This window comes from Bos mutus, chromosome 22, assembly GCF_027580195.1.
Source record: "Bos mutus isolate GX-2022 chromosome 22, NWIPB_WYAK_1.1, whole genome shotgun sequence".
Lineage (NCBI taxonomy): Eukaryota > Metazoa > Chordata > Mammalia > Artiodactyla > Bovidae > Bos > Bos mutus.
Window position 1 is genome coordinate 52,986,138 of NC_091638.1, and position 70,438 is coordinate 53,056,575.

The 70,438-nt window shown below is 44.2% G+C and overlaps 3 protein-coding genes and 1 long non-coding RNA gene across 6 annotated transcripts; 2 read left to right on the forward strand and 2 right to left on the reverse strand.

Moving 5' to 3' along the window:
• Positions 1-313: 313 nt before the first annotated feature.
• Positions 314-4,984, reverse strand: CRIPTO (cripto, EGF-CFC family member). The gene is made up of 6 exons (XM_005900898.3): positions 4,691-4,984; positions 3,917-3,969; positions 3,700-3,834; positions 3,122-3,236; positions 2,933-3,042; positions 314-1,286 (listed from the first exon to the last, which is right to left on the reverse strand). The coding sequence occupies exons 1-6, from the start codon at positions 4,708-4,710 to the stop codon at positions 1,174-1,176; spliced, it is 546 nt and encodes a 181-aa protein (XP_005900960.1). The 5' UTR covers positions 4,711-4,984; the 3' UTR covers positions 314-1,173.
• A 5,612-nt stretch (positions 4,985-10,596) lies between these two features.
• On the forward strand, positions 10,597-14,589 carry LOC138984709 (uncharacterized). Its single transcript, XR_011461988.1, has 3 exons — positions 10,597-10,732; positions 11,232-11,451; positions 13,600-14,589. It is a non-coding gene; the product is annotated as an uncharacterized lncRNA (long non-coding RNA).
• A 2,069-nt stretch (positions 14,590-16,658) lies between these two features.
• Positions 16,659-55,725, forward strand: LRRC2 (leucine rich repeat containing 2). 3 transcript variants are annotated; one of them, XM_005900897.2, is made up of 9 exons: positions 16,659-16,812; positions 26,888-27,031; positions 31,935-32,142; positions 38,817-38,973; positions 43,795-43,931; positions 45,549-45,694; positions 47,328-47,483; positions 50,204-50,340; positions 53,558-55,725. In XM_005900897.2, the coding sequence occupies exons 2-9, from the start codon at positions 26,907-26,909 to the stop codon at positions 53,605-53,607; spliced, it is 1,116 nt and encodes a 371-aa protein (XP_005900959.1). In that variant the 5' UTR covers positions 16,659-16,812; positions 26,888-26,906; the 3' UTR covers positions 53,608-55,725. The 3 variants fall into 3 exon arrangements, with proteins under 3 accessions (XP_005900959.1, XP_070215996.1, XP_070215995.1); XM_070359895.1 differs by having other exon boundaries at positions 16,717-16,793; XM_070359894.1 differs by lacking the exon at positions 16,659-16,812 and adding an exon at positions 20,826-20,848.
• Positions 55,726-60,829: 5,104 nt separating this feature from the next.
• Positions 60,830-63,441, reverse strand: RTP3 (receptor transporter protein 3). Its single transcript, XM_005900904.2, has 2 exons — positions 63,287-63,441; positions 60,830-61,565 (listed from the first exon to the last, which is right to left on the reverse strand). The coding sequence occupies exons 1-2, from the start codon at positions 63,439-63,441 to the stop codon at positions 60,830-60,832; spliced, it is 891 nt and encodes a 296-aa protein (XP_005900966.1).
• Between the last annotated feature and the right edge of the window lie 6,997 nt (positions 63,442-70,438).

The window sequence follows — 70,438 nt, forward strand, 5'->3', positions numbered from 1 at the left end:
ACTCTTCTGGAATTTTGCATCTGTAGGGCATTCATTTGGAAAACCACGAATTATGGACCCAGCAGTATGTAAATAATGGAAACAGATCTTGTCCCTCACAGCAGAGCACACACACCAAAGCCACAGACAAAACTGGGCACTTGCGCTCTGGGCCTTTCCAGTTCCCTCGGCTTTAAGCCTGTCGTAGTCATCACGGTCCATACGAAAACAAAATAATACACCCTCACTGTGGAAAACAGAGAAGTGAGAGGAAAAATGCTTCCACCTAGAAATAACCACAGTTCACACATTGGTCAACGCACTTCCCACTTTTACTGGACAGATCAGATACATATTTTTAAAATTGGCTTTACAATATATGGTTTTATCACGGGCTTACAACTAAACATACTGTGAACATTCTATCACCATTGAAAGAATTGCATAGTATAGAGAAATCATAATGTATTAATCAATCTTTATATATCAGGGGAATTTAGATAGTTTTTTTAAAGGAGACTTTATTCTTTTTACAAATCCTTCAGAAAACAGGTGCCCTTGTCTCATACAGCTTCCTATAGATGATAGAAACTTGCCCTTCAACTTAGCCTTTTAATTTGCTTCTCTGTAGCCACCAGATCAACCAAGACATTCATTTTATTTTCTCAAATCTCTCCCATTTGCTCCCACTTTTCTACCTAGTCACCCAGGATACACGCACATCTCCATTACTCTAGCACCCCGTCTCTCACCATGGATATCTGCCCCCTCCCTTTTCCTCTGCTCCCCTTACAGGTCCCTCCTTTCCAAGATACTATCTTAACTGATGTCAATCAACTCCACTCAAAGCTTTATGCTCAGTTCCACATTGAGAGTAACCTTTAATAGTCTAAATATAGAATTCAATTGTTTAAAGGAAGTTATCTGTAAGCCCTTGGCAGTTACCTGTATCAGAAACACAGGAGTTGGGCACAAGATATGGCTTACTCTTTTTTTTTTTTAATTAGTTTTTTTGGAGAGGGCAGGGCAGAGGAAAGTAATTGGTGCTTCAAGGAAATCTTTTTAGGGACCACAGGGAAATCTATTCACTATTTCAAGGCAACTAACAAATTATCATCTCTCAGTTGGGACATTAGAGAGACAGCCTTTACAGGTCATGAAATCTGCATGACAAATGTTGAAAACAAATGTGGGTTAATAATAACTTTGTATAGCAAGGCAGATGCCAGGTAGCACAAGAGCACACGCAGACAGTGTTAATTCTGGAGTCCTGGAAGCTGTGAGGTGCTCATCTATCACATGGCCGTCTGGAAGATAGAGACACTTGGTCATTAAAGAAGATTCCTCTGGCACTTTATCCTGTTGCCCACACGGGTGACTCATCTACATGAGCCCCAAAGCAGTTAGGGTCCAGGATTGAGTACAATGTGTTTATGGGATCAACAGTACCTACCAATTACGTGTAGTCAGACTCCCCTGAAAAAATATTTTGACAGAAGATGCCACAGGCCCACTGTTAACTTGGTCTTTCTCAGACCTGGTAATCCAAGCTTGCCAGTGAAGCCTATAATTGCTGGCGTGTGGCAGAACTTGGTTGGGATCTGATGATAAGGAGACAGCACGTTTTGGGCCCCAAGTTCTGGGGAGAAAATATGGTCCCTACCTATCCAACTATTCCACCACACCTTCCAATCACCTACCCTGGGTCTGATGTGTATGTGTATTTGTGTGTGTGTGTTTGTCAGTCAGTCATGTCCAGCTTTTTATAATCCCATGGACTGTTGCCTGCCAGGCTCCTCTGTCCATGGACTTCTCCAGGAAATCTTCCCAATCCAGGAATCAAACCCAGATCTCCAGCATTGCAGGCGGATTCTTTACCATGTGAGCCACCAGGAAAGCCCACCTGGGTCTGATACCCAATGCAAATAGAAAAGACAATCCCTGCCTGGATCGGTGTCCCATCTTGTGCTCAATGAAGCATTTGTTTTCATTTTCAATTTGTTGAATATTTTCAATTTCTAACGTCTGCAGGGTCAGGACTAGGAGAGGCCTCTGAACTAGGGTGGCCTCTGAAATCTGGCTCAGGTTGGGGTAGGGAGCAAACCCTCTCCTCTTGTTTTCCTTTATGTTCCTGCCCTTCCTGTCATTGTTTTCCTCAAATCAGTAAAAATCAATAAGGTGAACGGGTTCTGAGACCAATCACCAGGGAGTGCTGTACAGGGACCTTTTAGGATCCATGAAGAAGCTCCTATGAAAGGAGAAGGGGGCTCAGATCCTCCCGTGGAATTTAAGTATAATACTTGAAGTTGGGTTCTCCCATGCCCACTCTGGGCTTCCCTTGTGGCTCAGCTGGTAAAGAATCCGCCTGCAATGCAGGAGACCTGGGTTTGATCCCTGGGTTGGGAAGATCCCCTGGAGAAGGGAAAGGCTACCTACTCCAGTATTCTGGCCTGGAAAATTCCATGGACTGTATAGTCCATGGGGTTGCAAAGAGTCCAACACGACTGAGCGACTTTCACTTGCAAATTAATTAGCAGACGGCTGCCTTCACTTGCAATCCCACTCTGGGGTGAGCACAAACTGAGCTGCCCCTCTGGAGTCTGTCTGGGTCTCCCTGCCCAAAGAAAGGAACACCAGAGAGCATCTCTTGGTATTTAAGAGGCCAAGGCTTTTCTTGTTTATTTTCCTCTACAGAGTTTCACATCCTATAAAGTGTCAGGTAGACTCAAAGTAACTCTCCACCTGAAAGGTGGCACAACTAGCCTCATACTGAGGAAGTTAATATCAAGGGCGCCAGGATGAACATCCAATCTGGAGTCCTCGATGCTTTTACAAGCAGACCTTGACTGACAGTTTCCAGCAAGCCATGTGGTAAGGGGAAAGACCCTATTAACTAAGTGTCCACAGGCCACTAACTAAGCTGAGAAGGCAAAAGAGGGGACCCTCTGCTTACCACAACCAGGTAGGAATGACTGAGGAAAGCAGCGAAGCTGGCCATGCCAGCATTTACACATGGAACACTTCCTGGGCAGCCAGGTGTCATGGGGCACAGACCCACAGTTCCTGAGGATGAATGGACATGCAGATTTTAAATCCCCACTTCTCCTCCCCTCTCCACCCCCAGCCCCTTTCAAGGACTTACTCTTTGCGAGAGTCATGCTCACAGTTGCGTCCATAGAAAGAGGGAGGGCAGGCACAAAAGGATCCCAGCATGCAGGTTCCCCCATTCAAACAGCAGGTTCTGTTCAGCTCCTTACCTGAAATGTAAGAAGAGGTGGCTGAGAGGGGTGGAGGGACTGAAAAGTGAGTTCTCTTAAAAGGTTAATATGGCGGTCAGGACTTAATCTCCCCAAAGTGTTTGCAGATGTCTAAACATTGTAAATCTCACTGAACAAGACTCTACTTTTTAGTGTTCCTTTGACTACCTGTGCTTTTGAGCAGAGAAATCTTTTTTCATGCACCAGCCAGTGGTGGTACCTGGAATCCCCAGAGTGACGTGGGATCAGGTGAGGGAAACTTGTGTTCTGCGAGAGAAACTGTGTTCTGCGGTGGGGTGGAGGGCAGTGTGAAGTGCATGCCTGTATTGTCCCCAGAATCAAACCCAGCTCCAGAATCAGATGCTCACTCTTTTAGGCGAAAGTGTCAAAAAGATACTCAGAAAACACATAAAGGACCACGATAAAGATACCACACTGTACATCTAAGGCGGGTACGTCTTACTCTTTTGGATTCCCATGGATGCTACAAACTGGGAAGGCTGGTGACGAATTGCAGGCTCCTCTTGGGACCAAAGGCCATCATCTCTGAAGGCCAGCTCTCCCTGTGATGGACGGGCAAGTTCAAGGTCACCCAATCCTGAATGACAAAATTAACTCCTTGAGTCTATGTTCCAGGCCACTTGAAAATTGCCAGTGATCAAAAGAACAAAGTCTCTTACCAGCGACTAATCCCAGTTCAAGTGCTCTGGAAAAGGCCATGATCAAAATCACACTAGGAAGAGGAAATCAGACCTCCATTAGCAAAACAAAGCAAATAAAATCCCTTTGAGTTAACACCACAGGCCACTAGGGAGAGAAATCCTACAGCAGCACTTTCCTCCCCACCTCTTTTCTTTTTACATAATTAATTTATGTAACAACCCAAAGAAAGATGATGAGAATAAAGTCCAACTAATTTCCAACTCTTTCCAATACGTACCCTCATATGCATATGAGGATTCTGCTTTCTATGTCACATAGTTTTCTCCTGCACCTAGTTTTCATAGTAATTTTAAATGGCTGGATGACATTCAATGTTATTAACAAATCCCATTTCACAAACTATTTCATTTACACCATTTAAAAGATGTTCAAGGTTAAAAAACATTTCCCATTATTCTTAACGGTTTCCAAATATTGAAAACCTGTCTATAACTTCAACCTTCTCAGAAGTATATTTTAAATTTCGTTGTAATATTGACTTGTTCTTACAAAAGAGGAGGAAACCACTAGTCATGTCATAGGCAGAGCCAGTAACCTGACTGGAGATGTTAAAAGCCAATAACGCAGGTAGATGCAACTGTAAGTTCCAGGTCTTTTGGAAAAACAGCAGCACGGTTGGCAGCTCTTTAAGGTTTGAATGAGATGAATAGAACAACGCAGAGGTACAGAACACGTTTCCTAAGCTGGCAAACTCTAGTAATAAAAGGTTCACACTCAAGATCGGTTCATACCTGTAAGAGAAGCGCTCCATCTTCCTCTGGTCTGTGGCCCCTAACAATTTAGAAGAAAAAAAAAAAAATTAACCCGGCTTTAATTCACAGTCATTGCCAAAATACCCAAAGGAAAATGTTAATTTCTTGACGTGAAAAAGAGTATTTTAAAAGAAAAATATCCCAGATGAGAAATATGCTTTCCCCCAAAGTTCTTAGAAGCAGAAGTCGGGCGGTCCGGCGAAACTAGGGGACTCCTCACGGGTCTGTCCTAACAAACGCTTGGACTATAACCTTTAGGAGATTCACTTTCCTCAGTCGCAAGCCCGGGGGTTGTGGGGACAACCCTCCGGTGGGCGGGGAGGCGGCGGCCCGTTCGCATTACAATGCTTAAACACTCCGGGGTGGAGGTGAGAGGCTGCGAGGCGGCCAAACAAAGAGAGAGTGGAAAAGGCCATTCTTGTAAAACTGTTGCTAATTAGCCCTAATGTCTGTATCATTAGTTTCGGGTTAAAAATATCAGATTTGCTGTTTAAAAAGGGGGGGGGGAGGGGCAAACCAATTACTGTATCGAGGTGGTGGAAAAGTATTGCTTTAATCAGGAAAACCGAAACACCAAGTCTGGGTCTCCCAAGGAGTTGATGTTTTATAAGTTTTATTTCCCGAAATTTGCTTTCATTTTTGGTTTTCCCAGGAAAGGTGTGTTGAGCCCGTGCTCCGAGAAGGGTGTGTCTCCGCGGGTGGAAGGGAAAGGTGAGGACTCAGGGAAAGTTAGGGTTAGGACAGAAGTTCAGGGTCAGGAAGGGGTTCCTGCCCCCGCTGGAGTGAATGGGTGTAAATTCCAGGCGCACCTGAATTGCAAGCGAGGCTGGAAGGAAGCGCAGCCGGCGCCAGGCGGGTGGGTGGGCTAGGAGAGGCGAGCAGCGAGGCGGAGTGTCCGGCCGGCCAGGGCCTGCGCCTGCCTGCTGGACCACAGGCCGGGGCGCAGCCGCTAGCGGTCTGCGCACCGGGTGCCAGGCCTGCTCCAGGAAAAGGATGTAGAAACACGGCCGTCTAGCCTGGGAGGCCATTTCAGCTTTGCCACTGGGTTTCATTGCATTTTAACAGTCTCCCAGCGCTCAGTGTGCAGTCTCTTCCATCCCCTTGGTCTGCCCTGTCCCCCACTCCCCCGACAACACAGGAATTAACCCGATTTAGCTGTGTCCTGTATTACCCTAAAAGTATTTATTTGGTGATGTCAGTAAGCTCCAGACGCTGCTGCTGGAGAGGCCTGTCCCTGAGCCCCGAGGCCTCTTGAAACAGAACAGGACCCTTTGGGGCCCTCCCAGATATAAAAAGTCCCTCCGTGTCCCTTGTCTCCTGTAAGTCACACAGGAGCAGGCTCAAGCAGTTAATGATTGGGACAATAGAGTCACAGAATCTTTAGTTCCTCCCTGAAGGAGGCAGATAAGTGTCTGATGCACATTCCTGAGCTGTATTGCAGATACCTAAATTGCCACCAAAGGGAAAAGGCTAACTGCATGATGACTGGACTGTAGCCATGACGTAAGTTGCTCCATCTTGAGCCGCAATGATTCTCTGAAAGTGAAAGTGGCTCAGTCGTGTCCGACTCTTTGTGACCCCATAGTCTATACAGTCCATGGAATTCTCCAGGCCAGAATACTGGAGTGAATAGCAGTTCCCTTCTCCAGGAGATCTTCCCAATCCAGGGATTGAACCCAGGTCACCCACATTGCAGGTGGATTCTTTACCAGCTGAGCTACCAAGGAAGCCGTATGTCTGGCCAGCACAATTCCAAGAATTGGCCTCAAGAGAATGGGGAAAAAAACTGACCCTGGAGTTGAAGATTAACTGGGCTTGAAACAATCAAGATGACACTGACACAACCTGCTACTTGGCTCCAACAGACCTTAGCCCACAAAACTTCCCTATTTCAAGGTGGATGAGATTGGTTTACTAACCTACTTTCTTGAATTTCCTCTGGGAGTGGGTCAATGCTTGAAGGAATCCTTAAATTGGAATTTTATCTTCTAGTCAAGGGGATCATAATTGGCATGACGAGTCTTTGCAAAATGATTACTTAAAATGTTAATAATGAGATGCATCTTTTGGAGTCTCAGTGGGCATGTGAGGGAAGCAGAGAATATTTCTTATACCAGGTCAGATCCTTCCACTCTAACAGTTCTTCGTTGCCCATGTTCTGCTTGAAATTACAGAAGACTTCTTCACCGTTTTTCCCTAGACGTGGAAGGAAAATCTGACAGTGGGGGTTGTCACTGAGGAAGTAAGACTCTAACTAGGGACTGTCAGCAACTCAGCATTCCAAGTCTCTTTCTTTCCCTTTCTTTCTTTTCTTTGGCTGCACTGAGCAGCTTTGGGGCCTTAGTTCCTGATCAGGGATCAAAACTGTGCCCCAACAGTAGAAGTGTGACGTTCTAACCACTGAACCATCAGGGAACTCCTCCAAATCTAATTCTTCATTGTTTACTATGCCTGACTTCTACCATTAGCTTGGCTTAGCTTGCTACAGATAGAGAAAGCTGTTGATGCATATCAAGATTGAGGATTAGTTTTTCTATAGGTCTCACTTCTGTTCCCTACTCTCCAGGATTAGCTGACCAAAGATTTGTTCCAATCGCAAGCAAGACCTGATGGCTACTTGGAACCTTGTGATGGGGACAGTCATCTCTGGATATAAAAGACTGCCCCCTCCCCTACACAGAGCCCCTTCCTCTTTTCCCTGGGTAATCTCTGAGCAAACCTGGGGATTTGGTTCTTTGTGACCTGAGTCTCTGTCTCTCCAGGGTTGCTGGCTTCCTTAATAAGGTTATCTTTCCTTTTACCTAACACTTGTCTCTCGGTATTGGACTCTAGAGCAAAGAGCCGCTGAGAGTGGGTTTGGTAACACTTTCACCTAATACCTGAGTGCTCCAGATAATTTAATTTGTTATTAAATACATCCTAAGTCATGAGTGAAAGTTACAGTGTTACTCACCCATTTGTGTCTGACTTTTTGCAACCCCATAGACTGTAGCCTGCCAGGCTCCTCAGTCCATGGAATTTCCCAGGCAAGAATGCTGGAGTGGGTAACCATTCCCTTCTCCAGGAAATCTTCCTGACCTAGGGATTAAACCTGAGTCCCCTGCATTGCAGGCAGATTCTTTACTGTCTGAGCCACCAGGGAAGCCCCTAAAGTCATGAGTAGTTTTTAAAAATCATCTATGCCTAATTTCTAAGGTAAAAGCCCTCCATTTACCTAATATTGCCAGGCACACAAATGTGAAACTTTTATCTAGTGCTGAAATGGCCCAACTCATCTGAGGACTTAATGAAACTCAGGTTCTTTATGTCTTGGTGCAGAAGGAATTCAGTAACAGGCAAAGTGATAGGTAAGAAGTATAGATTTATTAATATACTTTGTAATGAAGTTGCAGGAAAATGGAGCCCGAAAGGATGGTCATGCCCCAGGTCTCAGGTGAGTTCCTGGGATGGGCCACCAAATGAAGGTGCTTGGCTTTGAGTAGGAAGGAATTCAAGAGTGAGCCACAGGAAAGTGAAAGCAGAAATACATATTCCACAGGCAGAATGTGGTCCATCTCAGAAGGCAAGAGCGACACCGAATTGTTGGGGTGGTTAGTGGGAGGATTATTTCATTTATTTTGAGGAATTAGACCACTGCCCCCTTTTTGGCCTTCCCTCTCAGAACAGTCATGGTGCCACAGGATGTGTCATTTCGAATATGCTAATATATTTCAATGAGCTCTTAATGAGGCTACTGGAAGTCAAATCTTCCACCATCTTGAGCCTAGTCAGCTCTAGCCAGTTTCTGTTGTCTGCAGTTTTTGTCAACGGCTGTGTCATTTTTTAAGGACTGTGCTCTGCCCCCTTCCCACGGCAGAACAAATCACAGCATCTGAGACCATTTCAGCATCCCTGTCTACCGTGTGAGTGTGACGAGTCCATAGGTATAAAGAAGAGTGGTTATTTGCTTCTACACCAGCAGTTTAATTCTTGGGGGAATTAAATTTTAAATGATCTTTATTGGAAGGTAGGTCCCCATCAGAGCAATGGTGGAGTGGGATGCAGCCTATTTACTTAAAGCTGGTAGTTACTCCACTGTGGCTGACTAATTCCTGCTGTGCTTCAGCTCCCTGTGTGGCTGTCCAACTTGTTAAAAAGCTTCATGTGTCACTCTGAGATTCAGAGGGAATGAGGAACTTGGCCTAAAGCTCTAGAAGCTGGATGTGGGGGCGGGCAGTGCAGAAGAGAAGGCTAATCATCTAACTCAGGAACTGCATGGAGGCCTAAAGAAAGAACAGTACATTCTTAGCACAGCTTGTGCTTCACAGTCTTCAACAATCCAATGTGCTAAGCAGATAATAGCATTGGCAACGTTAGTCTCACTTTTTGGATGAAACAATGGCTCCCATCTGTGGACTTACAGGTCTTTTCCACAGAGGCTGGGCAGGTCTGTGGCAGAACTGGCAGAGGGACACCACCCCTGCCCGACACTTCCTTGTTTAAAGGGGCTCTTGTGGAACTTTTGGAACTTGGAATAGAACCCCTGGAAATCACCTCCTCATTTTCAGGAGAGAATCAAGACCCTGAGTCTGGTGACGTTTGCATGACTGGTGTGAGTTCAGCCTGCAGCCCACACAGGATCTCTGCATACCCCAAAACAGGAGCTCACTGAAAAGATCTGTGTTCCCCACAGGGACAAAGGGCAGAGAAAGTCTAGTGTATGCAGTAGATAGAATCTGGGCTAAGTTTTAAGATAGGAAGAGGATAAGGGGAGGGGAGGGCTGAAGTGTTTGGCTAGATATTTGGTATTGGGCTGGGGACCCACAGGCTGTTCATTCAACAAGTATTTAATGAGGCTACTGTGTTGCTGGTCAAGGGGTGTGCTCTGGGGACACAGTGATGAGAGGTGACCCCACTGCTCAGTGGGGGAGAGAGGACAGTCATGATTGTAGTTGTGCTGCTGTCTCTGGGTGGGGAGTTGATTGACATCTCTGAGACAGTCACTGGACACCTCTGCTCAGTCACTGCTGAAATTGACAGAGGCCACCCAGCCTCTGGCCAGTAATTACTGTGTTAGAGACCCATGGAGGGTCTGGGGTTAGGAGACCCTGGAATAGGGGGGTTCCCAGTCACTGGCAGCCCACATTCTCCCTTATGGAGGGCGCTGACAGATGGTCTTGGTCTCAGGATGGTTCGCTACCACCCTCTTGTCGTCCAACCCAAGTCATTCTGCCATGCACAAGGAGGCCACACAAACCTAAACGAGTACTGGGTGCGTGAACTTGGGTTCGACAACACTCTGAGTTGTCTTGCATTAAAAACTGGGGCAAAAGAGAGTTGTGTGTGTTTAAAATATACAAGTAAGAATTTGACTTAAAATCAATCAACCAACCAAGAATAGTCAAAGCAAAAAAAAAAAAAAAATCCCAACAGAGATTTCCAGTGTCTGTCTCAATTTCAAGGAAGAAAATACCTTTGGAGATAGGATAAGTTTTTAACTTTAAAAAGTCAATTCAGCGTTTCAGTGGTTGCGACCGTTTAGAGTTAAACCTCAACTGAAGTGAAGTTGCTCAGTCGTGTCCGACTCTTTGCGACGCCATGGACTATAGCCTACCAGGCTCCTCCGTCCCTGGGATTCTCCAGGCAGAAATACTGGAGTGGGTTGCCATTTCCGAGATCTTCCCAACCCAGGGATAGAATCCGGGTCTCCTGTATTGCAGGCAGGAGCCACCATCTTTAAAGCCATCTCAGATGGCTTTACCATCTGAGCCACCAGGGAAGCTCAAATAGTTAATAAAAAGAATAGCCATTTCTGCAGCACGATGATGAGGTTTAAAGTCAAAGCCTACTTTTTTCATAGGACTCCTAGGGACAGTTGTGTGGCACCTCTATCATTGTCTCCTCAGGCCAGAAGAACAATGAGCCAGGCTGGGGAACTTCAGCTGAGGAATGTAGATGCTACCAAGCTCAGCACCCAATGGCTTCTGATAAAACCCAAGTGACACTCTGGCAGAAGTGGAGCCCTTACCCGTTCATCAACGAGTAAATGGCTTTCTCTTTTCACCAGTTAACTTAGCAAATAGCCACTGGAAACCTCTTCTGTATTTGCAGAGACCTCTATGTGGGGTTTAGAAGAATAGATTCTTGCTCTCAAAACTCTGCAGTCTCAGAAGGGAAGACTGTTCAAACGAGCCAATTTAATGCTATACTGTTATAGAAATTGGGTAAGAGGGACAGAGAAGGCCTTAGGAGGAGACTCCTTGTGTGTGTGTGTGTGTACGTGCGTGGGGTGGAGGGTATATCATATCAATTTCTATATAGACATAAACTATCTTATCAAGAAATACTTGGTGTGTTTCTACATTTACAGTGAGCTCCCTTGAATGTATATCCTGGTGACTTTGGGGAATATATCTAGCCAGTTAACTTCTAGCACTGGAATTGTTTGGTTAAAGGGAGAACATTTCCAAATTTATTTTCCAAGAAGTTTGCGCTGGTTTCCTCTCCCTCCCTTTTCCTCCCTTCCCCACACATCCCCCAGGTCCTTAACAGCTGGCTGCAACAAGCATCTTGTACGAGGATGCTGAGTCACTTCAGTTGTGTCCGACTCTTTGCGGCCCAATGGACCATAGCCCACCAGGCTCCTCTGTCCATGGGATTCTCCAGGCAGGACTACTGGAGTGGATTGCCATGCCCTCCTCCAGGGGATCTTCCTGACCCAGGGACTGAACCCAGGTCTCTTACGTGTCCTGCATTGACAGGTGAGTACTTTACTACTAGCGCCACCTGGCTGGCAGGATCTGCTTCCTGACTGAGGGTCAGACCCACACCCCCTGCCGCAGAAGCACAGTATCTAACCCACTGGACCACCAGGGAAATCCCACAACAAGTATCTTAATTTTTGCTGAATCTGTTTGTGAAAATAGTATCCCGTTGTTGTTTGGATTTGCATTATGTTTACTGGATGCTTGTATGTCTCTTCCTATGAACTGGCAGGTGGTTCTGAGAGGGCGTTTGAACTGGAGTTTCCCTTCATTTTGTCAACCCTATTGTTAACAACCAGTTTTCTTGTCTTTCACCAGCCCCTCTCCTTATGCCTTATCCTCCACACCAGGAGATCCGGAAACCTGGTCTTCTGGAAATCTCACCTCTGCAACCTCTAGAGCAGTGTCTGTCTGTCTGTGCTGGTTTCCTTTTGGCTGAATCTTGTTGTGTGCCGCCTCTGTGGCTGACACATCACCTTTTCGCCTTACTTTCTAAATGAGAAGGTGGGGTGGGCGTGGACTAGGTCTTTGAGAAGCTCCAAAGGAAAACAACTTGCGCCCCCTAGCCTGAGCTAGGAAATACAACAAAAAATACTCCCCGCCGACAACAGTGAAGGAAAAAATAAGTGACTCTTGAGTACTCTAAGCAGTGCTGAATTCTGGGCAGCTTATTCAAGAGAGGTCACAATGTCCAAGACGAAATAGTCTTGATGCGGTTACCAGAAACCATGTTAGGGTAGGGGACTTCTGATTTAGACTTCTAAACATGGCTATGGTTTAGAATTCTCACCAAAATTTTTCTCTTTTCAATCAAATTAGTCCAATAGTTACTCTGCTGAGCACACTAGAGGAGACAGGATCTCCTAGATTGGACTCCTGTTCCTTTCCCACTTCCCCCAGAAAAGACGAGCCCAGTAATGTATTCCAAATACCATTTTAGTGTTATCAAAAAAACTGCTGACGGCGAAGGAGCCATCATTTCCTGATGGCCCCGAGACCAGGTCAAGGTCAGTGGCCCCGGACAGACAGACAGATAGATGGGCAGACAGACTCTTTGAAGGGACTTGGGAAGGTGAGCTGGGGTCCCACTTGGTTTCACAAGACATGGAGGATCTCATTTTAAAGTGCTTCTTAAGTGGATTTTGTATCAGATTGCATTCAGGCATTCTTCACAGCTCTTAATGGTTTTGAAATGGATGAAATGCAAGTGGAGGGACGGAGGGAGGCCAAAGTGCAAAACCCAGGCTGTATCAGAGATGGGTTACTGTGCTCCAGGGAGAAGATTTCCTGTATGCAAATGACCCTGGGCACTTTGAGGTGCTCTCTACTCTGGAAACAGTTGATCCAGGATAGATATCTGAAGTACGGGAACTGTGAATAAATGATATTCTATTAAGCCACTGAATTTGTGAGAATTTGATACAGCAATATAAGATGAATGGGTAAATTTTTTTTAATGAAGTATGTTTTACTTTGATAAAAGTCTACAAGTAATTAGGGTTACAGGTTAGTGAATTATTCCAAAGTCAGAACCATGGAACCACAACCCAGGTCAAGAAGAAGAATATTACTAGAACCCCAAAAGTCCACTTCCTGCTTTTTCACAACCACCACTCACTCCCTCTTCCTCAGAGCTTTTACGTTTTAAATTTCTAATCCCAAAGGTTGGGTTTGCATGGTTTTGACCTTTTTATAACCATCAGCGTGTATGTATATCTGCTTCTTTTTGCTCTTCCTTGGTGAGAGTAATCCATATTGTTTGTAGAAGCTTGTTCATATTCAATTGCTGTATAGTATTCCATTGCAGCACCACCAATTGAAAAGATCATTCCTATAATACTGATCTATCAGATTATTTCATTAGCAATCAGTTGTTCATGTGTTTGTGTGAAGTGGTTTTTTTTCTTTTCTAATGCTTTATTCTTTCTTCTTATACCAATATCATTCTGTCTTTAATACTGTAGCTTTATACTTTATAATTAAAAAGTCCTTGATATTCAGAATAGTAAGTTATCTCCCTTTCATACTTCAGCTTATATCAACTATTCTTTTTTTTTTTTTATAGCAACTATTCTTGACCTTTTCAGTTCAGTTCAGTTTAGTAGCTCAGTCATGTCTGACTCTTTGCAACCCCATGAATTGCAGAACACCAGGCCTCCCTGTCCATCACCAACTCCTGGAGTTCACCCAGACTCACGTCCATCGAGTCAGTGATGCCATCCAGCCATCTCAACCTCTGTCGTCCCCTTCTCCTCCTGCCTCCAATCTCTCCCAGCATCAGAGTCTTTTCCAATGAGTCAACTCTTCGCATGAGGTGGCCAAAGTACTGGAGTTTCAGCTTTAGCATCATTCCTTCCAAAGAAATCCCAGGGCTGATCTCCTTCAGAATGGACTGGTTGGATCTCCTTGCAGTCCAAGGGACTCTCAAGAATCTTCTCCAGCACCACAGTTCAAAAGCATCAATTCTTCCATGCTCAGCCTTCTTCACAGTCCAACTCTCACATCCATACATGACCACTGGAAAAGCCATAGCCTTGACTAGACAGACCTTTGTTGGCAAAATAATGTCTCTGCTTTTGAATATGCTATCTAGGTTGGTCATAATTTTCCTTCCAAGGAGTAAGCGTTTTTTAATTTCATGGCTGCAGTCACCATCTGTAGTGATTTTGGAGCCCCCACAAATAAAGTCTGACACTGTTTCCACTGTTTCCCTATCTATTTCCCATGAAGTGATGGGACCAGATGCCATGATCTTTGTTTTCTGAATGTTGAGCTTTAAGCCAACTTTTTCACTCTCCTCTTTCACTTTCATCAAGAGGCTTTTTAGTTCTTCTTCACCTTCTGCCAAAAGGGTGGTGTCATCTGCATATCTAGGTTATTGATATTTCTCCCGGCAATCTTGATTCCAGCTTATGCTTCTTCCAGTCCAGTGTTTCTCATGATGTACTCTGCATAGAAGTTAAATAAGCAGGGTGACAATATACAGCCTTGATGTACTCCTTTTCCTATTTGGAACCAGTCTGTTGTTCCATGTCCAGTTCTAACTCTTGCTTCCTGACCTGCATACAGATTTCTCAAGAGGCAGGTCAGGTGGTCTGGTATTCCCATCTCTTTAAGAATTTTCCACAGTTTATTGTGATCCACACAGTCAAGGCTTTGGCATAGTCAATAAAGCAGAAATACATGTTTTTCTGGAACTCTCTTGCTTTTTCGATGATCCAGCGGATATTGGCAATTTGATCTCTGGTTCCTACGCCTTTTCTAAAACCAGCTTGAACATCAGGAAGTTCATGGTTCACGTATTGCTGAAGCCTGGCTTGGAGAATTTTGAGCATTACTTTACTAGCATGTGAGATGAGTGCAATTGTGTGGTAGTTTGAGCATTCTTTGGCATTGCCTTTCTTTGGGATTGGAATGAAAACTGACCTTTTCTTGACCTTTTACATTTCCAATCAATTTTTAGAACATTTTCCAAATTTCTAAAAATTTCTGCCAGGATTTTGATAAAAGCACATTGATCCTTTAGAATTACTATCTGTGTCATATTGAGTCTTTCAGCCTATGAAGATCTGTTTAGGTGCTGTTTAATTTCTTTAAAAAATTTTTTATTAATAATTCCTATATAGAGATATTATAGAGTTTTGTTGGATCATTCCTAAATATTTATTCTTTTAATGTTAAAGTGAATGGTATCTTTTACTTCCATTTTTGTGGCACTAATTTTTATATTGATCTTGTATCTAGTGCTCTTAAGAAATTTACTTATTAATTAGCTAGCACTGCCATAATACATACCACAGACCAAGGGTCTTAGAGAACAGAACTTTATTTTCTCACAGTTCTGGGGACTAGAAGTCCAAGATCAAGATATTACGAGGTTTGATTTCTTCTGAGTCCTCTCTTCTTGGTATGCACATGGCCATCTTTTTGCTGTGTCTCCCAGAAATTTTACAAACTAAGAAATCTGACCAATATGAGAGGTCAGATCATCAGTGATTATTTCATTATTCTTTTTCATAACTCTCAGTTTTTTTGATTCATTGCATTAACCACAGTTTACCGTTGGATATTTAAATGCTTGTTTAGAGGACACTCTTCCAACAAACTGTGACATTCCAAAGGGCAAGATCCTGTTTAATTCACTACCAAATCCTTAATACCAAACATATTTCCAGGGATATAGTAAGCACTTAATAAATATTTGGTAAATTAATAGATGAATCCCTGTGGAAGAAAATAAGTATGTATGAGAGATTTCTTTCAGTTAGTTTTATGATTGTAGTTTCCACTTTTGGTAATGATTGAAAAGGTAAATCAAATCTGCAGAAAACAATTAGAAAGTTGGACAAAATAATTTTGAAAATCTGGCTTAATAATCAGTAGATCACTTGGATTTAGTAACTAGTGCAGCCTTCCTGAACCCAGGGCGTTGAGCTCAGGCAGGACTGAGTGACTATGTCAATGTCAACTTAGTATACCATTTAAAATGGTAGCTTAATTAAAATGTCAATAAATAGAAAATGTTCCATATAGAAAATAGTCCCTCAGAAATCAAACTATTTTCTAATTAGAGTTTTTATGTATATACTAGACAAAGGTATTTTGCTGTTTTAGGGTGAAGTGTATGAGGAACTGGTGCCATGAAGAGGCACTGAGAGAGGTTGTCTTGGACATGATTACTGCTTATTAAGTGACTATCACATCGTCCCAATGTTGGATATCAGGAAAACATATTTGTCAAATTAGTAAAATCTCTAGACAGAACCTAAACTCACATATGTTTTAGGAAATTAATTTCTTAATTAAATTAAGAAAAAAATGTACCGTGAAACCAAGATTTTAGACATCTGTTGCTTCAAATACTGGGGCCGGGTAGAGGGGGAACCAGCCCTTACATTTCCTCGGTCATATGGCTTTCTTATCTTGCTTTTTGTTTGGTTCCTAGTTTGGCGGGCTAAGAACGCGGCACCCTTGGCCTTCTCTGGCCTGTTTTGTTTAACACGCTTCAGGATTTCCAATGTCAAAAGGCCCGGCCGCCTGCAGGGAGGTGCAGATAATCCCGGGTTGTAGGGCTCAGATTGGCCGGCTCGTTGGCTGCCCTGTGCCAAACCCTACCCTCCCAAGTCTGTTTTGTCTCATGCCGGGCTGAGTCACATAGAATAGATAGATAGTTTATCAGCACATGTCCTACAGATCATATTATCAGCTTACAAATATAGCCCGTTAGCGCACAGGCGGGCAGGCTCCGTGGTCGGAGCGTTTCCGGCCGCAGCGTGTGGCTGCTGCGGTGTCAACAGGCAGGCTCGGATTCCGCTCAGAGAGCCGCGGCAGGGGTTCAGGTTTGCAGCGTGATCACGGGTAGGTGGGCGTGGGGGGGTCAGTGCGCGGCAGCTCCTGAACCTGGGGGAACTGTGGGGAAAGCGAGGGAGGGGGTGTGTGGCACCTGCGGAGGTGGGGGTCAGTGCCTCCTTGTTTATGTCTGTTCCTGCTGTGCCAAGGCTTGAACGTGGATGCAGGCAAAAGATTCCGCATCTATCTGCGTTTTGGGGCATGGCCTGGAATTGAAGGAGAGCCTGTGGGCGGGCCTGTCCAGGGCGCGGGTCTGTTGGCGCCGGCTCCACACATTCCTGCTCCTGCTTAGTGAGTTACTCCCAGCGTCATCCTTGTACCCAAGGGTGAACTCAAAGCCTGCTGGTCCAAAGTGCTGTCCAGGGGAGATAAATCATCTTTGTTTGTGCTTCTTAAGTGCGGGGGAGGGGATGATCAAGTGGCCGGGGAAGTCTGTCCTGCAGGAGAGGCTGGGGATGAGGGTGGGAAAGTGACTGGAAACTCAGAGAATTGTCTAGTTTTGTAAGCAGGTCCACTGTCCTGGTGGCTCTTCTAATGACCAGATCCCCTCTGTTAACTCAGAGGCTGGATGTTCTCCCAAAGAACCTTCATGGCTGTTAGAGAAAAATCCCCAGATGCTCGTGTATTTTATCTCTTATGCTTATCTTATGTTTAATTGGGAACAATGTGTGTCTTAATTTCTTCTTTTCTTTAAATAACTGACAGCTTTTTGAGCTTTACTAGGTGCCAGGTACTGTCTTAAGCACTTGACACAAATGATCACTCGTGATCCTCCCACTAATCCTGTAGGCTCAGTGCTGCTGTTACAGTGTGTCCGCATGAGAACACTGGGGTTCAGAGAGGTTAGGTAACCGCCTCGGATGCAGGACTCCAGCCCTGCAGGCTGAGTCTGAGACTGTCCTCTCGATCCTGCCTGGAGCCTCTGCCTCCCATGGCCAGATTTTCTAGCCTAAAAAAATTACCATAAAATAATGGGTGTCCCCTGGGGGGAACTCTGATCAAGGGACATAAAACGTGACTTAATTTAGAATTTGGCTGAAATAGTGTGACTGTTGTGACTGACCTCGCTTGAAGATTTAGCCACTATTTCCCCCACTGTTTCTATCAGAAAACTCACTCTGTGTGCCAACTCTGGGGTCCAGGCCTTATGTGAGGATGGGAAAGAATTTGTGAGCCACTAAAGACCCTCGTCTGCCATGTTATTCTCCCACTGTGCCTTGGTGTCACTGGAAGTTCCTGTTGGTTATAGTCATCCCCTTGGATCCAGCAAGGCTGATGATAGGTGTTTTCTGCACACGGAGAATACACCTGGAAAAACACTTCGGAAGGCCTGGCGCCGGTCAGTCCAGGGAATGAGGGTCCCTGGGGGCTCTGAGGCACAGGTGGGGAGGAGGCAAGCCAGCCCTCTCTCCCTGTGTCTGATCCAGGTGACCCCTGATACCTGCTCCCTCCTCCCCCGTTTGCTACTGTCCCCGCTCCCAGCCTCACAGAGGCAGCATCAAGACTGGCTTGGAACCTGAATTGTGGGGTTAGTTGAGTCTCCTCCCAGACTCCTCCAGATCCTCTCCACTCTAAATTCTCTGAGATGAAGCCCTGCCGCCTTCCAGCCCAGTCTGTCATTTGACCAAGAGTGAGAAGACTGGGTGACCCATAAGCCTCCCCTCCTACCTAGAACCCTGTCCTGTGACTCTAAGTGGACACTAGAGTTCTGGGCCAAAGGACGTGTTCTTCCGTCACCCTCTGGCTTGGGATAGCGGACGATTCTGTAAAGTGGTTCTGATATACCTGACTTGGGGAGGGAGCACGGAAAACCATTCAACTAAACCCAGAAGAATAGTCCTTTCCGCTCTCTCACAGTCCCTGTGGGACTATCCACCCTCCTCCCAACATACTTCAGGGCATCTGTTCCCTTCTGGCTCCCACAGCAGCTCCTTCAGTCTGTGTTGTCGAATCCACACGCCGCACTGAAATGTATCCCTTTAAACATCTGTTCATCCCTCCAGATTGAGAGCTCAGAGGCAAGGACGTCCATCTTTCTGCATTTAATGAGTGTTCCTAAATGTCAGTTATTTAGGGTTCCTGGGAATCAATGAGCAGAAATACACACCAAGTAAACAGACTGCATACCCGGGGTTTCTGTGTCGAGATTCAGAAGCAGGAGCCTGGAGCCTGGAGCCCTCTCTAGTTCCTGTGTCTGTTACTGTGTCTGTGACTTAGCGTCAAGGGCTGACTTGAAGGGTGAGGCTCTGAGCCCCAGTCTGGAGCCCCTCGGGTGGCAGCTCCTGTCAGTAAACCATGTTTCTGTCCATCGACGGGCAGATAAAGTATAATTGAACAAATGGTCGAATGATTCAACTTGTATGATATGCTGTGAAGTAAGTAAGGAATAGTCTGAGAGACAGAACAGCAGGGGGCTCTGCCTTAGACAAAGAGGCCACGCTAACGAGAGAACAGCAGAAGCTGAGTCCAAGGGTGCAGGGGTTGGGGGAGTTGTTTGGACGGGGGAAACGTCTAGGCAGAGGGAGCCGCGTGTGCCGTCTGAGGGGGGACGAGGCAGGGGGTGGACAGGCTCTGTGGAGGAGAGCAGAGGGGGCAAGTGGGGGGTATGGCTGAGGGGAGGTCACGCAGGGTCTTATTGGGCCCTGTGAGGAGCTGGGATCTCCCTCTCAGCCCAAAGGGAAGTCTCTGGAGGACTTGGGCCAGGTGGCAGCATGGTCTGGTTCCCCTCAGATGGTGATGCTCACCATTGTGTAGCAAATGGATTGGACGCGGGTGAGTAGGAAGTCAGGAGACCAGCTGTGAGGCTTTTGCACAACTGGGGCCAGATGTGGCATGGATTGGTGGTGAGAAACGCGTGCCCTCTAAGACCTACAGGATAGATTGGATGTGTAAATGAGTGTGTGTGTGTGTGTGTGTGTGTGTGCACATCTTCATAGTGGGTGATCAGGGTGAGGAAACAGCATAAAGAAATGACCTCCAGATGAATGTGAAGTCATTGTCAAGCTGGGGAATTAAGGCAGCCAGGGATGGATAGATTCTAGATGAGTAAGTTTGGAGGGAATCGTGTTTCTTTTGAGATATGTGTGAGAAGTGGGTATGTCAAGGAAGCATAGACACCAGATGTCACTATAAATTAAGACTAATTTTTATAAGTGCCTCCTTTGTACTATATTACTATTTATTTATTGCTGTATAAAACTTATCCCAACATTTAAAAGGATAAACATTTGTTTTCCCATACTTTTGAAGGGTCCAAAACCAGGAGTGCCTTAGCTGAATGATTCTGGCTCAGGGTCTCTCATGGAGTCTAGATTTTGGCCAGGGCTACAGTCATCTGAAGGCTTGACGGAGGCTTGAGGACCACTCACGTGGCCGTTGGCAGGAGTCCTCAATTTCTCTCACGAAATTTCTCACACGGAATTTCTCCATAGGGCTGCTTGACCACCTCGGGACATGGTGGCTGGCTTTCCCCAGAGTGAGTGAACTGAGGGAGAGGGTGATGACTCACCTCAGAAGTCACACACCATCACTTTTACCACATCATAGTCATTAGAAGCGAGTCCAGAAGACCAGCCCAAGGTCAAGGAGAGAGGAATTAAGCTCTAGCCTTTTAAAAAGAAGAAAGTCGACGCATTTGTGCGTGTCATTTAGAGCTCTCACATCCACTAGAACTTTGTGTCCAGGAAAAACAAAGCCATTCTGGGAGCAGAGAGGAGGCCGATTCAGGAACAGGGGAGCAGGTGCCACCCAGTCAGCAGCCTGGGGGAATGAAAGCTGCTCTCTCTTATTGTTCACGAAAGCTGGGGTCGGCAAAGGATCACCCACAGGCTGGGCACAGGGGCACTGCCAGGGCAACGTGAGCCGTGGAGACCAAACCGGAGTAATGCCCTTTGTTCCTGTTCCCCCTAGACTCTCAGCACCTGTCTACCTGGCCAGCCATATCTCAGTGCTGCCCAGGGCCCACACTGGTTGCCATTCACATATTTGAGACTCTACTGCTGGCAACTGCCAGGCCCCAAGCAGTCGACTTTCTGCTCGAGAGTTGGTGAGTTAGCGTGTCACTGACCTTCAGCCCAATGTCCAGCTTGAGATGAGTGGGAGGGGAGGACACACAGGCATCACTGGGGCAGAGAGCGAAGCTGACTATAGTGGGTCCCCCCTCCTCTGCCCCATGCTCGTGGCCTGCCAAGCCTTTTCCTCTTGGATCTGTTGCTCGCTCTGGTCCTGAGAATGTGTCCAGTGGGCAGCAACTGGGCAGAAGCATAGATGCGAGCTCATTGCTTGGGCAGGCCCATGCCAGACAGGCAGGAAGACCAGGCATTTTCTCTTTTGTTATATAAGTACTTTCATAAAATATTTACTATCTTGCCCTTTACTAAAAGTTTGCTGATCTTGCAGTAAAGCAAATGGTTTTTCCAGGGGAAAAAAACTTTGTTTCCACAATGAATCCAACCTATGAGCATCTCTGAAGGTTGACCTTGTCACTCAGGGCCTGAAACACTGGAGGGGAGTGAACCTGACCACAGTTTATACCTGTGCCCTTTTCTGTCATAGTGAGGGACACATTGGATCCCTCCCCTCTCACAGTCCCAAGTATTTTCTTCTCTGGAAGGTGCTCTGTGGTTGTAGACCCTATGGCCAAATCTAGGGAGACTTGTTCTCATGAGTCTGTGCTCACCTTGTGAAGCCAGATCTCCAGCAGAGAACCGGCATGAGAGTCCTCTTGGAACCATGAATCCTTGCTGTTAAGTTCACTGTGGGCCCAGCCTAAAGCTCTGCCTTCTTATGCTGCCTCAGGAGAGTCTCCTTGGTTGTAGTGTTTTCTCTGAGAGGTTAATGTTTTCTTTGTGTTCAGGGTTTGCAGACTGGACCCTGAAGAGGTTAATTTTTCTCTTCTGCTATGGTATAGTATTGCTGTTGTTCAGTCGCTCAGTAGTGTCCGACTCTTTGCAACCCCATGGACTGTAGCCCACCAGGCTCCTCTGTCCATGAGTTTCTCCAGGCAAGAATACTGGAGTAGGTTACCATTTCCTTCTCCGGGGATCTTCTCGACCTAGGAATAGTGGATTCTTTACCACTGAGCCACCCGGGAAACCTTTGGTGTAGTATACTTTGGTGATATTTCTATAGCTCTACAGAAAGTTAATGCTTAGAAAATTGCATTTTATGTAATTACCTGAAAGAGTGGACTGAATGGAGGTCATGGTACAAAGAAGAGATTAACTTTGTGAATTTGCCAGGGGACTCTCATTCCCCTCAGGCTGCTAAGCAAGTGGCTCCTGCGTCCGTCCTTGAATCTGCCTCCTCCCTGGCTTCCCCATCCCTGCCCTGGCTCCAAATGGCTTTTTATCCCTGGATGGAATGACTCATGGGCTCTTGTCTTAAAACCACTTTCCCAGTCTCAGCCCCACCCATAGGGCTATGACCTCCTGGGTTAAGGTCAAACCTGTTCAGTTGTCCAGGGGCCCCTGGACTTCAGCCCTGTCCTGCACAGGGTGCCAGCAGCTGGGCTGGACCTGGGACTCAGGAGCTGGTGTTCCTCCGCTTCCCAGGATCTCTGCTTCTTACAGTGTAGATCCCCAGCATACAGTCACCACTTACTGTACTTAGAGTCTCTAGTTTTCATTATGCATATTTGTAAGTGGAACATCTGACAGGCAAAACTTTGACTTAAATCCTGGCACATTCAGAACCCCCTTAGTTGAAGGATGCTGCTGCTAAGTCGCTTCAGTCGTGTACGACTCTGTGTGACCCCATAGACGGTTGCCCACCAGGCTCTCCCATCCCTGGGATTCTCCAGGCAAGAACACTGGAGTGGGTTGCCATTTCCTTCTCCAATGCATGAAAGGGAAAAGTGAAAGTGAAGTCGCTCTGTTGTGTCCGACTCTTCGTGACCCCATGGTCTGCAGCCTACCAGGCACCTCCGTCCATGGGATTTTCCAGGAAGAGTACTGGAGTGGGGTGCCATTGCCTTCTCCAAGTTGAAGGATAGTACCTCTTTTTCTGCTTGGCAGAAAATGAAAATAATTAACGTGGTTAGATGACAATCAGGATAGACACTTTCCCACCAAAATACTGAGACTAATGTTGGTTTAGTGAAAAGTGTTAGTCACTCAGTTGTATCCAACTCTTTGTGACCACATGAACTGTAGCCCACCAAGCTCCTCTGTTCATGGACTTCTCCAGACACGAATAATGGAGTGGGTTGGCCATTCTCTTCTCCAAGGGATCTTCCTCACCTAGGGACTGAATCTGGGTCTCCTGCATCGCAGGCAGATTCTTTACTGTCCGAGCCACCAGGTTTACAACTATTTAAAAATATAACACAAAGGCATCAAGAAGAGGCAATCTCTGTAATTCAGGGACTTTAATTACATATCTCTAAATGCATAGAAATTAATGTACAGATCTGGTTACTTTTTGTGGGTTTACTGACCTAAGAAAATTAAAGAAATACCACAAAAGAATCGGAGCCATGACTGGCTGATCTAGAACACACACCCTGGACAGCAGGCGAGTCTTCCAGCTTTGGTTATTCTTGGATGACTGGCTGTCTACACTACTCAAAAGCAGTTCACTTTACTTTGGCCTTCTGGTTTGCTTTTATTTGTAGACTTGGATTATGTACAGAGATTTCCTCAAAGAAACTAGGCTGCCTGATTCTTTCTCTTTTAACAAGTATTCTCCATTACTGGCTATAGTCTTTAACTTCTTGTTTTCAAGCTGATGCTTGGCATTCCTTTATGAAAGCTTTGTTGTCAAAAGTCAAAGCCTTAAGACTTTTGCAGCTTAGGGGAATTCCCTAGTGGTCTAGCGGTTAGGATTCTGTGCTTTCACTGCAGAAGATGTGGGTTCAATCCCTGGTTGGGGAACTAAGATACTACAAGCCACAAGGTGTGGCTCTAAAAAAAAAAAAAGTGCTCCTGAGCTAAAGGTAGCAGAGTAGGGGAAGTGGTGAAAGGAAAATTAAATACAGAGATTTCTGGTTTGGAGTAAGATGGAACAGGCAGATTCTTTACTGTCTGAGTCAGCAGGGAAGCCCAAGATGGAGCAAGCACACTTAACCCATCCTTCCCACTAAATGCAGCTTTAAAACCTGGACATCCTGCACAGAACAGCAATATGAAGTCCCTGGAAAGTAAACAGTTGCAAGAGAAGAAGGGAAGGACACCAGAATTCAAAGTAGCACAGAACCTGTGGTCTCTTCCCCATTTTTCCCCCTCAAGTATTCCCAAGCCTGGACTCAAGGCAGCCTGAAACCCAGAATTAAAGACAAAGTACTTAATTTTGCTCCAGGAGTGAGAATGGGGCTCCTAATGCTCAGAGACTGGGGAGTAAATCCCTCTCTTTTACCTTTTTCTTTTCTCCACTCCCTCATGCCTCAGCCCGCACAGGATTGTGTAGCAGGAGCTGTGAAGGACAATGGATAGTGGAGGACATCAGTCACCCAGACTATGAGAGAAAGGATCCTTCCTTTCTGATCAGTGAAACTGTGGTCCCCAGAGGGTGGAGGGAGCTCTCATTGAGTTTCCCCTCTCACTGTCCTCCTGCTGCTGGAACCAGTAGAGTTGTAGGACATGCACAGTGAAGCAGGGTAGCTAAAGTCTCAGGTCTCCGACCAGAGGACTGAAAAGGGAGCCCCAGGAATCTGGAAGGACCAGAGAGACATAAAGAGGGAGCGGCTGTGGAGAACAACTCTGAAAGGCTGCTTATGAACTCCTGGGCTCATCCCCGAGCTGCACCTCTTCGGATCTGACCCTAAACAGCATGTCCAAGTCTGTTAGAACTGACCACCAGGATGGACCATCAGACCGTCCCAGGTGGCCACTAGGTGGCGCCCGTGGAGCAGCTGAATAGTGCTGCCAAGTCAAGCGGGATCTGCTGTGTGACTCACAACCTCAGGGGGCAGGTTGGAATTCGAGGTCTGAACCCAACCAAACTGATCACCTGCTGTATGAGCTATCACCTTATCGCCTCTCAGCTCAGAGTGCATCCTTCAATGTGTGAATTCTGTGGTGTTTGATGGAATTCCTCTAAGTATTTGTCCTCTGAAGTGAACATCATGTTAACCTTTCTCCGGAGAGGACACTGCAGGGACCGTGTAGTAGGAAGAGTGAAATGAAGTCGCTCAGTCGTGTCCGACTCTTTGCGACCCCATGGACAGTAGCCTACCAGGCTCCGCCGTCCATGGGATTTCCCAGGCAAGAATACTGGAGTGGGCTGCCATTTCCTTCTCCAGGGGATCTTTCCAACCCAGGGATCGAACCCGGGTCTCCTGCATTGCAGACAGACGCTTTACCGTCTGAGCCACCAGGGAAGAGGTTTCCTGCTTTTCTCGTGGTGGGTGGCCTACAAGACGAGCGGAAGCTTTTTGCAAATCATACATCTGGCAAAGGACCAGTATCTGGAATATGTAGAGAACGGCCACAACTCAACAGTAAAAAGACAAACAGCCCAATTTAAAAAATGAGCAGAGAATCTGACTAGCCATTTCTCCCGAGAAGGTATACAAATGGCCAATAAGCACATAAAAAGATGTTCAGCATCATTAGCTGTCAGGGAAATGCAAACCACAAGACTCCCTTCACACCCACTGCGATGGCTGTAATACCAAGAGAGATATTAACCATGTCAGCGAGTATGTGGAGCTACTGGGACGCTTAGACACTGCAGATGGGAATGTAAAATGGTGCAAATGCTTTGGAAAACAGCCTGGCAGTTCCTGAAAAAGTTAAACAGAATTGACATAGGACTCTCCAGTTCTACTCCTGGGTATTTACCCAAGAGAACTGAAAACATATGTCCACACAAAAACTTGCATCATTTGCACCTTTGTCAAAAATTTCCTTTAGGTAAAAGGGAGACAAAAGACAGTCCCAGATGTCAGAAAGGAAAGAAGGGAATCAGTTGAGGTCAGTATTTTCAGCTCTTCAGACTAAACTCGTGGACCTCAGATGTTCAGCTGCACAAACATAAGCCAATTCTCCCACTCATGTTGGCAAGCCGTTTGTGGACAGCACACACTTGAGGCAGAAGAGGAAATATTTGGTTTCGTATCCTCACTGACTGCTATTTAAAAAGTGTCTGGAATTGGAACAGAGAATATTCACAGCCATACTATTTGCCAACTGACGCTCTGTGTATTTTGTAGATCAGGAAATGGATTTAGCCAGACTTCAATGCTGTAGGTAGGGGAAGTTTAAAACAATATCTAGAAACTTGTGTTACTTCAACAAGGAAGAAAATATGCCTTAATGGAATGAATATTGAAATGTACCTTGATCTTTTTTTTTTTTTTTTTGCAGTGAGCAAATAATCACTTAAACAGTAAAGATGAGGTGGGAAAATAAAAAGAAGAGAGAAATGTCACTGAGTGGGCTGAGAGTAAGGCAACCTGGGTGCAAATCTTTTATTCGCTTTCATTCTTTCGTTTACTCACTTATTCTTTCAATAAATATTTATGGAGAGCCTACTATATGCCAGGTGGTGATGACCAAGATGTACCTGAGTCTGAATTTTCTTGCATTTAGAAAACCACATAAACAGAGATCGGCAGCTTGTGAGGGTTCATGTCACAGGAAAAACCTATAGGACAAGTGCCCAGGCTGTGTGGCTAGTCCCAGGCAGGAAAATGCTCAGTGGGGTTTGGTACAATGCTTGGTTTGTTACTTAATGGTGGTTGGTGTTTAGCCTCAGATAACTGGCATGTGTGTTTTAATTAATTCATCAAATTTATCTTTGAGCATGTTACAATGTATTTGGAAGATCAGATTCCAATAAATTTAATAGAATGTAGAACCATGAAGCTTGAGGAATGCCCAGGGGGCTTTGGGAACCCATGTTTCAGCTGAGGGGTAAAGAGATAAGTGTGACGTTCTAGAGGAGATGACCTCAGTTGAGTGCTGAATTTTGACTTACAGACAAGAGTCCTGTCAGACCTTAAGGACATTAGAAACTGCCATTCTGGAAGCAACAGGGCATTTCACCATTAGTGATAAAATTGATTCACTCATATTTTAAAGTTCAAGTTAAAACTATTTTCTTCTCTGTGTGTATGAAGCTGACATATATGTTTCTTAAACAGGTAATTTCATGCTTCCAAAATGGGACATAAAGTGGTCGTATTTGACATTTCCGTCGTCAGAGCCTTGTGGGAAACTCGTGTCAAGAAGCACAAAGCCTGGCAGAAGAAGGAGGCAGAAAGGCTTGAGAAAAGCGCTTTGGAAAAGTATGTGTTCTCTGTATTTGCTTTGCACTGTCTTCAGCGAATAGGGAGGCTGCAGTTATGCTATGGAGGGGGTGCCTCTCCTCTGAGATTTCTCCCTGTCAGTGACATGTGCTCATTGGACTTCAGAATCTGTTGCCCACAATGAACGTTTGATTCCTATAACAGTAATACGCATAGCTATAAGGACCCACACGCATTGCAGGCACTGTGCTAGCCATGGAAAGACAGCAGTGACACGATAAATGTCTCCATAGTGAATCCTGAGAAGACCGCGCACCTCACCTCAGCAGGCTGTCTGATGCTCTCCCCCTGTGTGGCCATGTGAGGGCTGCTGTCTGTCCTGCCCTCAGCCCTCCCCTGTTGAGCTGAACACTAGATAAGGCTTATTGCGTCGATGCCTTTTTTACCTGGATTGGAGTGATGTGGTTTGACTGCTATCACACACTCGTGAAGTATGAGTACAAGAGAGTTATTGTGTCTGTGAAAACTAAGTTGAGTGCTTTGGAAAAACTACGTGTGTGATCAGTATGAACCACACAACTGAATTAACACTGTGCAAGACGGATACAGGTACAGTGAGCTAGAAAGGGTGCACATTCAGGTGGCTTTGCACGTCTGTAATTTTTACTCCTTGTGAAGAAACTCAAACTAGAAGTCTTGGATGGTGTGTTATGGGTGTGGTTTACATAAGAAAGGCGGAGTGGGATTCTGATTGCAGATCCATTCTCAAAGGCGGTCCATGACAGCCATACAAGTTGGCAAATGGTGACATATGTTGGTGCTTTAGGATAAAATCAAAATGTGTAGGATGTGAATGTCTCTTTATTCTTGGTTCTCCACTTCTCTGAACTATTTTGACCAAACAAATACCTATTCTGATCATGCTGGATAATGAAGCTGCTACCTGTAACCATCACTGTGAGGGGCTCTGTTACCTCACTTCGTGGTGTTTCATTTTGTAACTGTGTTTGTCCCCACACTTCAATGTTATAAGTAGAGATCAAATAGAGAGCATCATTCTACATGAATGAAACTCAGTCACTTACAGGGAGAGCTAGAGATGTTATTGTTAGGCTCTAAGTGAGGAATTTTTCATCCAATGAGGCTATTGCCATCTAGGCTAAGCCTGTGGGCTCGTTGCCTAAGGAAAGAGTTTTTATTTGCACATTTACTGATTTAATTAATAGAGTCCTAATGACATTATTTTGTATGTTTACATTGTATTTGAAGTTCTACTAAAATTGACTCCAGGGGGAGATTATTCAGTTACTAACATGAATGATAGAGTATAAAGACAGTGACATTTTATTTATGTTAGTTACTCTCAAGGAAGAGAATGGCATTGTAAAAATAGTTGATATTGTGACTTTTCTATCATTAGGTTTCAAAGGGACTAAGACATAAACATTTTAAAAAGAAATCCAAAGAAGATTTAGTATTTAAGTATTTTTAAAGTTGCATATCTGATTTCCTTTTTTTCTCTGTTCTATGTTGACTACCAAGATACGTGAAATAGACACATCAATTTGTAATTTGTGATATAGGAAAGATGTATTGGGTAGGACTGAATGGATATCTTTTCATCGCATTGCCAGAATCTACTTTCAGGTTCAGCCTAAGAAATGAAGAAGGAAAAATTAGAAACATTGGTCTGAAAAGTGCTCAGTGCATAGAAGGCCTCGCTGTGGCTGTGCTGTTGGCTGTGAAATTTCTGGAGGGCTTCTTCTGTTAGTTCAACCAGTATTTTGTATCTAGGGTCTGGCCTGAATCCCTGACTGCTATTAGAGCTAGAGCTACAGGCAAATATTTAAGTTCATTTTTATCAGATGATATTAAAATATTTAAATTATACGAAAAACTAATAATGAAAAGCAAATCACCCCAAGCCCCTGCTAGTATTTCCCAGAGGAGTCCACTTCTAACTTTTTTCAGCATTTTCTTCTGGTATTAAGTTCCTATCTCTCCATGTGCTGGTATTTTTAAATGTATCTGTCTTATTACATTGTTTGGTGCAGTGGTAAAGAATCTGCCTGCCAATGCAGGAGATGTGGGTTTGATCCCTGGGTTGGGAAGATCCTCTGGAGTCAGAAATGGCAACCCACTGCAGTATTCTTGCTTGGAAAACTCCATGGACAGAAGAGTCTGGCAGGCTACAGTCCATGGGGTCACAAAGAGTTGGAGATGACTGAGCACGCATGACATTATTTATAGACTTCACGTATAGATCCCAAAGCACTGGCTAGTTGATTACCCAGTGCTATTCTCCAGCTCAGCTCCCTGTGACTAAGACCTTCGTAGTAGTGTGCTAGCCAATGCCATCAGCAAGATGGTTTTCTCAAATGCTCCTGTTCTCCTAGAGTAATGACAAAGCATGAAACTCCACTGATACCTGAAGTGATTTCTGAAGAGCAAAAAGTCTGATTAAGGGGGAAACATTTGCACATAGTCCTGGGGAACCAGCCCTGCAGAGATATGGGATCAAGAACTCCAAGCCACCATAATAGTAAATGCAAACACCCTCAGGCAGGGGTTTGCCTGGGTGGTTCAGGGAAGAGCCAGGAGGCTAGAGTGACTGGGCCAGAAAAAGTAAGGGAGGGAGCAGAAGTGGATGAGGTCAGACAGGCAAGGGGAGGGCACAGACCTGCAGGGCCTTAGGCCATAGTGAGACAACTGCTTCATTGGGTGAAACAGAAACCAGTGAGAGATGCGGCCAGAGGCATGACGTGGTGTGACGGACACTGTCACAGGTCCGCTCAAAATGCTGGATGGGTGTAGACTGTCGGGAGGCAAGAGTGTTCCCTGCTTAAAGACGCTGGTGACTTGGACCAGGATGGGAGCAGTTAAGATGGTGAGGAGTGGCCAGATTCTGGTAAAAATGACCTTATTTGCTGATGGGCTTGATGAAAGAAAGCACAGAGTCAAAGATGACCCTGAGGTTTGGGGTCAGAGCACCTGGGAAGTCTTTTTACTAAAATGGAGAAAGAAGCAAGTTTAGCAGGTGGAGATAGGAGTTTGGGTTGGAACTTGTCAACTTTGGGATGCCTTTTACTTATTCAGGGGGAGCTGTTGGGAGGCAAGGAGGCTGGATTCACTGAGGACGCCTTGGCTGGAATGATATAATTGGGCCTTGTCAGCATATAGATGTATTAAATGCCAAGAGACAAGAATGTCTGCAGACAAGGATGATCTGTATCGCTATTAATTTTCTACAAGTTAACTTCAATCCCTGCTGAATTGTAACATAGCTTAGCCTAGTCAACGACAAAGGTGCATACCCCTATAGGATTGGATAAAATCCACCAGGGCTCTGGCATTCCAAATATCTACCAGTCTCTTGCTTTCTTGAGCCTTCCATTTTTTTTCTTACAATTGACAGTGTTTGGTAGTCAGGGAAAAGCCCTGGCCTCAGAGATGTTCCCACGCCAGACTCTTTGCTCTGTTCCTGCCCTTCCTGATGCCTTGGCTCCTGGGTTTGCCTGAGACCCCAGAGCCAACTGTGATTCTAGTGCATTTCTCCTTCAGGTACCGCTTGAGAGTTTCCATGCTAGGACTGACCCTCTACTACAGGGTTTTCATCTGTTTGTTTGCTCAGCATTTGTGTTGCCTTGGGTCATGTAGACACCAGGGCTGCAGTTGCAGCCTGTTTCTGAAACAGCCCCCTTTTTAAGCCCAGGACCCCGCCTGCCACCAAGTCCCTGAGTTGGGCTAAGAAGAGCCCAGATGTCTTCTTGAATGTTTTTTGTACCAAGTTCCTATCCAAGGCAGGCTACTTATTTTGAGACAGTGTCTCTGTGTGATAGATTTGAAGGACAGCCACATCAAACCTTGTTTTGTATCACACAGAAGGTTAACCTATTAAATGCTCCAAGCAGATATCAAGTCTCTAAATGGAGAAAGATCCCCCAGGTGCCCAACACTGTTCTAATGACCGTGTGGGCATCAGAAGGGCAGTGAGATGTAGTCCATCGTCATGGAGCTGATGACCAAGCTGGAGGACGAAGAAAACTATAAAGTGATAGGTTAGAGAAGTATTCTGGCCTAGAGAATTCCATGGACTGTATAGTCCATGGAGTCGTAAAGAGTCGGACACGACTGGGGACTTTCACTTTAGGGAGGTAGCAACGAGAAGGTACTGGGAGTAATGGGGAGGCTGAGGAGTCCTGGGCCAGCTGCAGTGTCTGACTGAAACTGAGGTTTATGAATAACAGGTTCATCTGTAGGAGTGAAGTTTCCTAAGGCGGCTGGTGGTAGACCTTCTAAAGTTATATTTTATAAACTGGGGCTGTCTGTATATTTCTATCCATATGCTCCTGTGTGCGTGCTAAGTCGCTTGAATCATGTCTGACTCTGTGCGACCCTATGGACTGCAGCCCTCCAGGCTCCGTGGGATTCTCCAGGCAAGAATACTGGAGTGGGTTCCCATGCCCTTCTCAAGGGGATCTTCCCAACCCGAGGATCGAACCGGGGTCTCTTAAAGCAGGTTCTTTACCACTAGCGCCACCTGGGTTGATGGCTCCTGGAAGATCAGCAAATTCCTGCATTTTTAAAAGTTGCATTAAAAAAAAATTGGGGTTAGCACCTTATAATATCAAAAGATTAATTAATCAAAGGAATAGGTAATTTTGGTAAAAATTCCAGCTGTGTAACTCCTGTATTTTTAAGTCAGATTTGATAAAAATTCACAACTCTGAAGGTTTAAGATTCTTACCCACTTCCCACCCCCAGATCCCCCACTGCAGAGGAAACAGGAAAGGAGGGGCGGGGAGAGGGGATGGAAGTGGAGGGGAGGGCTCTTCTGTGGCTGCTGGGAAACTGCAGGTGATGAGAAGGACTGCGCATGCGCGCAGGTAGCTTGGCCGACTTCTCCAGGCAGGTGACCGCGACCTCTGCCGCCCCGTTTTAGGATAAAGGAGGAGTGGAACTTCGTGGCCGAGTGCAGGAGGAAAGGCATTCCCCAGGCCGAGTACTGCAAGAACGGCTTCGTAGACACCAGCGTGAGGCTGCTGGAACGGATCGAAAGGCGCTCTCTCGCCGCTCAGAGCGCGCTTTCCAAGGAAAGAGACAAACGGAGCAGTGAGTTTGTGTTTGAACTTTCCGGAGATCACTGGAAGGTGAGTCCACGCGCTCCTGTCCCCGCAGCAAGTGGAGGCTGGTGCCGCGCTGCGGCCGACGTCTGCTGCTTAGGCTGAGCTCAGGGCATTGACCTTGGTCCAGCGCGCTCTTGTCTTTAGAGAGGTTTTTCTCTGGATGCGGAGGATCCCTTGCCTGCTGTAAGCTGAGTTCCTGCATCTTTTCTGCCGTGAAAGACTGTGTAGTCCTGAAAAGAGCAGCGGGATCCCCTTGGGTCTCTCTGTGGGAGACTGGGACCCCAGCGGCTGCCCAGGCTGGCGCAAGTCTTTAAAATGCCTGATTCTGCCATCTTTCCCCACTGACATTAAAAAATAACTGTTTGCCTTTTTTTTTTTTTAATTTAAAAACCCTGAGCATGTAACCTGCCTAACTCTGACATGTAACTCTGACTTTGCTGACTTGTCACGGAGTGCAGGGCTGCAAAGGAATTTTGCAGTCAGATTTTCTCTGAGATTCTGAGGCCAGGGCAGAAATGTCTTCTGTTTCTTTCCTCAAGTGTGCCTGGGTCCTTCCTGCTCCCACTCCGCCCAGGTTGCCGCTTGGCTTGGAGAGGCTGCCTGTGGTCTGACGGTTCCTGGTTGAGGCAGCACCTGGGGTGGGTATGCATGAGGTAGGGGAATGAGCTCAGGCTCTCTTCCCTTCACTGGGACAGGTTTCTCCCGACCTGCCCTCCGTCTCTCTGTATGCCACCGTTTTGTGGCCGAAAGGCCTCTGGACCGGAAACCGAGTTTTTGGGGGTAATCCTTTATTGGCCCGGTGACCTGAGGCAGTTTACTCCACTTGCGTGCATTTCACCTCCTCCTCTGTCAAATGGTGCTGCTGCTTGCCTTGACCCCCTCTGAGGGCCCTTGTGAGGGTTAAATGAGCAGATACTCTGTGACACTGACCCATTAGCGACACATCCCTATAAAAATGGGAGAGACGATGACTGAAACCTCTTTAGTGGCCTTTCTCCTGCATCCCCATCACTGAGATCAGTGCTGCCTTTTCTGGGGCAAGAAGGAGGGCCTGCCTGGATTTCTAAGTAAATATCACTCATAAATCATTCTCTTGTACCATCATCAGACCTGACCCCAGACCCCTGGGGAACCTGCTGAGTCCTCTCGGCTCACAGCACCTTTGGAAACCAGTTTACAGAGCATTTAGTGAGTGCCTGGAGTGGTAAGGGGATAGGAAGAGGGTTAAGAGCCAGGCAGCTCTGGACACTCCAGGGTGAACCTGTGGACAGTGTCTTCATTACTTACAGTCTTCCCGTCCCCTCCACTCTGCTCCCTGAGCTGGTACCCTATCCTCACTGGTACTCGCCCAGGGAGAGACTCTGGGGCCTCCAGCATTCATCAGTATGAATTTCAGTTGCTGTTTTCCCTCCCCAGAGAGATTTGTGTTTCAGTCTTGCCTCTACATAAGGAGTGAAAAGCTCCATTAAGGGATTTTTGCCATGAGTATTAGAGTGCTTGTGGCAGCGAGGGAGTTCTGGCCTCTAGCATCACTCTGGGCAGCAGGCCTGGTCCCTGCAGGAGGCCAGCATGGGATGGACAGAGCGGAGGAGCTTCTGGGGCTTTGGGGACTGGGCGGGGGAGAGCTCTCCTGGAGTCCCTTAGAGCTGGCTGTGGGGCTGTGATCTGTGACTGAAGGTACCTATTTGGAGGTGGTACTAGGGGGCTAATCATTCTTTGTGAGCTGGAAGCACCCAGGCCCTGGGCCCTGTTCTTTCAGGAAGATTTCTCCAACGTTATTCAACGTGTCTTCAATAGAAGATTTCACTTCTACTGTCTGTCAAGTTTTCAATTTCCAAGAACTCTCTGTTTTGTGAATGCATGCATCCTGTGATGTGGCTTTATTTTCTACTTGTATATATATTATAAAATTTAAGATAACTTAAAAGTTTTTTTTTCCTGTTTTCATGGGGCTTAACATTTTTTAAATTTATTTGGTTTTGGTTGCACCGGATCTTCGTTGCTGCGAGGGCTACTCTTTAGTTGTGGTGTGCAGACTTCTCATTGTGGTGGCTTCTCTTGTATAGCGTGGGCTCTAGGCATGCAGGCTTCAGTAGTTTGGCTCCCAGACTCTAGAACACAGGCTCAGCAGTTGTGGCGCACCAGCTTAGCTGCTCTGCGGCATGCGGGATCCTCCTGGACCAGGGACCCAATCCGAGTCCGCTGCATTGGCAGGCGGATTCTTATCTTTTACTCCACCAGGGCAGTCCTCTTGGGACTTTCTTATCTATCTTGATTATCAATAGCTTTTTGGATGCAGTTTCCATCTTTCAGGGTCTCCTTTTTCTTTTAGGGTGTTTACATGTTTTAGGGGGTTTGCATGTTAGGGTGTTTGCATCTGGCATCTTGGGACTGCCTGGGAGCTCTGGAGATGCTGGATGTCGGGAGCACTGAGAAGCTGATTAGAAGGTCCAAGTGTGTTTCAGGTAGGTTTTGTTTTTTGAGGGAGTCCCCATATCACCAGTGTGCTCCCCTCCACCTCCGCCTCAGAAGTACATATTTATGGTTTGTCTGCAGCTGGTGAGAGCCCACGGAGAGAGTACTCTCTCATCCTGCAGGCAGGGACAGGCCTGGCAGCCTGTGCTCTGGAGAGAGGACGGCGGGGGGTGGAGTCTTGGCATCCATCACTCATCCTGTGGTTTCTGCCTCCCCTCCGAGATGTGCCTCAAGGTCCCCAATCCAGGACTCCGGTTAACCCCTCCAGTAGATAAGCCTCAGTCTCCTACAGGGACAGTAGCTCTGTGACGTGGATAGGGGCAGAGATCTGGTCCTAGACTTTGAACCTGACCTCCTTCTTTCTGCCCTGCTTTCCTCCCTCACCTCCGCACATCCCTGGCTCTTCTACTTTCTAACTTTCTGGGGCATCTGGTGAAAAGATGAGTTCAGTTCAGTTCAGTCGCTCAGTCGTCTCCGACTCTTTGCGTCCCCATGAACCACAGCACGCCAGGCCTCCCTGTCCATCACCAACTTCTGGAGTTCACTCAGACTCACGTCCATTGAGTCAGTGATGCCATCCAGCCATCTCATCCTCTGTCGCCCCCTTCTCCTGCCCCCAATCCCTCCCAGGATCAGAGTCTTTTCCAATGAGTCAACTCTTCGCATGAGGTGGCCAAAGTATTGGAGTTTCAGCTTCAACATCAGTCCTTGCAATGAATATTCAAGACTGATTTCCTTTAGGATGGACTGGTTGGATCTCCTTGCAGTTCAAGGGACTCTCAAGAGTCTTCTCCAACACCACAGTTCAAAAGCATCAATTCTTTGGCGCTCAGCTTACTTTATAGTCCAACTCTCACATCCATACATGACCACTGGAAAAACCATAGCCTTGACTAGATGGACCTTTGTTGGCAAAATAATGTCTCTGCTTTTGAATATGCTATCTAGGTTGGTCATAACTTTCCTTCCAAGGAGTAAGCGTCTTTTCATTTCCTGGCTGCAGTCACCATCTGCAGTGATTTTGGAGCCCAGAAACATAAAGTCTGACACTGTTTCCACTGTTTCCCCATCTATTTGCCATGAAGTGATGGGACCAGATGCCATGATCTTCGTTTTCTGAATGTTGAGCTTTAAGCCAACTTTTCACTCTCCTCTTTCACTTTCATCAAGAGGCTTTTTAGTTCCTCTTCACTTTCTGCCATAAGGGTGGTATCATCTGTGTATCTGAGGTTATTGATATTTCTGCCAGCAATCTTGATTCCAGCCTGTGCTTCCTCCAGCGCAGCGTTTCTCATGATGTACTTTGCATAGAAGTTAAATAAGCAGGGTGACAATATACAGCCTTGATGTACTCCTTTTCCTATTTGGAACCAGTCTGTTGTTCCATGTCCAGTTCTAACTGTTGCTTCCTGACCTGCATACAGGTTTCTCAAGAGGCAGGTCAGGTGGTCTGGTATTCCCATCTCTTTCAAAATTTTCCACAGTTTATTGTGATCCACACATTAGGCTTTGGCATAATCAATAAAGCAGAAATAGATGTTTTTCTGGAACTCTCTTGCTTTTTCAGTGATCCATCAGATGTTGGCAATTTGATCTCTGGTTCTTCTGCCTTTTCTAAAACCAGCTTGAACATCTGGAAGTTCATGGTTCACGTACTGCTGAAGCCTGGCTTGGAGAATTTTGAACATTACTTTACTAGCGTGTGAGATGAGTGCAATTGTGTGGTAGTTTGAGCATTATTTGGCATTGCCTTTCTTTGGGATTGGAATGAAAACTGACCTTTTCCAGTCCTGTGGCCACTGCTGAGTTTTCCATATTTTCTGGCATACTGAGTGCAGCACTTTCACAGCATCATCTTTCAGGATTTGAAATAGCTCAACTGGAATTCCATCACCTCCACTAGCTTTGTTTGTAGTGATGCTTCCTAAGGCCCACTTGACTTCACATTCCAGGATGTCTGGCTCTAGGTGAGTGATCACAACATCGTGATTATCCAGGTCATGAAGATCTTTTTTGTACAGTTCTTCTGTGTATTCTTGCCACCTCTTCTTAATCTCTTCTGCTTCTGTTAGGTCCCTAAGGAGCTCAGGTTGTGTCTTATTGTTCCTGCTGCTGGCCTAAGACTGAGCAGGTCAGGGGGCGCTGGGTTACCATCTTTCAGCTTTCTAGCTACCAAGACCTTGTTGCTACTGCCTCTCTTCTCTTTCTCTTTGCCCTCTTGTAAGGTTTATGCTTTCAAAAAGGAATTCTTTTACTGTCTTTTTTCATAGAGAGGAGCAAAAGTATATGTATGTGTTCAACCTGCCATCTTCACCCCATTCCTTTTATTTTTATTTAATGTGCTATCTTAAGATTTTCCCCATGTTATTAAAAATGGTTATGGATATAATTTTAGAAGGCATTGTAACTTTTGCAAGCATGCTGTTATTGGAAGAACAATATGAGAGAAGTTATTTATGAGGCACTTGACCATTGAAACTTCCAGAAAGAGAGTGTGATTATGACCTGGGGTCAGCTCTCTGATGCCCCAGCTCCTGTCTTGTCTGAGCTGCAGAAGGAAACCTTCTGGTCTGGTGTGGGTGGCATTCGGATCAGGATGAGGAGGTGCTGAGATGGATTTGTCAGGCCCGGGTGCTGGGGTCAGTCACGCAAGGCCCTATGCTGGGAAGGGCCCTGGGCTTGATTTAATGCTCTGCCATCTCCATCTTGAAATTCCTAATAACTTTTAGAAGGGGCCTGCAATTTCATTTTGTCCTAGTTCCTGAAACTACGTAGCTGGAACGCACCCTAAGTAACCCGTTTAAATGTCTTTGGATTTCAATGTTCCTCTTTTATTTATTTTTAATAATTAATTAATTTTTGGCTGTGCTGCGTCTTCACTGCTACTCGGGCTTTTTTCTAGTTACGGTGAGCAGGGGCTACTCTCTAATTGCGGTGCGTGGGCTTCTATTGCAGTGGCTTTTCTTGTTGCAGAGTGCGGGCTCCACGCTGCACGGCTTCAGTAGTTATGGCTTCCAGGCTCTAGAGCACAGGCTCAATAGTGGTGGTGTGTGGGCTTAGTTGCTGCACGTCATGTGGGATCTTCCTGGATCAGGGATCGATCCCCTTGTCTCTTGTATTGGCAGACAGATTCTTTAACACTGAGCTACCAGGGAAGTCCTCAGTTTTCTTCTTTAAAATGGACCTGAATCATGCCCACTTTGCCTATCTTGTACTGTTATCTGAAAGCATGTTAAAGATGAAAGGACTTCTGTAGGTTACAAGCTTAATCCACATATCCAAGAGCAGTGATCCTAAAGCCCGTTCCAAGTACAGGTACCAAGCAAAGGGTCACTGTGGACACTCTGATTGCTGCCTCCGCCCCGCCCCACCTCTCCCCTGTACATTCCGGCCCCACTTTGCTGATGGTGCTCTGTGGCCAGCTCTGTGAGGTCAGGGGACATGCATGTCCCGCAGTGCTCAGCACACCTTGTAGAAGTAGGCGCTCGTAAGCCCATGAACTGAAATTCTCTAGCTGGCCAAATAGCCCCTCTAAGGTCTAATGCATTTCTCAACACCTTTACGATTTTATCCCAGACCACTTGAGGCAGGGAAGATCCTGGATACAGCTGAGTTGCTCTCTGTCACTTCAGAAGTGAGGGCCAGAAAAGGCGTGCCCTTGAGATGTGGCTCAGCATCCAGGTCTCCCCACTGTCCTTCTCGGCTCTTACCCTGTTAGACTCATAAAAAAATTCAGAAATTTGGCACAGCAAATATTAAGTCTTTATCAGATATTTTAAAGAGCAACTATCAGTAATACAGAGGAAGGGAGACGGAGCACACGTTTTAAAATCCAAGTCATGGCCAGATTTTATTTTTAGACGATGTTAAATCCGTATGTTGTAAGTAAATAATATGTATGTGGCTTGGGGTGGGAGCCTGGTTGTCAGTGTCCACACAGCATTTTATTTTAATAATATGAATTCATGGCCCTTTTGAAATTGGGCTCATCTGCTACTGTGGAGTTACTGCCAGCCACAGCATCTTGCTTTCTCTTTGGCATGGCTGCAGAGCTGGCATGCGTGCATGCTTGCTAAGTCAGTTTAGGCGAATGCTCTCACCCACGCTCCCTCTCCTCTGGGTTTTGGAACAAGTGCATGTTTTCCTTGGCTTCTTGTGTTCTGCCTCTGAACTCCTACACAGGGAGGAGCTAGTTCTGACTGACAGGTTCCCTTCTATTCTAGGAGTTCCCAGATTCTTTGAAGGAGCAGACGCATTTGAAAGAATGGCACATCAGCAATACTCTGATTCAGATCATTCCTAAGTATATCGAACTGTTTCAAGCCATGAGGATTCTGGATCTGCCAAAAAACCAGATCTCCCGTCTTCCAGCTGAAATTGGTATGTTCCTTAGCTGGAACCTTCAGGCCCCTTGTCTGGGAAGCAGGGGACATGGAGAACTCTTCCTTCTCCTGCTGCCCCAGGACGTCGCTGTTCGGGGCTGTTTCATGTCTCTCCAGAGCTGCTGGTTCACAGTGTCCCCTCTGGGTAGTGATGCCAGGATCTCCCTGTGTAACTCAGCAGTGCTGACATCTGCCACTTCCTTAGAAATGGCAAGTCTCATGAGTGAGCAGCGCTGTGTTTAGAAACTTTTTGGTTTTTTTCTTTTGGCTTTAGAAATACAAACATGCAATAATGTATTTATTATAAATATAAGATACAATATATTGTTGCCACATAAGAGTCCACTGATGAGTTTAGTTTAGCTTATGGTTTTATTTTGGTCCAGATTCTTTATTTTCAATCATTCTGTTGTTCACTAGCTTCACCGTAAGTGAAGTCCATGATAATGATCGTCACTGCTTCTCTTTCTCTCGTGTGTGAAGCACATGGCTGTTCTGGGCATATAGTCGTTATGATTCTTCCAAGACACTCAAGTCTTTCTGGAGACATATCATCCCCATAAACCTCTGTAATGAGCAGGGCGAAATAATTAAACATTCTAGAAAGACATAAAATGTAAAGTCAGCTCTCTCAGCAAGGATTATTTCCTGGTATCAAAATTATATACATATCCAATGTTCTTCTAGAGCTCTACATTGTAGCCATATTTATAAATATATGTTAAAATATATGCCCATTAAATATATTTATATGTATGCTTATGTTAACGTATATGCACACTAAACATACTTCCATAGAAGAGCTCACACTGTGTTCTTCAGCCTAAGCCTTCTTTTCCCTTATCATACCTTGAAGATGGGGATGGACTCTAGGGTCAGGCTGATTGGGTCTTTCACTTACTGAAAGGTCACCTTAGGCAGGTCACTCACTGGTTTTCAGTTTCTCTATCTGTAAAATGGTGATAATAATAATATCTACTTCACAAGGTTGTTGTAAAGATTAAATAGTTAATACAAAGAAAGCGTTTAGAACAGATCAACCCTCAACAATTGCTAGCCACCACCACTATCATTGGGCTTCCCTGGTGGCTCAGCTGGTAAAGAATCTGCCTGCAACGCAGGACACCTAAGTTTGATCCCTGGATTGGGAAGATCCCCTGGAGAAGGGAATGGCTACCCACTCCAGTACTCTGGCCTAGAGAATTCCATGAACTCTATAGTCCATGGGGTCACAAAGTCAGACACGACTGACTGAGTGACTTTCACTTCCCCACTCTCATCATCTTCATCATTGTTATCTTTACATAAATGTTATTTTTCAATATCAGAATATCCTATCCTTCCTCATTCTCCCTAATGGCTGAGTGATGATTATGGTATGCTTTATTTAACTTCTTCTTTAAATATTTTCCATTTAAACTAAGTAATTGGACACTAGATCTAAGATTCTGAAGACACAATTCTAGTCTGAGTAACTTGGGCAAATACTTTCATTTTTTTGCATCTTAGTATCCTCCTTTGTAGGATAAGGGGTCAGACTTTTTAAATAATATTTGCCACCTTTAAAATTCCCTAGTTGAGTGTTTTTGCATGTCAAAAACACTGTGGGAGGGGAGGGGAAAGAAATCTCAGAAACTTTACACATTCTATACTGGATATAAGTCATACATAAATATCTTATCCACCTTGTAACTTTGAGTCTATTTCAAGTCAACTGAATATAATTCAGCCAAATACACCCGTGACTTCGGCAGAGTCACAAAAATTCTCCTCACATGGCTGAGGAATATATCATATCCCTAGTTTGAAGATTCTTGTGATGGATAAGTATAAAATTTTTATCATTACATAGGGCATTCATAAGAAAAGTAAGGGTCAAATAATAAAAAGAGGGTCTTTAGGTGATGTAACTGGCCCTTGTTTTATTCTAGGGAGTTATTTTCTGTTGCTTGCTTGCTTCTTAGATGCTAGTTGAGTTATTAACTTGGAGTGTTTGGAATACACCTTCTTTTCAAGCACAACTATTGTGGACATTTAGGACAAATCATTCCAAATGTGCTGAAAAGAACTAAACATATGCTAATTCAAGACATGGTCTTTTCCTGGTAGAGTAGGTATAACTCCTTACACACTAGAGAGAAATTAAAAAAAAAAATCAACAGAATGTGATTGGCTAGAAAGAGGACTGAAGAGTTGTGTGTTTTTCTGTTTTTTTTTTTTTTTTTTTAAGCTCTTTTATGTTGAATGGCTCTCTTTTGTAAAGGAGGTGGAACTGGATCTCTTACAGAGCTATTTTAGAGAATAACTGAGCATTGGCTGAGCAGAGTGGGTGAGGGGAAGTGGTCACCAAATGGGGTATCCTGTTTCTCATTATCAGGACAATTATTTCTGACAAATTAAGCATGACAGTTAGTGGTCCTCTTAACTCTGAGGAATAATTATTAAATGGGTTTAAAATAGCTAATTATTGAAGTAGTTTAAAACTGTTTACTCAACTAATTTAAAGTATGTAAATTCCTTAATGCTTTCTTTGGGCTCTAGAAGCTAGAAGCCTCTGGACAACAAATTGTACCCCAATTAGATTATATTTTGCTCACTGGCAATTAGGTCTGAGGGCCCTGGGAGAATGGGCTATATAAGTAGGGAGATTTCATTTCAGTTGGAAAAGATCCTGGAACATTGCAGGAAAGGATAGACTCATTAGCTATTTAGAAATATAATATGCTGGAGCTATGATGCCTGTCTTAGTCCATTCAGACTGCTATAAAAAAAAACAGACTGGGTGGTTTTTAAATAAAATAATTTTTTTGCTCACAGTTCTGGAGTCAGATCGGAGTGCCAGCATGGTGGACGGAGGGCCTTTTTCTGGGTTGCACACTTCTTCCTGCATCCTCACGTGGTCGAAGGGGCCAGGGAGCTCTGTGGGATCTTTTCTACAAGACCATGGATCCCTCATGGAGCTCCACCCTCATGATCTTACCCAACCATAATTAGCTCCCAAAGACCCCACCTACTAATAATAACATCACTTTTGGGCATTAGGATTTCAACGTATGAATTTTCAGACCATAGCAGTGCCTTAAAGGTTTTATTTTGGTTTTTGTGACTTGGGACCCTTGTCACACTGAAAAACTGATTTTTCCCAGATCTTCAGGCTCATGGTGCTTGATGACAATGCTGTTCGCTATCTCTGATGGGGACTACTGAGTTCATCTCAGATGAATAATGCCAAGTTCTTATTTGTTGAGAGAGGAAAAGTAGTGTTTGTATAATGAGATCAGACATCATGAAAATGTGGCAAGGAGAACAACAATGTGAATACATACACATACAATTTCTTTATGTCTGTAAATTATTAAAATGTTATATCTGAGGTAGACTTGCCAAAGCTGCTACTTTTTCTCTGCACCAGCTAGAAGGAACTTGTATACAGTTTTCTCTCCCATTACCTCATCTTCTCTTTGCATCCCCTTGCGATAAATGCATGTACGGTTGGTATAAATGTGTCCTTAATGTACTGGAGCAAAGGCCTCCACCAACCAGATCAGGTAACTCTTTAATAGACACATTTACTTTCCTGAATCTGGAGACTAGATAGCTTAGAACATTCACACTATCTGTGCCAATCTTAACTTTCCTTATTTAAACTAAAGAAGGTTTGTGCAGTGTGACCCTGTCTTACAGAAGCTGGGCCTATGGAGAGCGTTAGTCTGATCACACGCTCCCCAGCCCTCCCCATAAGAGAAACAATCTTTTGTTATTTTATATTAGCCCCCAAATCCATCCTGCTATTTTGACACCAATACCTGACTGTAAGGTTGCAGTTGCAGTGTATACCAGGTGGGTAAGTTAGAGGGGCCACTGATTTTCACAACATCATCATCATCTTCTAACAGTGAGACCACAAAAATTGACTCAGAAGTGGCTCTACCGCCAATATACTGTCTTTCTTTGTTTCCCTTTCTCATTTATAAAATGGCAAGAAAATTTGTATTTTGAGTGCCTGCTCTGCAAAAATAAACAATACTTTAGGTTTTCTAACTTTTAAACTTAGATTAAGAATGTTAAAGTAATGCTTTAGATCATGCGTGACATGATTTTTGGAATATTAAATATATTTACTCTTGTACTGGTTTCTGATTTGAAACTGGTCATACGTTTAGTCAATCAAGACAGAAGTGGGATGTGGTGTTTCTCCATCAATCTGTTATTGCCTAATATTCTTAGTGTGTTCGCTTCCTGCCTGTGAAAGGGATTTAGGCTTTTTAAAAGCACACATATTATTTAGGAAGCACAATATGTCATAATTAATAAATGCAAATATGAAGCAAAAGATAAATGAATTCTATGCAGCCTATGAACAGTCTCCTTGTTGAAGTCATTTACCATGTACATTGAGCTTTGTGTGTATTTCAGTACTTAGCTTGCCTCCCATCAGAGTCTGCCCCTAGGAACTGGACCACTTCAAAGCCATTGCCTGTTACTTCATTCATCATACAATTTTAGAGAGGTTTGCAGGTTTTGGGCCCTGACTCAGTCTATGTGGAGGAAAAATCCCCCACATCCCCCTTGCCTATAGTTTCACAAAGGATTAAACAGATAAAAAAATAAGCAAAAAATGCTCTGATCTATGACCAAAATGCTTAAGATAAAAGATAAGCAGACATTTAATCAGAGTGCTTAGAAAACAAACACAAAATCATGTTGCATGCCTTTGCCACCATCATTTATACAAATGTTTTACATCTTCATTTTGTTTTTTGTCCTTAAAAGACCTTAATGAACCTGCACCATGCCTGTTGATTTTTTCTGATAACAGGTTGTTTGAAGAACCTCAAGGAACTCAACGTGAGTTTCAACCATCTGAAGAGCATTCCTCCAGAACTGGGAGACTGTGAAAATCTAGAGAAACTGGATTGTTCTGGAAATCTAGAATTAACCGAGCTCCCTTTTGAAGTAAGAAAGAAACATTTTTGCATGGTGATTTACTTTTACTTGGTTTGTGACACGGAATGGTCTGTAATATGGGGAAAAAGTTTTAGAAGATAAAATCCATCTTTACTTAAGTGACATTTTCATGACATTTTAATCATCCTAAACCAGCTAATATAAAGTCTTTAGAAATGTGCTTACACTTGGCTACAACTCAAATTTAATTTCAGAGCCGCTATCAAAAGAAAACTAGGCAAAATAAATCCTATTTTCATGCAAGGTATTTTTATTTAATGTCTATTTAATATGTGATGCCTGATGTCCATAATGCAGATCCCAACTTGTTTACCCATAATGTAGAAAAAAATTGGAAACAATTGGAAATAAATAAAGTGGATAAAATTTTTAAAAATTTAAATGCAGATAAGTAAAATAGCCCATAGATATGATTCGAGAAGTCCATTAATTAAAAAATATCCATTTGTTTCTTTTTTGTCTGTATTCATTGGGGAAATGATTTTAAATTATTTTCTGATAAAATGAAACAGATGAAAGTCAACAGTTTTTGTTGTTAAATAAAACTCAACAAGCTTCTTGTGCTTGAAGAGCAATAAGGATCTCACAAATCCTGCTGCTAATGAATAGGCTAAAAATAGTGTCGCTGGTGAGGCTCTGACAAGGCCCTGGCCATTGACTCTCTCTAGTCCCGGAAGGCGTATTCTTCTTTCCTGGAAACTTCTGGGTGAGAGGGAGTGGCTGCTTCCACTCTTAGCACCTGTGTGACCCGGGACATGCCGAGGGATGGTCCTGGTGAGGGGCACAGCCAGGGCTCAAGATTTTCCCACAAGCTTCTCGTTCCCCAGTCCTCCCATCTTTACAGAAAGGCCCAGTCCTCTCCCAGATGTGCAGGCTGGCAGCAAGCCAACTCACCTTTGATCTCTCTTGCTCCCGTGCCCCATGTCCACTCCATGAGTAAGTCCTGTTGGGCATGCCTTTCCGAATAACAGTGGAGATTTCTGATCATTTGCCGTGTCTCTTTACCAATTCAAGTGTGAGTCTCCTGAAGACTTTCCAGAACCCATTAAAACAGGCTTCGCTAGGTCATACTACTCTTTGAGGCTTACACTTTCTGTCTTCTCTGGCTTTGCACGTGCTGTTCCCCACCTGAGTGTCCTCCCCAACCTTTCCACCTGTCAAGGAACCTCAAGACCCAATTCAAACACTCCATTCTCTGTGACTCTTTCCTGACCCCTGACTCTCACCTCACTCCTTTCTCTGTGTTACTGAGTGTTGCAAATTGGAAACTTCTTCACACTAGTTCTTACTACATAAATTAGCCTTGCTCATTTATGAAAATATAAACACCTCAAGGGCAGCCACTGTGAGCTATTCGTCTTATTACCCCTAGAAGGTAGCACAGTGAACAACACACAACAGGTGTTCAGAATATATACTGTATTTATCTGTTTTGCATATGTTCACATAAATGCCTTTGGTAAGAGACGTCAATCTAAAAATTATTAGTTGAACTTAATTCCCACTGTTAAAAACTAATTAGACACAACATTGTAATAAATCAATGCTACCCCAATAAATTAAAAAATTAAAAAGTAATTAGAATATTTTGTTATTCCTTCCTAGTTAAGTAATTTGAAGCAAGTTTCATTCGTAGATATCTCAGCAAACAAGTTTGCCAGCGTCCCGATCTGCGTCCTGCGGATGTCTAATTTGAAGTGGTTGGATATCAGCAACAATAACCTGAGTGACCTGCCACAAGACATAGACAGGTAGCTACTTGCATTCTGAAGGTGCAGGACATGAACTAGTCGCTAACATTTCAAACATGCCCGACACATGAGTGTTTTCCAAGATCAACTAATTTTCCAGAGTTTCTTGGTTCTGAGAAATTAGTTTGGTTCTTTATAGAATAAGACAGTTGTCAGTCTACATCATACAGATACATGTACAGCTGACCCTTGAACAATGAGGGACTTAATCTGCATATAATTTCTTGTTGGTCTCTGTACCAAGGGTTCCTCTGCATCTGCAGATTCAACCAACCACAGACCCATGCAATACTGTAATATTTACCATTGAAAAATATCTGCATATGAGTGGACTCACGAAGTTCAGACCTATGTTGTTCAAGGGTCAACTGTATATATATATATATACATATGTATATATACACAGTTTAAATGCAATATATATACGCATATATATACGTATGTGTGTGTGTGTATATATATACACACAATTTGAACACATCTTTGTTCTACTTTAGTCCTCAGTAGAATGGAAGCTTAGCTTTCCCTTACTCCCCAGGAGTGGAAAAGTAAATTCATTATGTATGGAATAGAAACATTTCATTCTATATAGGATATCAGGATAATTTTTATCAGTTTCATTTATTGCTTTATTATACATAATGTTTCAAACAAAATTGATATGCTTAGTAAGGTTTTCAAATTCTCTTCTTGCAGCTATTTCATTTTTTAAAAAATAACTACTGTACAGAGTCATGTACAATAGATTCATTCATTTATTCAATCAGCCAATATTACTAGGCTTCTGTATGGCAGGCCCAGGAAGTGGGCTGAGTTCAAGTGTGGATGAAACAAACTTTCTGGCCTCCGGGACTCCATAGTGTTCATCATAAAGTAGAATAGTAAGCTGTTGGGACACAGGAACTGAAAATGGCTTGGTCCTGAACGCCATCTCATGACCTTTCTCTACTCCTGGGACATGTGATGTATATGGATTCTTTCCTGGTTTATGAGACTAAGTGGGAATTGTTTTAGTTTGAAACACAAGGGGAACTTTGTGAAATATTTTGTGGGATCAGTCAAAATTTTGCAGATGAGTGAAATAAAAAGCTAGAGAGGCAGGCATTGAGCTAGAAGACAATGGAAAACAGAGAATAACATATTTGAACCATATTTTGCTCATTTCCTTCTTACTCTGCAGGTTTATTTAAAGTTAAAGTATGATGAGAGAATAGTAACTGTGTTCTCACAAGAGGAAATACGTTACCAAAATTTGTTTATTCTCACTGCAGCTCTAATATGATTTCTTTCCCATATCTACCTGTGGGAACAGAGTAGATACTAGATAGAATGGCAGATACACTGATTTTATAAGTTCCATCATGGCCTACTGTATATTGTGTAATTTGCTTATCCTGCTGCTATATCTGTATCTTCCATTGCCAATTAATTCAGTAAAAACTTAAAAAACAAAGAACCCAAATCGTGTCACCCCATATGACTTTATTTAAATCGTGTAGCCAGTTTATTCTTATAAGGGTCATATATGAAAAACAAACTAAGTAGGGATTTCCTACTAGAATTTATCTGTAATTCACTTTTCTTGGCTGTGAGGCTAAGTCCTTGAGTTCTAATCCCTTTCACGTCTTCTTAGGCTAGAAGGACTGCAGACCTTTCTCCTGTACAAGAACAAGCTCACCTACCTTCCTTATGCCTTGCTTAACCTTAAGAAGCTCACCTTGTTAGTCGTCAGCGGGGACCACTTGGTGGAGCTCCCAACAGCCCTCTGTGACTCCTCCACCCCTTTAAAGTGAGTAGACGGCCCAGTAGAGACCCATTCAGACACAAGGTAAGAGCGAGGAGCCCCTGGAGCCTGGGCCTCCGTCTCAGGAACCATGTTCAATGGTTCTCCTACTCGGAGAACAAGAAATTCTGGCGCTTTCATATGGAATTTTGAAGTCTTTGGCCAATGGCATGGGAAGGTATAGCTCAAAGGATTTCTGGATAAATGCTACCTGCTGGCTGAAGGCACAGAGGGATATGTGCCCAGGGCACAAATACACACACACACACACACATAGATAAATACATATAAAGTCATAAGTAACATATAAAAAGAAATCTGGATTAAGCCACAAATTAAATATGGGAAGGAGGCTATAAAATGAATGAGAATTGCCAGGTTAATGATGATAACAACAATAGATACATGGTGATGTACTTAACCCCTGTCAATCTTGAGACCCCATTAAGATGAGGGGAAAAAAATGTATAGACCCACAACGATGAAAGAAGCAGCTAAGGCCCTCACAGAATGAGAGGTCCCAACACATTTCTGGGAGATACTCAGCAGAGGCACACTGGTGACTGATGGAAATAGGATGAAATAGGCTGAAGCTCAGAGGGCAAACCGAGAGATGAGCCATATCCTGGAGGACTCCAAAGATGCGTGGTAGTCGGATTTCAGGTGTGGAAGGTGTAGACTGAGCCACGGTGCTAAAAACAGAAGGAGCAAAACGAAAGCTTCATACAAACGGGTGATCCCGGCCTTCCAGATCTCCTCCTTGATTTCATTGGGCAGGTCACTCAGCACCAAGAGTCTAGCCCACTGATCCAGAGTGTGAGGTTTGCTTCAGGGAGGCCCTGAGGGAATGACCCTGGACTTTTGTGTTTGGAGATTCCCCAGGGGACTGATTTGCTCCCTGAGTGGTCAGCCACAGCGGGGCTGTCCGCCGGGCAAACGCTGTCTGCATATAAAGATGCCCAGACAACATTTTGCTGTCTCATTTTCAAAATACGAAGGTATCTGTAAGACTTACCAGATAATTGTCACAAACACACAAATATTATAAACTGGTTTTCAATTCTAGAATCAAACTGCAAACAAGATAGAAAAGTTAAATGTGGTTACAGATCGGAACGTGGATGGTATTGACGTTAACAGTGTAAAACTACACAATGTCTGTGATGTGCTTTGAAAGGCTTCAAAAAATCAGGTGGCTTGATGGGTGGCTAGAGGAGTGGGTAAATCAGTGGATGGGGATGTGATAAAGCAAGTACAGTAAAGTGTTTAATGTGGAACCTAGGAGTGGGTACAGGGGTGTTCATTGTAACATTTTCTAACTTTGCTGAATGTTTGAAAAAGTTTCATAATAAAATGTTGAAAAAATAAAAGTATAGATAAAAATTGGGAGGGAGGAAGGTTAGGGAAATAGAGGGAGTTGAAGATAAGGGGAGGAATACCTTCACCTGATTGAACAACATTCAAGTATTTTTCCATGGTAAAAGATAATTTCAAATAGATTCAGTAAAAACAGTGACGGACCAATGACAAATTTCTTTGAGATGGGAGAGGAGCGAAGGGGCAGGGCTGCTTTACATAAAAAGTATCATTGTGCTATTCAAATTTCAAGATATGTACAGTGATTACTTTGATAAAAAATGAAAGATGATAAAATATAGGTATATGTCTTATTTTTGGATTAAAAAAAGTGATAAAAATTCAATGAAAGAAATTGCAAATGAAAAGTTAAATGGATCTATGTACATAAGAAGTAAAGCCTTTTTGCTTTCCCCATATTTAGCTATTAAATAAAGTTAAAAGGAAAATTAACTGGGGTATATATATATATATATGTATATATATATAAAGCTAACAACTATGTGGCTGATATCATATATATACACATATATGTATATTCGTAATATAGGTATGTAACATCTCTTCTACAAACCAAAGCAAGTAGACTAAATTCCCCAAGACTTAGTAGGGCCTACAATTGCAGTCAAAGACTGTTTGAAAGATTTCCTATTTTGAATAGAAATATTTGTAGAATCTTTCACTAGCTATGTGGCTGATATCATATATATACACATATATGTATATTCGTAATATAGGTATGTAACATCTCTTCTACAAACCAAAGCAAGTAGACTAAATTCCCCAAGACTTAGTAGGGCCTACAATTGCAACCAAAGACCGTTTGAAAGATTTCCTATTTTGAATAGATATATTTGTAGAATCTTTCACATCAAAAGATCTTTCAAAATTGTGAAGAAATTAGGTCAAATGCCATTTTGGCTTGTCTCCTTTAGCTTTTTTTTTTTGTCACAGTAGTCCATATTTTAAATATTTCTTTGATGGGGATTTCATCTGAGCCCTTTTCAACATAGCCACAACATTTTAAGAGTTTGCTGTCACTAACTGGGAGTAATATCAAACATAGTAAGGCATCATATCTGATGGAGAGGTTATTGTTCACCTCATGCCCACTGTCCTCTGTCTGTGGCTAAGTACCTCTCATCTTCCCAACAAGCCTCTGCACAGTCTGGTATAAACTGAATCCAGTAATCCTACTGGCTTTCTGCACGGTGAAATCCCACTGGTGACACTATTATGTGGTCATCTGTGACTTCCAAGAAGAAGTGAGAAATTGGGATTTAGTGCCACAAAGGTTGACTTCTGAGGTTTTTGCACAATTGCAAGTGCACAGCTGAAAGTGGTGGTCTTTTCCATATTCTCTTGAATAGATTTGTAAGTCTTAAGGACAATCCTCTTGAGAATACCCAGTGTCAAGATGGTGATGAAATGATGGAGAGTGAACGAGATCGCCAACATTTTGATAAAGAATTTATGAAAGCCTATATTGAAGATCTTAAAGAAAGAGGTAGGTTATTCGTATGTAAAATTATTTAAAATGAGTGTATGGAATTCCAGTCACTCATGCAACACATTTATTGCTGTAAGCCAAACTAAATAAAACTTGATTGGTTAGGGGCAGGTTACTTTGTAAATTATTTTCTATTTACCAAAAAAGAAAAAGAGAGAGATACATTTCCTTTCGTTAAATAATCAAAATTTCCTAGTGTATTAGCCTGCTTAATACATCCTCAACCATGTGACAGAAAAGCCGGGAAACATGCCAGATGTGAAGGTTGCATTACTAACTTTATGTGGGATTGTAATGAAATGATATTGATAAAATAGTATTTTAATTAATAGAACAGAAGTTTCCATGTCAAAATCCATTTAAATTTAACTTCTAAAAAAGTCATCTGTTATATAAATCAAAGTATACCTGTAAAATATCACAAAAGGAAAAAACAAAATGACAGATTAGTGTGTGTATGCCAAGTCGCTTCAGTCGTGTCCGATCCTTTGCGACCCTACGTACTGTAGCCCTCCAGGCTCCTCAGCCCATGGGGATTTTCCAGGCAAGAATACTAGAGTGGGTTGCCATGCCCTCTTCCAGAGGATCTTCCTAACCCAGGGATCGAACCCACATCCCTTACATTTCCATTGGCAGGCTGATTCTTTACCACTAGTAACACCGGGCAGATTAGTAAGTAGATGCATTTAGTTTTGGTTTTGCATAACTAAATGATACAGAGGAACGGGGCAGTCACAGTAGCTCAGGAAAGGGTGACGTGTTTTCCCCAGTGGCTGTTTCCAAAGTGTTCCAGAAGCCTTAGAACCCCTTCCTCCTGTCAGAAACATAGACTCAGGGAAAGGCATCAATTAGTCTTTGTTCTTTTTTGCTGCCTCTTTTCTTTTTTTTCCTTTTCTGAGCGTGGGTGCCCACAAGTTATCTCTTAATTTTTCCAGTTCTCTTTTTTTTTGATAAGCTGGGTACAGACCTGAATGAAAGATGTCGTGCATGTGGATTTAGGGAGGATGTAGCCCTGGCCCCGTGACTCTGAAGACAAGCACTTGGGGACAGGTTCCCTCAGTCACTCTCAGAAAGTATCATACATGTGAGCTTATTGCTCCCTTGTTAGTGGGTATCTGAAGATGATAAGTCACATTCAGATATTCAGGTATCTCATGACATTAATGAAAAATACCATTTATTGGCAAAGTGAAATTTTTCCAGTTAAAATAAGAAAATTTCTATACAGTTACCTCTCATGTGTTTGTCCATCCTTAATCCTGAATCCTGAAATGTTATAAAATAAATTAGAAATTTATATTAAACATGAAACTGAAATACCAGAACCATTTATTTGTCAAAATTTATCTTTGGGTTGTATAATTTTCCTCTTGCAGAAAACTTTCTTGTATTTTATTCATTTGTTCATAATTCTGTTATAGTACTATTATAAAAATGTAAGAATGGATTAGAGAAAACAGGTATTAATCTTTCCATCTATGTGGCCAGCAATAAAAATGGTTTGATTTTAAAAGTTAACTTTAGTGATAATAGGTTTTGAATCCATTCGTTGGTTTCTAAATAATTATCATAATTCTATCCTTCTTATGGGCTTCCTGGTGGCTCAGTGGTAAAAGAATCTGCCTGCAATGCAGGAGATGCAGAAGATGTGGGTTCGAATCCCTGGGTAGGGAAGATCCCCTGGAAAAGGAAATGGCAACCCACTCCAGTATTCTTGCCTGGGATATCTCATGGACAGAGGAGCTGGTGGGCTGCCGTCCACAGGGTCGCAAAGAGTCAGACATGAATGAGCAACTGAGCATGCATGCACACACTCACGCATCCTTCATATACTCATATTAGGTTGCACTAAATGATATTGCCAGTATTCAGCTGTGTATGACCTACAAAAATGGTGATTTCTTAATAGATCAACCTAGATGTGGTTGGACATATGCTTTGAATTTTTTTAAGTTTCTTTCTTCTTCATCGTGCTATCTTCTCTCTTTTCTCTCCTTCCCTTTCAGACTAATGTCTGAGTTAGAGAGTTCATCACTGTAAGGAAAAGAACATAGATTTAGTGGGACTTCCTTGGCGGCCCAGTGGTTAAGACTCTGCCTTCCTAATGCAGGGGGTGAGGGTTCAATCCCTGGTTAGGGAACTAAGATCCCACATGCCGCAGGGTGCAGCCACAATAAATAAATAAATAAATTTGTTTTAAAAAGTAGATTTATCGATATGATTTTAGTTTTGGAATAGAAAGAGGTGTACACAAATGCATGTGAAAAAGACTTGTAGGCTATCAATAAAAAGTTAATATTAAAAAAAAAAAAAGTAGTTTGGTGAGTCTGTGTGGATGTCCAACTTTGTATGATTCAAGAATGTTGAAGAAGTGAGGCCTCTCCCTGGTCCTCACACTTTAGTGAACATGAGAATCAGCTACAGGCTCCACTTTCAGAATCTTTGAGTCATCAGGTCTGGGGTGGGGCCTGAGAATGTGCATTTCTCAGAGGTTCCCAGGTGATACTGATGCTTTGAGTCTGAGAACCATTGGTATAGACCAGCCTTTGAAAAACTTTGGCTGTGAAGAGAGAAAGAGTGTGCAGTAACCAGGGAAGAGCAAGAATGATAAAATGATTATTAATAAGATGGTGCTTGGTTTAGGAATAGCCCAGACTTCTCTTATAAACCATATTCCCTTCTACCTGGCATCTATAGTTCTTGGCTGTATATTTCTATTTTATCAGCTTTTATTATTTTAGGCTCATACAGTTTCCAGTATGTTGATGTAGCTTGTGTAAGGTGGTTGGAAAGATTACAAAAGAATGAAAATTAATAATAAGTTAATCTTCAGGACTTCCCTGATGGTCCAGTGGTTAAGAATCCGCCTTCCAAGGCAGGGGATACAGGTTTGATATCTGGTTGAGGAACTAGATCCTATATGACACATAGCAACTAAACTTGCGTGCTGCAACAAACACACAGAAAAAAAAAAAAAAAAATATATATAAATTTAAAAATTAAAAATCAATCTTAAATAATGCATTCTTCTATCTTAGGTCTAAATATCTGTGAAGCATGACTACACATTTGTTGTGATTGACTTAATGGTGATAAATAAATGCATTTATCTCTATACTTGGAGTATGAAATGGCAATAATTTGAATTTTGCTGTAGTTACACTTCATAATAAGATATGGAGTGGTTGAGTATATATTTTTCTTTTTGTTGCAGAATCTGTTCCCAGCTATACCACCAAAGTATCTTTCAGCCTTCAGCTTTGATGTCATCCATCAGAAGACTACAGAATTTTCCTGACCTGCGGAGCTGTAAATCTTCCTGCTGTGGGTTGTCATAGAGAAGTAATGGCTTGGGCTTAGAGGCAAAGTCTAGAAACCATTGTCGTAGTTATTAGGAAAAATGACTTTCAAATTTTAAATATGTGAATACCTCTCTCTGTGGACTGGAGAATCGATAAGTGGGTTTATATATTGATATTTAAAGGTTCATTTGCATTTACTTGTTTCCAAATAATACACATTTAATGTTTTAAAAAATGTGTTATTTTTAAAAATTATCACTTAAAAGACCAAATTTTGAAGCTGACTGCATTGTTTTTGGAGATCCAGGGATAAAGGGGTGTTGAAAAGAGTATTTATATTGAACTAGTCAGATGAGAGTTTATTTTGTTATTTTGAAAGAGTTTTAACGCATCGTTTCTTTTACTGAGGACGGTTTTCCTTGGGTTTATACAAATTGCTATTTTCGTATGTTTTAAGTTGTATTTTACCAAGTTTAGGCTTTCAGGAAAGACGTTAGGGATAATCTGGGCCTTGAAGGCAGAAGGACAGGCTGGATTGTCTGTCCAGGCACTGGGCTCAGGTGGTGCTCTGGTGGCTCTAGTGGAGGACGTGTGGGTCTGGCCGGTCATGGGAAGCCTGGTGGGCCTCCATGATGGTCAGCCTGCCACGAGTGGGCCTCCTGGGGGTCCCAGGATGCATGCCAGAGCACAGAGCAGAGGCATTGCCTCCGGGGACCCGTCCTCCAATACCCGTCATATAAGGTAGCAGGAATGACTAGTCCACACTGATGAGGAGTCCCTCGCAAGGCTTCCCTGAGGTGCCACAGGAAGACTTTGCTCACGGGTGAGCCACTGCGGTCCAGAGAGCAGAGGAGACTGAGTTTACATGGGCAAAGAAGGAGTTCATTAGGGGGCTTTGAACTTTGGTATCACATTATAGGATTTGGAGAAATTATACAAATATCTATTTTTATACTATTATCTTGGGCTAAAATAAACAAGATTGTGAATATGTTGAAGATAAGTTTAAACAAGTAACTTTTGTGACTAAGATGGAAAAATTGCATATATTCATATGTGTTAATATCAATCCAGTCCTCTGTGGTCTAGCCAAGTGCTGTCCAGTAGAACTTTCTGCTGTGAAGGAAGTGCTCTGCATCTGTGCTGTCTAATTTAGTAACTGACAAATGTATGTGCTTCTTGAGCTCTTGAACAATGTCTGGTAAATTTTCAATTACACTTAAATTTAAATAGCCAAAGGTAACACCATGTTGGACAGCACAAGTCAAGTCAGTTAGGTTTTTCAGAAGTTAATCAGGACTGCTGCTGCTGCTGCTGCTAAGTTGCTTCAGTCGTGTCCGACTCTTAGCAACCCCATGGACTGCAGCCCACCAGGCTCCTCCATCCATGGGATTTTCCAGGCAAGAGTACTGGAGTGGGGTGCCATTGCCTTCTCCGTAATCAGGACTAGAAATGAATGATTTTTATTTCTTTATCTGAAGAACCAAGGGGTTAATACTGACACTCAATATTTTGTCTTCATAGGTTTAATCATACTTCTAAATATTTTATCCTCGACAGATATAAAGCAGACAGAACAGTCTAAAGCCACATAGTAATGGTTCCATAGAGCACTGCTTCAACTTAAAGGCAAACTCTGAGAGGTAGGTTAAGAGATGAAAAGAGTAGGAGAGTCTCTTTTCTCAATTAAATGGGAAGTCACTTTAATTGAACCTCAAACAGTTGTGTTTTTATTTATAGCACTTTACAAATATAATGCAAATTTATCAGTTGTACTATGTGAATGATTTTGGAATTTTATCTCATGCCACAGCATATGTTACATAACAGCCAAATGGAAAATGTACCTCAAAAGGGGGGAAATGAGGGCTTTCACATAAATTGACTGTCCATAACTCATGTAAAATTTATTTCAATAAAACCAGTCTTTTGTGCAAAAAAAACCCCTTAAATCAATGTTACATAAAAATAACTGAACAAGTACTGAATACATTGATATGTAATTATTTCGTATTATATAACATCCCATAATGTTTATTATGTTTAATAACATAATTAAATAAATATAGCTTAAACATGAGGCTTGTAGAAATACTCTTTACTCATATAAATGTAAAAATGCAGAAAGATTCTAAAGTAGATTAAGTATCTTAGTGGAAATAAGAGCCATCTAAACATTTTACATGATGCATATGGATTGATTAATAATTTGGAAAAGTAATTTACGTAGAATATAGGTATAAATATTAAAGCAATATGAATGAAAGAAAATATAATTCTTAGGAGAAAAATGTCCTGGTTCCAAAAGCTTATTATGATACCCATTTTTCATATGTTGAAAGTAAAGGGGTAAAGACACTTGGGTGAAATCATTGAGTAGTGCGTTTTAATTAATAACAAGACCTACACTAGATTTCTTGACTTTAGCTGTCTAGAACGACCATTTGATATACTTGCCAAACACCAGTTTAGAGTAGCTCAGGACTGTGAGGAGCAATCTCTGGAAATCAGTTACTGTCTTCCCCTCCTATTCTTTCCTGCCTTGATGCATCTCCCTACTTTTGAATGGAAAGAAAACTTAGATACCTTTAGTGATTTTTTTTTTAATTGAAGTGTAGTTGATGTATGATGTTGTGTTAGTTACAGGTGTACAGCAAAGCGATTCAGTTATACATATATTCATTCTTTGTCAGATTCTTTATAGCTTATTACAGAATATTGAGTAGAGTTCCTGTGCTCTACGGTAGGTTATCTATTTTATAATGTCTGTATGTTAACCCCAAGCTGCTAATTTATCCCTCCCCCCACATTTCCCCTTTGGTAACTGAAAGTTTGTTTTTAAAATCTGTAGAGTCTGTTTCTGTTTTATAAAGAAGAGCATTTGTATTATTTTTAAAAATTAGATTCCATGTACGAGTGATGTATGTGGTGTTTGTCTCTCTGTCTGACTTAGTTCTCTTAGTGTGGTCGTCTCTAGGTCCGTCCATGTTGCAGCAGATGGCATTATTTCATTCTTTTTTTATGGCTCAATGGCACCCACTCCAGTACTCTTGCCTGGAAAATCCCATGGATGGAGGAGCCTGGTGGGCTGCAGTCCATGGGGTCGCTAAGAGTCGGACATGACTGGGTGACTTCACTTTCACTTTTCACTTTCATGCATTGGAGGAGGAAATGGCAACCCACTCCAGTGTTCTTGCCTGGAGAATCCCAGGGACGGTGGGGCCTGGTGGGCTGCCGTCTATGGGGTCGCACAGAGTCGGACACGACTGAAGCGACTTAGCAGCAGCAGCAGCATACACATACCACATCTTTATACTTTCCTCTGTCAGTGGACATTTAGACTGCTTCCATGTAAATGGAATTTACATGGTATTGTAAATGGTGCTGCAGTGAGCATTGGGGTGCATGTATCTTTTAGAAGTATGTTTTACATCAGATATATGTCCAGGAATGGAATTGCTGGATCATATGGTAGCTCTATTTTTAATTTTTTAAGTAAACACCATTCTGTTATCCAGCTTTCCTGGTGGTTCAGCGGTAAAGAATCTGCCTGCCAATGCAGGAGACGTGGGTTCAGTCCCAGGGTTGGGAAGATCCCCTAGAGAAGGAAATGGCAACCCACTCCAGTACTCTTGCCAGGAAACTCCCATAGACAGAGGGGCCCGGTGGACTACAGTCCATGGGGTCACAAAGGGTCGAACATGACCGAGCGACTGAACACACAAACTGTTCTCCACAGTGGCTGTGCCAATTTACATGCCCATCAATAGTGTAGGAGGGTTCCCTTTTCTCCACACACTCTCCAGCATTTATTGTTTGTAGATTTTTTGATGATGTCACACTTTCTGACCCATGTGACGTGATACCTCATTGAAGTTTTGACTTGCATTTCTCTGATAATTAGTGATGTTGAACACTTTGTCATGTGCTTTTGGCCATATGTGTGTCTTCTTAGTTATTGTTCTGTGGTGTACTTAGGTTTAAATGCTTATTTTATGGTATGTACATTGGTTTTATTTCTAAAAATTAGGAAATTACATCTGAGCTTTAAAATTTGAAATGGTGCCAAACTTTAGTGTTCGTAGGCAACTCAAATATCTCTGCTTAGAGTCTCCAGCTGTGTCATCAGAATGAAAAATTGAGATGCTTCTGTCATTTTATTGCAGTGTAATATAAATTACAGGAGAAGCAAATTACAGCTGAGTAGGCCTTAACTCATAATTCTTAGGAAGGAAAGCAGCAGAACCCTGGTACTGGGATCAAAGAAGATACGATGGTACACAGATGAATTTGCCTTGACTGTGAAATTCACCAGGCGGACAGAGAGGACCCAAGGCTGAGCCTGCAGCGGTAGAGGTGTGGCTTTGAGGGGAGGAGGGACACTGTCTGGGGTTAGGATTTCAGTCTTTACTAATCAGCTGCTACACCACAATCTATTTTCACTTGTAACTGGTCAACCCCAGGTAGCTCCTGTAACTCAGGTACTAGTGATGAATTGGTCCAAAATAGATCTGGTTCTCACTGAGAGCACGTTTATTCTTGTGACTTTCTGAATATATTTGGTAACCTCCTGAAGGGACCGATAGTCAACACTGGAACTCAAGGAGCCCGGATTGCAAGGCCAGCTCCTTTACAAATGCACTCTACCATCCTGAGAAAAATCACTTCACTTTGGGGGAGTCTCATTTTCCCCACCTGCAAAAAATAGAGGTGGAGAAGACAATCTTTAAGGCTGATCCCCACTTTAAGATGTAATGATTTGCTTTCCACTAGGAACCCCCTTTTTAAAAACAATTTTAATTAAAAAATTTTTGATTTTGTTTTTTGTTTTTGGCTGTGCTAGGTCTTCGTCGCTGCTCAGGCTTTCTCTCTAGTTGCGGTGAGCCAGGGCTACTCTCTAGTGTGGTGTGCAGGTTTCTCACTGTGGGGGCTTCTCCTGTGGTAGAACATGGACTCTAGGGCACGCAGGCTTCAGAAGCTATGGCACGTGGGTGCAGGAGTTGTGGCTCCTGGGCACAGGCTCAATAGTTGTGGCACAGGAGTTTTAGTTGCTCTGAGGCGTATGGGATCTTCCCAGACCAGGGATCGAACCAGTGTGCCCTGAACTGGCAGGTGGATTCTTTACCACTGAGCCATCGGGGAAGCCCTGAACCCCTTTTTATGTTAATGATCCAGCATGCCTTCCCACCTCACTGGTCACACAGCTTCCAGGTGTTTATGGGCTGTGGGGCCCCCTCATTTCTCCTACATGCTTGTTTCTTAGGCATGTGTTTTCTCTGTCTTGTCCTGCTATTTATTTTAAGTCTAATAGCGACTTGTCTAATATAGGTATGTAGACTGTGCTCAAGTCTGTGAAAAATTTACCCACACATTTGGGTTGTGTTCCCAGTAGTTATCTCTGTGCTGAGTTCTTACAGATATTATTTCTGATATTGCCTTGGAAGATTAAACTTTCATCATAAAAAAAATGCATTGTCTAGAAATGCAAATCAAAAATACGATATCACCTTACACCATTGATATGGTGCTTACATGTTAAAAAAAAAACATAAAATAAATGAAATAAATGTTGGCTAGAATGTGAAGAAATTGGAATCCTTATGTTGGGATTGTAACATGGTGCAATTACGGAACAGTTTGGAGGTTCCTCAAAAAATTAAAATAGAATTATCATATGATCTTGCAGTTCCACTTCTGAGTATATATCCAAAAGAGTTGTAAGCAGAGTCTCAAGAGATATTTGTGCACCAAGTTCACAGAAGCACTAGTTCCAGCATCCAAGAGATGGAAGCAACCCAAGTGTCTATCAACAGATGACTGGATAAACAAAATATGGTGCATACATAGACTGGAATATTATTCAGCCCCAGAAAGGAAGTGAAATCCTGTCACATACTACAACATGGGTGAACCTTGAGGGTATTATGCTAAGTGAAATGAACCAGTTACAAGAAGACAAACACTACATAATTCCACACATATGAGATATCTAAAGTCAAATTTAAAGAAACGGACAGAAGAATGTTGCTTAGCAGGGCCTAGGGGGAAGGAGAAAGGGGGAGTTGTTGCTTAATGGCTACAAAGGTTCAGTTTTGCAAAGTGATGTAGTTGTAGAGATTGCCCCAGAGGGAGCAGCCTGCAGGCCAGGTTGGACCAGACCACCCCTGTGCTTGTGGGAACCGCTGACACTGATGAGGGGGCAGACGGATGGAGAAGGGGACGAGGGTAAGGGAAAAGAAGCATTTGCTGTAAATGACTTTTGCTTTCATTTTAGCCACGTAAATGGGAGGATTCCTATTTCTACGTTTAAAAGAAGATGTGAGAATGAGTCTTAAAATAGTTCTCATTAATCAGAACAGCAAACTTGTACAAAAACAACTGGATTTCAGAATCTAGCTGAGACTCCACACTCAGGCTTTCACCCTTGGTCCTTCAGAGCAGGGTTCCCCCACCACCAACCACCCTGATGATTTTGGTTGTGCAACCCTGTCAATGAGAAACTGAACACACACACCAAATGGGTGTGTATTTATTTATCACATCATTATCCCATTCTGCTAATAACATACATTGCAAAACATGTGACAAGAAATAGTAAAGTACAAAGAATAAGTTAAATGGACCTTGGCAGGATAACTGCCCACCTTGGCGGAGCTTCCTGCCTCACCCCTCAGCTGTGTGTTAGTTCCTCAGTGGAGACCTGTGACCTAGAACCTGGATTTTCAGGCAAATGCTTTGAAGAGCAAACACCTCCACAGACTGACAACAGAAGGTCTGTGCAAAGTATTCTGGTGAGAGGGCCCCCGGGTTGCATGAGATTTCCAAATGGTTCCATGAGCCATAAACGCCTCAGTCTCAGTTCTGCAGAGAATGAATGAAATTACAGTGTTTTTGTTTGTTTTTCATTGAGGTGAGCTTTACGTTAAATTAGCCATTTTTAAGTGAACACAGCAGTGGCATTTGGTGCATTCACAGTGTTGTGCAGCCATCACCTCTAAAATATTTTTGTCACTCCCCCAAAACACCGTACAGATTATATAGTTGTCCACCATTTCTCCTTTCCCTGTGCTTTGATTGGCATCCCTAAATCTACTTCCGGTCTCTAGATTTACCTAATCTGAATATTTTGCGTCAGTGGGATTATACAGTAGATGACTGTGTGTCTGATTTTATAAACTCACCGATCAAGCTTTCGAGGCTCTGATAGTGACTGCTACCACAATTACAGCTACGATGATGATTATAATTACAATTAAAGTGAGGATGAAACAGCAGCAACCAATGCCTGTGCTCCTGGGATGCTGGGCTGGGTGGGAATAGAAGCTCTGATCGCAGGAGGAATCCTGGTCTCTTCTCTCCCTCTGGAAGCTGGTGTTCGTTCTTGGGCTCCACGAAGTAGGGAGGCTCTCAGCTGGTGTGGGCTCAGGAAACCACGATCTGGGTAATACCTTCTTTTTCGTCACTGCTTCCCCTCTGGTGCTTCCACTCGTGGGAGAAGGCATTTCAGCAGTGATCCCAGGGGTGGGCGAGCTTACTGTGGGAAAGGACAGGGCTACTGGTGACTGCACGGCCAGACCTATGTCATTCTGGACACAAACACCCTGCAGACATGCCTCGCAGTTGTCACTGTTATGTGGCCCTTTGAGAGCAATGGCCTTAATCATAGGACTCTTCACAAACTTAATTCCTTCTCTATAGCATTTCTTCAGAATTTGCAACACCACGTTGTTCAGGATCCTTGAGATGTTCTCTTCTGTGAACTCGGGAACCTCAAACGAAGGCTGGGAGCACTTCTGACACTTCTGGGCAAAGACTCTCATCTTCACCTGCCCCCTGGATTCCCCCTCACTCCAGCGCATGTGGAAAAGGACCTGAACTTGGGCAGAGGCCCAGTTTCGAGAGCACAAGGAACACTGGAACCTATGGAGACAGAAGACAAGACCCATAACTTGGCTCAATATGACCAAGTTGTGGGCTGTGTGGGAAGGACACACAGAGACGTGATTTGATGGGGGTCGTGGATTAGTGGGAAGAAATCCTGAGCCCCATGTTCCTGTCTCCATCATGCCACCGACACACAGTGTGACCCACGGGTATGTCTGCCATGAAAACAGCAAATCACAAACCCTTGGAGCTGGAAGGGACTTTGGGAAAATTCCAAGTCCAGTGTAATCATTTTAGAGATGAGGCACACCCTGGAAACATGTCATGCCTGGAGACCCAGCAAGTGGAAGAGCCAGGACTGGAGCTCCAGTCTCTTGACCCCAAACCAAGGCTTCCTCACATGTAGATGTAAGTGGATCAGAGGCTATATGTACAAGAGCCCCAAGAACCCTGAACTGAAATCCACAAATAGATACAAGTGGGTGTGGATAAATGCTGCAGTCTGAATGTTTGTGTACCCCCCAAATTTCCACGTTGGGATCCTAACACCCAAGGTGATGGTGTTAGAAAGTGGAGCCTTTAGGAGGTGATTAGGATGTGAGGGCAGAGCCCTGGGGACTCAGATTAGTGCTCCTACAGAAGCAAGCCGGCAGAGCAACTCAGCTCCTTCTGCCACGTAAGGACACAACAAGAAGCCTGTGGCCCAGAAGAGTAGCTGGCACCTTGATCTTGGACTTCCAGCCTCCAGACTGTAAGCAGTGAGCTGAGACTCTGCTCTGATGCTCCTGGCCCAGGAAAACATACACCACCAGGAGAGAAGAGCTCTGCTTCCTCTGCCTGGACCCTCTCCCAGAAAAGGGATTGAGCACGGCCCCAGTTCTGGGATGGGGCCCCAGGCCCCCACCCCCAACCCTTGAGGTTCCACTCTCCCAACTGGAAAAGAGAGGGCTAGACTTTGAATGACCTCAGAAGGTCCTATTTTTAAAAGACTCCATCAGACTTCTGCAGTGTTGCAGTGGATAGGAATCTGCCTGCCAGTGCAGGGGTCATGGGTTCAGTCCCTGGTTGGGGAAGATCCCACATGCCTCAGAGTATCTAAAGCCTGTGCGCCACAACTACTGAGTCCATGTGCTGCAACTACTGAAGCCCGTGTGCCTACAGCCTGTGCTCTGCAACAAGAGAACCCTCTGCGGTGAGAAGCCAGTACAAGAGCAGTGAAGACCCGGCACAGGCAAAAATAAATAAATAGATAAAACTGAGTTTTAAAAAATAAAAATAAAAAGACTCCATCAGCTCGGAGTAGAGAGGGCCAAGGTTTGCTGTGTGTTGCTCAGCTCCTCACCGCCCTCCGCCCCTTCTCTGAGGGGGTCTTAGCACACAGGGCCTCTCCCCCACAGACTCTGTGTTGGATCCCAGGTGTCCCCAAAGCAGGGAACATGTGCCCTGAGCCTTGCTCATCCAGCTCTCGTGTGGCTGAGCGCAATAGCCTCCCTTCCTCCCCTTCTCTTTTCCTCACTGCTTCTCACCACTCACAGCTTGTTTTTTCTCTCTCTGGGCATTAGCTCAGTCTTGCTTTCATTTTGCGGTTCAGTGTAATAAGGAAAAAAATTTTAATGAAGCTAAAGCATCTTGGATGATGGGCACCTTCCTGTAATCTCCAATTTACAAGCACGAGCAGAAGAAAAGTAATGAGTGTATGAAGTAAGAAGAAATGAGCAAGAATTTTCTGGAATATTTCCATCGCACTCCCTACTCACCGGGCGAAGGTCCGCTGCTGGTATTGTGCCCACCCTGGCTTCAGGATGTTAGGAAGAAGGCTTTTGTCCAGTGTGAGTTGCCATGTGTGACATGGCTTCACCTCCTGAATTAATTCCTGGAACACTCGCTTCCACACCTTCATGTCCAGATCCATCTCTGCCATCTCTGCCATCGCAGTGAGCTGGGTGTGGCAGTGTCTCCTGCCGGGAGCCAGCATGGGAGTTCCCACCCATGACAAGGTCATGTGGGAGAGCCCTGACGGGCAAGGCAAGTCGGGGCTTGAGAGGCCCCCTGGACCTGCCTGAGCATCTACCCCAAAACCAAAATCTGTCTGTTTTACTATTTCACAACTTTCACCAACTCTTCTGACATTAACAGAGGGCTATCCCCGACCACCTTTCTCTGTAAGAAAATCAACTTAAAATTCTAGTTAATAAGTCTCCTGGGCATAATAGGAGTGTTTCAATTCACTGTTTCATAATAGGAGTGTTTCAATTCAATTCAATTCAATTCAGTTCAATTCTGATGACTTTCTAGCTTGCCTGACAGGTTTGTTCAGATTCCTGCAGCTACACATGTGATTGTTCACAGCCTCCCAACCTCGAGAGGCACGGGAAGCTTAAGATAGTCTAACAATGCAGAGCTTCTCAGAGAGTTAAAATTGTTAGAATAGAACTAGTAGAGGATTTCTTTGTTGAGCTAATGCTTGCTGCCAAGTTTCCATATCCCTTACCTACTGTGTCCCTGGGAGTGTATTGATTAATATAGTTGGTATATAGAAATGTAAGTAGTAGCTTTAATGTTTGTAACCTTGGATGCTTGAGTTAATTCTTTTCTTGTTATAGCCCACCACACTTTTGCCCTATAGGAATGCAACTTTACCTAATGCTTTCAGAGGGTGGTGCCTGACTTTAGAATAATCACCTTTAGAGAAAAATAAGTTTTCTGAAGAAAGGGTCATAAAATGTTAACAGGCCTCCTGGCCAGTAGATGATGTAAATCACCTAAAGCTTTTACATATGATAAGCTTGCAGAAAGAAAGCCTGGCTTCAATAAGGATCAAGGACTGCTGACCTTGCATGACTCTAACCCCCCTCCCATTATCCTCTATGCACAACTTAAGGTATAAAAACTACTTTGGAAAATAAAGTGTGGGCCATGCTCATCAGGCTTGGTCTCCCCGTGTTATTTCTTTTTCCTTTTCCTTTTCAGGCTGATTCCCTGGAGCGCAGGGGCCCTCTGCATTCACTTTCCTGCCTGGGCTTCTAAGGTCCACTCGAGAAGGTGCCTAAGGTGGGGCACCTTCAGCTATTCGAGAGGGTGCCTGCGGCCTACGTGAACAGAGCAAGTCCCGTGCTGGGGCTTTATTGGCTTTCTGCGTAAACCAAAGAATATCAGCCTCTTTTCTCTCCTCTATTTTCTTAACTGCAAAATTCTTTCCTTATCTCTTTCTCCTTTTATCTATTCTTTCGCCAACACCGTCCTCCTGAGGGAATCCCTGGACCCAACCGGGGCTGGACCCTGGCAGTCTCCCCGGCTCTGACGGATCTTGAGTGCGACATGAGGTTTCGTACTTTAGAAGAGCTCAGATCCACTCTCTCCTTAGGTCCCTGGACTGGGCTCCTGAACCAGGTCTTTGCCTCAGGGACAAAGGTCAGTTGATTCTGGCTCAGTTTCAAGTATAGGACGTGGTTCCACGGGGGATTTTAAAAGATGCGGAATGTGTGACTTCGTCCAGCGAAATATTACCAAAGGAGTGCCCTGGACTCCGTTGGGAGGGGCGAGTCTCAGCCTGACTCTGCTGTTTGCTCACCTTTAACTGGGAACACACCTTTCTATCTCCAAAGCCCTATTAGTGGTGGAGACAGGCTCAGTTGCCCTTTCTCATTCTAACATTTGAAAGTCCTTATCAACTGGGCTGCTGTCCTGAGAATCCAGGAGGAGAGACACAAAGCAAGACACAGCCATCCAGGGCCCTCCTTCGAATGCCTGTACCTCTTCATCCTTGCTCTTGTTTTTTACTTCCTTGCTTGTGCCAAGCCTCTGTGGGACAGTGTTTCACGGACACTAAGCTGTCCAAGCCTACTCTTCCACCCACTGGAGACAGAAGCTCTTGCAGTTCCTGTGCCCTGGAGATGAGGCTACAAGGTCCCCATGTGGGTGGGAGGGCATGGCCACACCCTGAGGTGCTTCATCCCCTACTTCCTTCAGGAGAGGCTTGGGGCCCTCTGAGACCCAAGGTACCTGACTACAGAGCTCCCCACCTGCTCTGGCTTGAATATGGAGATCCCCAAAGCGGGCAAAAGTACTGGAGTGGGTTGCCACTCCCTTCTCTAGGGGATCTTCCTGATCCAAGGATAGAACCCAGGTCTCCTGCATTGCAGGTGGATTCCTTACTATCTGAGCCGCCAGGGAAGCCCCTTTGTCCTCTCTTGAAGCATCTTTATTTGTGTTTTGAGTTTTATTTTTCCATAACTCTGTTAACATTGCAAAAAAAAAAAAAAGTGAAAAAGCAAACAACCATAATTTTTTATTTATTTGGCTGCACTAGGTCTCAGTTGGGGCACATATAGTTTTTTAGTTGTGGCATGTGGGATCCAATTCCCCGACCAGGGATCGAACACAGGCCCCCTGCATTGGGAGCATGGAGTCTTAGCCTCTGGACCACCAGGGAAGTCCCCTATTATTTTTTAATAAATGTTATCATTAAAACGTCTAACACAGCCCTCTGTGTTAAAGAAATTAAACAAGGAGTCCATTAGAACGAGGTGGTCGTGCTGCCCTGGTAGCCTTAGAAAGCAAACTGAAACCTCAGCCAGAAGTAACACACTGGAATCCGAGAAAATGAAACTTAAGAACGACCAGTCACAAGCAGCCAAATAGACTTTGTCATATTAGGCCACCGCACAAGCTATAGCCAATCAGATAATTCCCTTGTTTAGCTTCTGTGTCTTCTCTATAAAAGCCCCCAGCCCCTGTCCATGGAGCACATCCAGCCATCTTCAGTTTAGTGCTGCCTGATTCCAGCTGATATGTGCTCAAAATCTTGAAAATGTTAATGTGCCTCAGTTTATCTTTTAACATGTCTCTTCCCCAGTACTATGCACGTGAGATTCATCCATGTCATGCCATGTCACCATCATTTTTTGATTCTCAATCTTACATATTCCATTGGATGAAAATTGCAGTGCATTTGGCCACACCAATATTTGCTTATTATAAATAATGGGAATGTGTGTATTCTTAAGATACATTTTCTCGTGCCTTTCTGTTGGTGTGTGGTCAGGGTGTTCTCTTGCTCTGTACATCCTCTCCCCGACCAGTGCCTGCTTCACCTGCGCCCTGCTGATGCGACTGAACTTCCTACATTGTTGTCTCCACTCCAACTGCTGGTTGCTCTTATCAAAGGCATGGTGAGGGGTGTACCTCACCCTGGTAATTGGTTTCCCTGGTAATTAATGAGCCCACCTGATGATCAGTCTTCCCCCTGGGAGCAAAGACTGTCACCACGTTCTGCCTGCCTTCCACCTCACACGGTGGGGTGTTGCTCCCAGATCTTGCTTCAGACAGGTAGGCTTCCCCATCCATTAAACTGCTGGTGTCTCTGTTCCCAACTCCAGGCTCTTTCTTTGGTATTGAGGTGGGGCAAGCACAGGCCTTGTAGGCCTGTGGGGTGCAGCCCACCAGTTGGGTAGATACACCAATTTTTTTTTTTGAAAGTTTATGAGTGTTTCAATTGCTTTAATCCTCACCAGCACTTAGAATTGTCCAACCACCAGTCCGGGGGCATGGCCACCAGCTTGAGTCTGCATTTCTCATCTCATTGGCCTTGGTCCCAAGGGGTCGTGATGGGGCAGCTTTATTAAATCAGGACCCATTTCTCTGGAGCCAGGGCAAACCATCTCTCCCCCAGGGAGTCCTTCTAGGGCAGCAGAAGAGTTAATAAACAAATAATCAATAATATAAGAATAATTCTAAGGTATAAGGAAACTACATAGTATTGTAGTAGGGCTCTGGGTCTTGCAAGGGGTCTGGGTCTCCCTGGAGAAGGTGTGGTCAGTCCAGGGATAGCAGAGATGGTCACCAGGGGCCACGGGGCCAGGAGGCCTTCTGAGAGCCTGGAGCCTTGCCCTGCGGCTGCAGCTCAACGTGTGACTCTGGGCTTGGAAAGGAAGTCTGGGTGCCAGCGCAGAGCAGGCCACACAGGCTGCGTGGGACTCCTGGATCTGTGTGGAGAGGGCTCTGGAAAAGGTCATCACCAGACCCAGGCTACAAATGGGCAGCCCAGACTGCCTGCACTCAGGCTCACCCTGTCCCCCCCAACCCCCCACCGCCAGCGCTGGAAGTGGCAGGACGCCTTTCTCCTGCTGTGTTCTTCCAGCTCCCCCTGCTGAGAAAGCTTACCATCTCTCTCCCTCTAAAGGAATTCCAGCTCAGAGCATGCGCTGACCGCTGCCAGTGCATTCTGAGCTGGGAGGCAGTAAGCTGATGACTGACACAAACTGTACACAAATGTGTGACAGGACCCCGTTGAAGTGGCTGACAGGAAAAGGGGCTGATCTGAATCACTGTAGCAAACAGTGTTTTGCCTGGGAATTATAAGGCTAAAGATGACAGGAGTTGGAACAAGCATACTCTAATTGTAACTGGTAAACGTGTTTTCTAGAGGGCTGCAATTCCAAAATTGCCTCACAGGTGTGCTGAGATAGAAGGTGGATAGAAGGTTGTTTGTACCGCAGGAGAGGGAAGGTGCACACCAGGAAGGAAGGCTGGAGTGAATCCTGAGGACGGCTTAGATCGTATGCAGCTCAGGACGCACTCAGCTGGTGGATACAGAAACAGCGTGAGTACATCTGAGCGTGTGATTTACACGTGTTGCCTTTACCTTTGGTGCCTCACTCTGTTGAGATGGGCCAGCAGCAACAAGAACACCCAGTGTTAAGACTTTGGTTTCTGATTCTCATTGTCCAGTAAAAGGAAGGAAGACTCCTTGGTAAAATAGCTGATTATAGGCTTCGGGCAGGAAACATACAAGATCAGCCTGTAGCATCTTGTGGTGCCAGAAAATAAGGAAGTTCTCAAAAAACAAAAGGATGCAGGCATGCCAAAAGGATGTGGGAACCAACTTGGGACAGATCCCAGCTGGCCAAAGCTGGGGCTAACATTTCTCTAAAGGGCCAGACACTGTGCCAGTTTTTTTTTTTTTTTTTTAAATATCGAATCCTGTCTACAGCCCTGGGAGGTTATTACTCCCATTTTAGAGATGAGAAAACTGAGGTCCAGAGAGGTGAATCGAAAACGCCTCTCCTGTAGCCCAGGGGCACTGTTGGAAGCTGAAGGCTGCCATTTGTCTCATGGCTTGTTGGTGTGGCCCCCAGGTTCCAGGTGACTGGCCCATCTGAGACCATCCCTTCCCAACCGTGACATCATTTTTCCCTTGGGCCGTCCTCCCCGCAGCCTGAAAAGGCCCTGCTGTGGGTGAGGAAGCAGGAAACCAGGCTGCTTCCTTGTTCCTGCCTGGCCTGAGGGTGGGACTGGGGCGTCTGTCTGTGTGGCGTCCGGGGGGTGGGCTTTCCCTGCAGAGCAGCTGACCCCGGGTGGAGCGCAGCTGCTCCCCAAAGCAGCATCCGCTCTTCACAGAACCCAGACCTCTGTGCTCCCTCCTCCCCCTTGCTTCTAGAGGACCTGCCAGCCTTCTCCCCTTGTCCTTCCTCTTCCTCGGCTGTGACAAGCCTTAAAGGATTCCGAGGAAGGTGCACCAGGGCAGTTTCTCTTCTAAGACCTTTACGTGGAGGGCAGCAGCTGTGGTGTGTATCTCACTGACGCCTCCCAGCTTCAGCTCAGTCCACTGCCTCAGGCCCCACCCCCCATCCCCACCTCCCTGGAGCTCAGGATGCCTTGGTTCCCAACCAGTCAATGTTAGCCACAGCTAACCTGATCTGCCTCTTGAGAAACCTGTATGCAGGTCAGGAAGCAACAGTTAGAACTGGACATGGAACAACAGACTGGTTCCAAATAGGAAAAGGAGTTCATCAAGGCTGTATATTGTCACCCTGCTTATTTAACTTCTATGCAGAGTACATCATGAGAAACGCTGGGCTGGAAGAAGCACAAGCTGGAATCAAGATTGCTGGGAGAAATATCAATAACCTCAGATATGCAGATGACACCACCCTTATGGCAGAAAGTGAAGAGGAACTAAAAAGCCTCTTGATGAAAGTGAAAGAGGAGAGTGAAAAAGTTGGCTTAAAGCTCAACATTCAGAAAACGAAGATCATGGCATCCGGTCCCATCACTTCATGGGAAATAGATGGGGAAACAGTGGAAACAGTGTCAGACTTTATGTTTTGGGGCTCCAAAATCACTGCAGATGGTGATTGCAGCCATGAAATTAAAAGATGCTTACTCCTTGGAAGGAAAATTATGACCAACCTAGATAGCATATTGAAAAGCAGAGACATTATTTTGCCAACAAAGGCCCATCTAGTCAAGGCTATGGTTTTTCCAGTGGTCATGTATGGGTGTGAGAGTTGGACTGTGAAGAAGATTGAGCACTGAAGAATTGATGCTTTTGAACTGTAGTGTTGGAGAAGACTCTTGAGAGTCCCTTGGACTGCAAGGAGGTCCAACCAGTCCATTCTAAAGGAGATTAGTCCTGGGTGTTCATTGGAAGGACTGATGCTAAAGCTGAAACTCCAATACTTTGGCCACCTAATGTGAAGAGTTGACTCATTGGAAAAGACCCTGATGCTGGGAGGGATTGGGGGCAGGAGAAGGGGATGACAGAGGATGAGATGGCTGGATGGCATCACTGACTCAATGGACATAAGTTTGAGTGAACTCTGGGAGTTGGTGATGGACAGGGAGGCCTGGCGTGCTGTGATTCATGGGGTCGCAAAGAGTTGGGCACGACTGAGCAACTGAACTGAACTGAACTGAACACGCTGCAAGTGGCCAGCATCACAACAGTGAACCCTGACCCAAAACTTTGAGGAAGACGATGTAGGAAAACCACTTTACAAGTGTGACCACCAACATGCATGGGAGAAAAGGTTCGAGTCAGCATGAGTGGGTTCTGTAAAGAGGCTGGACACAGGGAGGGTGTGGCTTGCTGGCATCCTAGGGGACAGGTACCTCCTGTAGTCCTCTCC

What these genes read in the sequence shown, in the direction of transcription:
- CRIPTO (XM_005900898.3), bottom strand. Translation starts at nt 4,710, where the DNA reads ATGGAGCGCTTCTCTTACAG. An exon ending in TGAACTGGGATTAGTCGCTG is followed by an intron (nt 3,835 to 3,916) that starts GTAAGAGACTTT and finishes TTTGTCATTCAG; the next exon opens with GATTGGGTGACCTTGAACTT. An exon ending in GTCATTCCTACCTGGTTGTG is followed by an intron (nt 1,287 to 2,932) that starts GTAAGCAGAGGG and finishes TCTATCTTCCAG; the next exon opens with ACGGCCATGTGATAGATGAG.
- LRRC2 (XM_005900897.2), top strand. Translation starts at nt 26,907, where the DNA reads ATGGGACATAAAGTGGTCGTATTTGACATTTCCGTCGTCAGAGCCTTG. An exon ending in TAACCGAGCTCCCTTTTGAA is followed by an intron (nt 43,932 to 45,548) that starts GTAAGAAAGAAA and finishes ATTCCTTCCTAG; the next exon opens with TTAAGTAATTTGAAGCAAGT. An exon ending in CTGCCACAAGACATAGACAG is followed by an intron (nt 45,695 to 47,327) that starts GTAGCTACTTGC and finishes ACGTCTTCTTAG; the next exon opens with GCTAGAAGGACTGCAGACCT.
- RTP3 (XM_005900904.2), bottom strand. Translation starts at nt 63,441, where the DNA reads ATGGATCTGGACATGAAGGTGTGGAAGCGAGTGTTCCAGGAATTAATT. An exon ending in CAGCAGCGGACCTTCGCCCG is followed by an intron (nt 61,566 to 63,286) that starts GTGAGTAGGGAG and finishes CTGTCTCCATAG; the next exon opens with GTTCCAGTGTTCCTTGTGCT.